The sequence below is a fragment of the Polyodon spathula genome, chromosome 17 (genome assembly GCF_017654505.1).
Source record: "Polyodon spathula isolate WHYD16114869_AA chromosome 17, ASM1765450v1, whole genome shotgun sequence".
Lineage (NCBI taxonomy): Eukaryota > Metazoa > Chordata > Actinopteri > Acipenseriformes > Polyodontidae > Polyodon > Polyodon spathula.
The window spans coordinates 37386104-37456386 of NC_054550.1; the positions used below are offsets into that span (position 1 = coordinate 37386104).

The 70283-nt window shown below is 50.9% G+C and overlaps 3 protein-coding genes and 1 pseudogene across 4 annotated transcripts; 3 read left to right on the forward strand and 1 right to left on the reverse strand.

Annotated features, from left to right (window-relative positions):
• Nucleotides 1-6412: 6412 nt before the first annotated feature.
• On the forward strand, nt 6413-11265 carry pcmtl (l-isoaspartyl protein carboxyl methyltransferase, like). Of its 2 annotated transcripts, XM_041275901.1 has the most exons (9): nt 6413-6547; nt 6910-7039; nt 7515-7619; nt 8443-8474; nt 9418-9522; nt 9827-9947; nt 10203-10288; nt 10472-10641; nt 11194-11265. In XM_041275901.1, the coding sequence occupies exons 2-9, from the start codon at nt 6922-6924 to the stop codon at nt 11204-11206; spliced, it is 750 nt and encodes a 249-aa protein (XP_041131835.1). In that variant the 5' UTR covers nt 6413-6547; nt 6910-6921; the 3' UTR covers nt 11207-11265. The 2 variants fall into 2 exon arrangements, with proteins under 2 accessions (XP_041131835.1, XP_041131836.1); XM_041275902.1 differs by lacking the exons at nt 6413-6547; nt 6910-7039 and adding an exon at nt 7243-7336.
• A 2692-nt stretch (nt 11266-13957) lies between these two features.
• LOC121329898 (RNA pseudouridylate synthase domain-containing protein 2-like) lies at nt 13958-18077 on the forward strand. Its single transcript, XM_041275900.1, is given in 5 exon segments — nt 13958-14705; nt 15019-15063; nt 16961-17050; nt 17291-17493; nt 17495-18077. Coding segments are annotated over 5 exon segments (1374 nt in total). The 5' UTR covers nt 13958-14234; the 3' UTR covers nt 18060-18077.
• A 1806-nt stretch (nt 18078-19883) lies between these two features.
• On the reverse strand, nt 19884-40976 carry LOC121329897 (protein dispatched homolog 2-like). Its single transcript, XM_041275899.1, has 8 exons — nt 40550-40976; nt 28178-28567; nt 27970-27999; nt 27636-27759; nt 26989-27104; nt 26592-26722; nt 25971-26068; nt 19884-24980 (listed from the first exon to the last, which is right to left on the reverse strand). Exons 1-8 carry the CDS (start codon nt 40642-40644, stop codon nt 21432-21434), a joined length of 4533 nt encoding a protein of 1510 aa, XP_041131833.1. The 5' UTR covers nt 40645-40976; the 3' UTR covers nt 19884-21431.
• Nucleotides 40977-46045: 5069 nt separating this feature from the next.
• The window catches only part of LOC121329710, a 32272-nt pseudogene continuing 8034 nt past the window's right edge, over nt 46046-70283 (forward strand).

The following is a 70283-nucleotide window of genomic DNA, read 5'->3' on the forward strand; positions in this document are numbered from 1 at the left end:
AGAGCGTGCACAAGCGCTCAAATATATTGTTTGTGTGTTGCCTGTTGGACCAGCACGACTCGTTCTGCCTGCCACAGTTTAGAATGGACGTGTTTATCAGAGCCTTCAGCCGTGCCTGCTGTTCACAAGGAGGGTCAGGGTTTATCAGAGCCTTCAGCCGTGCCTGCTGTTCACAAGGAGGGTCAGGGTTTATCAGAGCCTTCAGCCATGCCTGCTGTTCACAAGGAGGGTCAGGGTCAGGGTTTAGGGGGTCAGATGACAATTTAGCCAGCTGTGCGAGTGACAGACAAAAATGAAATATTTACTGCAGAAGTTGCTTCACCTTTAATGGATCTATAGAGGGTGTACTAGCACAAATGAACAACAACAGTCCCTCGAACATGCTGGAAAACAGACTGAAAGCAAAAGAATGAGAATCTGTTCAGATGTGCCTTGTTTAACGCTGCTTCAGCAAGATTTCAGTGTATTTTGCTACACTTTGTTGTGTTTTTTCCACGGCTTACTGCAGTGAACTGTCTATCAGATGACCGCAGTATACTGCAGTGAACTGTCTATCAGATGACCGCGGTATACTGCAGTGAACTGTCTATCAGATGACCGCGGTATACTGCAGTGAACTGTCTATCAAATGACCGCGGTATACTGCAGTAAAAGTCCATCTCTTTCTAGCTGCAGTAAATCACAAGACAATGCTGCCACCTGCTGGTACAGAATTGCATCGCCATACACTGGATAAGGTTGACTGCTGTGCAAGCATGAACCTGCTCTCACCAGGCCAGTGAGCCCCAGTACAAGCAAGCGAATGAGCAGCCAATCCTGTTCATGGTCTTTGATGACATTGGTCAATACAGGGCCACGTCTGTGAAAGTTTCACTCCAGCACTGCGCCTCTCTTCAACCATGGGGGAGGGGTTGTATTCTGACACTGCTGAAATTCCACAGCAAATCTGGCAAGAATCCTTTGTGCTTTATGATAAATCAGTCATTTGTCATGTCTTTTTTTATATTAATATTTTATTGTTGAATATGAAGTTCCCCAAAACCTCTTGTTCAGAGGGCCCATGATCAGTAGACATCAGATATACGCACAGAGACACAGGAAGAGATACTGCAGACATCAGATATACGCACAGAGACACAGGAAGAGATACTGCAGACATCAGATATACGCACAGAGACACAGGAAGAGATACTGCAGACATCAGATATACGCACAGAGACACAGGAAAAGATACTGCAGACATCAGATATACGCACAGAGACACAGGAAGAGATACTGCAGACATCAGATATACGCACAGAGACACAGGAAGAGATACTGCAGACATCAGATATACGCACAGAGACACAGGAAGAGATACTGCAGACATCAGATATACGCACAGAGACACAGGAAAAGATACTGCAGACATCAAATATACGCACAGAGACACAGGAAGAGATACTGCAGACATCAGATATACGCACAGAGACACAGGAAGAGATACTGCAGACATCAGATATACGCACAGAGACACAGGAAGAGATACTGCAGACATCAGATATACGCACAGAGACACAGGAAGAGATACTGCAGACATCAGATATACGCACAGAGACACAGGAAGGGATACTGCAGACATCAAATATACGCACAGAGACACAGGAAAAGATACTGCAGACATCAGATATACGCACAGAGACACAGGAAAAGATACTGCAGACATCAGATATACGCACAGAGACACAGGAAAAGATACTGCAGACATCAGATATACGCACAGAGACACAGGAAAAGATACTGCAGACATCAGATATACGCACAGAGACACAGGAAAAGATACTGCAGACATCAAATATACGCACAGAGACACAGGAAAAGATACTGCAGACATCAAATATACGCACAGAGACACAGGAAAAGATACTGCAGACATCAGATATACGCACAGAGACACAGGAAAAGATACTGCAGACATCAGATATACGCACAGAGACACAGGAAGAGATACTGCAGACATCAGATATACGCACAGAGACACAGGAAGAGATACTGCAGACATCAGATATACGCACAGAGACACAGGAAAAGATACTGCAGACATCAGATATACGCACAGAGACACAGGAAGAGATACTGCAGACATCAGATATACGCACAGAGACACAGGAAGAGATACTGCAGACATCAGATATACGCACAGAGACACAGGAAGAGATACTGCAGACATCAAATATACGCACAGAGACACAGGAAAAGATACTGCAGACATCAAATATACGCACAGAGACACAGGAAAAGATACTGCAGACATCAGATATACGCACAGAGACACAGGAAGAGATACTGCAGACATCAGATATACGCACAGAGACACAGGAAGAGATACTGCAGACATCAGATATACGCACAGAGACACAGGAAGAGATACTGCAGACATCAAATATACGCACAGAGACACAGGAAGAGATACTGCAGACATCAGATATACGCACAGAGACACAGGAAGAGATACTGCAGACATCAGATATACGCACAGAGACACAGGAAAAGATACTGCAGACATCAGATATACGCACAGAGACACAGGAAAAGATACTGCAGACATCAGATATACGCACAGAGACACAGGAAGAGATACTGCAGACATCAGATATACGCACAGAGACACAGGAAGAGATACTGCAGACATCAGATATACGCACAGAGACACAGGAAGAGATACTGCAGACATCAGATATACGCACAGAGACACAGGAAGAGATACTGCAGACATCAGATATACGCACAGAGACACAGGAAAAGATACTGCAGACATCAGATATACGCACAGAGACACAGGAAGAGATACTGCAGACATCAAATATACGCACAGAGACACAGGAAAAGATACTGCAGACATCAGATATACGCACAGAGACACAGGAAGAGATACTGCAGACATCAGATATACGCACAGAGACACAGGAAAAGATACTGCAGACATCAGATATACGCACACACACAGTATTGATAACACCTTCCTACAGGCTTCATGACACTGTGGAGCTACAAGCCTACAGAGTCACTGTGAAAAGCACATGACATGGTTATGTGTATTCATAACATGCAGCATCCAGACCTATTAACACTGACCCGTGTGACATGCAGACATACTGAAAGAATAACTCTGTTTGCTTCAGTATTTCATGAAACCAAATGTACTGGAATGGAAGATTCATAAAGTCACATGAATTGCTGTGATTCAAAGCTATTTACACTGTCATTATTTTTTCTGTCTAAATAAAAAATATAAAAGAAAAAATATCTAAACCTTCAGGAAAGCTTGTGTTTGAATGATTTATATGACGTGGATATTCAGATCAATGTGCTGAAAGGTTTGTGTTTGAATGATTTATATGACGTGGGTATTCAGATCAATGTGCTGAAAGGGTTGTGTTTGAATGATTTATATGACGTGGATATTCAGATCAATGTGCTGAAAGGGTTGTGTTTGAATGATTTATATGACGTGGGTATTCAGATCAATGTGCTGAAAGGGTTGTGTTTGAATGATTTATATGACGTGGGTATTCAGATCAATGTGCTGAAAGGGTTGTGTTTGAATGATTTATATGACGTGGGTATTCAGATCAATGTGCTGAAAGGGTTGTGTTTGAATGATTTATATGACGTGGGTATTCAGATCAATGTGCTGAAAGGTTTGTGTTTGAATGATTTATATGACGTGGGTATTCAGATCAATGTGCTGAAAGGGTTGTGTTTGAATGATTTATATGACGTGGATATTCAGATCAATGTGCTGAAAGGGTTGTGTTTGAATGATTTATATGACGTGGGTATTCAGATCAATGTGCTGAAAGGGTTGTGTTTGAATGATTTATATGACGTGGGTATTCAGATCAATGTGCTGAAAGGGTTGTGTTTGAATGATTTATATGACGTGGGTATTCAGATCAATGTGCTGAAAGGGTTGTGTTTGAATGATTTATATGACGTGTATATTCAGATCAATGTGCTGAAAGGTTTGTGTTTGAATGATTTATATGACGTGGGTATTCAGATCAATGTGCTGAAAGGGTTGTGTTTGAATGATTTATATGACGTGGGTATTCAGATCAATGTGCTGAAAGGGTTGTGTTTGAATGATTTATATGACGTGGGTATTCAGATCAATGTGCTGAAAGGTTTGTGTTTGAATGATTTATATGACGTGGGTATTCAGATCAATGTGCTGAAAGGTTTGTGTTTGAATGATTTATATGACGTGGGTATTCAGATCAATGTGCTGAAAGGTTTGTGTTTGAATGATTTATATGACGTGGGTATTCAGATCAATGTGCTGAAAGGTTTGTGTTTGAATGATTTATATGACGTGGGTATTCAGATCAATGTGCTGAAAGGGTTGTGTTTGAATGATTTATATGACGTGGGTATTCAGATCAATGTGCTGAAAGGTTTGTGTTTGAATGATTTATATGACGTGGGTATTCAGATCAATGTGCTGAAAGGTTTGTGTTTGAATGATTTATATGACGTGGGTATTCAGATCAATGTGCTGAAAGGTTTGTGTTTGAATGATTTATATGACGTGGATATTCAGATCAATGTGCTGAAAGGTTTGTGTTTGAATGATTTATATGACGTGGGTATTCAGATCAATGTGCTGAAAGGTTTGTGTTTGAATGATTTATATGACGTGGGTATTCAGATCAATGTGCTGAAAGGGTTGTGTTTGAATGATTTATATGACGTGGGTATTCAGATCAATGTGCTGAAAGGTTTGTGTTTGAATGATTTATATGACGTGGGTATTCAGATCAATGTGCTGAAAGGGTTGTGTTTGAATGATTTATATGACGTGGGTATTCAGATCAATGTGCTGAAAGGTTTGTGTTTGAATGATTTATATGACGTGGGTATTCAGATCAATGTGCTGAAAGGTTTGTGTTTGAATGATTTATATGACGTGGGTATTCAGATCAATGTGCTGAAAGGTTTGTGTTTGAATGATTTATATGACGTGGGTATTCAGATCAATGTGCTGAAAGGGTTGTGTTTGAATGATTTATATGACGTGGGTATTCAGATCAATGTGCTGAAAGGGTTGTGTTTGAATGATTTATATGACGTGGGTATTCAGATCAATGTGCTGAAAGGGTTGTGTTTGAATGATTTATATGACGTGGGTATTCAGATCAATGTGCTGAAAGGGTTGTGTTTGAATGATTTATATGACGTGGGTATTCAGATCAATGTGCTGAAAGGTTTGTGTTTGAATGATTTATATGACGTGGGTATTCAGATCAATGTGCTGAAAGGGTTGTGTTTGAATGATTTATATGACGTGGGTATTCAGATCAATGTGCTGAAAGGGTTGTGTTTGAATGATTTATATGACGTGGGTATTCAGATCAATGTGCTGAAAGGGTTGTGTTTGAATGATTTATATGACGTGGGTATTCAGATCAATGTGCTGAAAGGGTTGTGTTTGAATGATTTATATGACGTGGGTATTCAGATCAATGTGCTAAAAGACTTTCTGCTTCGCCCTCCTCCTCCTCCCCTCTCTCCCCGCTGGACCCCCCCCTCCTCTGAGCCTCCTCTCTTGGGTTGCAGCAGGGCCTGCAGCTCCTCAGCGCTGATCGCCACCTTCTCCGGCTGCAGCCAGCGCTTCAGCTGCTCCACAGCACTGCGAGACAGTGCTACTCATGGCAGCTTATAACCGGCCCGTGTAAAGAACGGGGTTCGTTATAAATTAGTAACACTGAATAAATGCAATTTTAAAACGAAGACGTCTGACGTTTTAAAGTAAATACGATCATTTATGAAATCAAAACAAAGCGTGCTCGCGCTGGTTCTCTCTGAATGGGTAGCCTGTCTGTGAGTTAATAAAACACAGTTGCCACAATGTTATGAGGTACAGTTTTTCAAGGAGGGTTGGTGGGCCAGTGGGTAAAGCAGGGGGTCCTGGTTCAATCCCAGTTCAGCCACGGAGTCGCTGTGTACCTCCCTGTGCTCCGCCCTTCGGATGAGACGGAAACGAGCGAGGTCCTATTGGAAGGGACTGTGCAGCAGCAGCTGCGAGGCAGCGATCGTCGCTTTAGTCTCTGCCTGTGCAAAATGACTCATTCGTACTAAAAGAGATACAATGCTTGATTAGCGTACCGTTTAAAATGGTCTTCTTGAAGCTTAAATAAATCTTTAGTTGTAATTATCTCCCCAATACTATCAGCTGAATTAATCAACAAACACAGTAAACACCCCCATCTACCATTCTGCAGCCCATCCCTCTTTCAAACCAATGACATCCTGCAGGTGTTGCTCAACAAGGCCAGACGCTGAATACAGCCAATCAGAAAACAGATTTTTTTAGAAGTTTTGAAACGATAAGCTACTCCTACTGTCAATCATATAAAAGTTAACAGGCCGTAAGCGGCGAGACGTGCGTCAGCCTGTAAATAACAGCGTCTTACTGGCTTGAATGTGTTCTAGAAACAAGCGCAACCCGCTAGAAGCAGGGTCTCTGCCGTGAAGCAGGGCGAAGTGTTGAGATTTTGTTTCGCAGGTAAGCGCGCTGGTGGATGTGTGATAAACTTCTTGACGCTGTCTGATCTTGCACTGCAAGACTTTCTTCCAAAAACAATCCGAAATGATATCAGAAGAATGCAGTGCTGCCTCGACACGTCGGGGGTCGGTAATTGGATGAGTTTAGGGTTCGGCTGTGCAGACATACTTTAGGGGCTCCTCCCAAATTCGCTGTTTTCAATATTTCAGTGGTTCTTTGTATGTGTAAGTCAGAGAGCTGAATCAAGCAGAGGCGGACCGCTAACGCCCTTTGCAAACACGTGCGTACAGTTACAATGCTGCTGCTTGACCATAATGTTTTTTTCTTTCTGTGACCGGTCTGCGTTGTGATTGGCTGGCAAGCTGAGGGCGGCGATGCAGGCTGCTATCCGATTGGCTGCAGTGGCGTTCCCCATGGGCCTGTTGCTGTCTCGCACTGTGGCGTGGATGTCCAGCGGTCGAACCCACGCAGAGCTCATCGGGAACCTGCGTGGTGAGGGCCTGTGTAATCAAGGCCTACAAATCAAGCCACCGTGTCCCTAACCCAACCCCAACCCTAACCCTAAGCAACCCCTGCCCTAAACCCTAACCCTAACCCAGTACCTAGCCATTAACAATCATCTGATGCGTCAGGACTCTTGCTAGGGGATATTCCTGTGTGCAGATTCTGACCCCTGCTGGTGAGACGAGGTAAACGGTCTATATATCCACATGTGCAGACCAGCGTGGCTCTTTGGAAAGACTTGGCCCTTGAACCCGCCTGAGCTGGAAGGACCCGTCCAGTTCAGAGGTGCTGTGCTGTGGTTTGCTGCATGATTTGTGCTTTAAAGGATCAGGGGCTAGTTTCACAAAGCTGGTCTAGATAGCAGTCTGCTAAATCCAATTCACTGCCATAAAAAATAATAAGTGCTACTGTAGCGGTGCTTTGTGAAGCTGGCCCTGGTCTCTGACTCTCCTTTCTCCCTCAGAGCATGGTGTGATCCGGTCTCAGCGTGTGTATGAAGTCATGCTGGCCACAGACCGGGGGCATTACGTCTCGGATCTCCCCTACATGGACTCCCCGCAGCCTATCGGTGAGAGACGCCAAGCCCCAGAGCGTTCAGGCAGCCAGCTCAGGACTGGGGACAGACGCTGGTCAAGCGTGCCAGAGACAGCTGCCCTGTGTTGCGTCATTGCTGTTACACTGGGCATTTGGGTATTCCAAAGTGAATGTGCTTTTCATGTTTCGATGCTCGGCTTGTAACAGAAGCATCAGCAATAGAGCTCCCCACAGCAATGGCTAATCTTTACTAAGTGAAGGACTGGAAACAGTGTGCTGCTAGAAGTAAATGGTTGATTTACACGTGGTGTAAACAGAAAGCACAATGGTTCATCCTGGGTAGAATAACAAGACATGCCTAAGTCTGGGCTCTAGTCCCTCTGTGTGTGTCTCTCATTGACTGTCTTTACAACCCTTGTGTGTCCTCTCTGATGTGTGTGTGTCCCTAACTCTCTCTCTCTCTGATACTCTGTGTGTGTGTGTGTCCCTAACTCTCTCTGATACTCTGTATATGTGTCCCTAACTCTCTCTGATACTCTGTGTGTGTGTGTCCCTAACTCTCTCTCTCTGATACTCTGTGTGTATGTCCCTAACTCTCTCTGATATTTTGTGTGTGTGTGTGTGTGTGTGTGTGTGTGTGTCCCTAACTCTCTGAGATGAGACACACACACAACACACTCATTGAGACACTATGAGGACCCACACACAAACACACACATTGTCTCTCTCTCTCTGATACTCTCTGTGTGTGTGTGTGTGTGTGTAACTCTCTCTCTCTCTGATACTCTGCTTGTGTCTAGTGGTCTGTATTGTTTCAGTGCAGCTCATAATGTTTGAATTCTCTGTTGTGTTTTTAGGGTTCAAGGCTACAATCAGCGCCCCGCACATGGTGAGTGTGGACTCCTGACAGAGGATTGAGAGTGTGTGTCTGTATCCCTAACCCCCTTCTCTGTGATACTCTGTGTGTGTGTCTGTATCCCTAACACCCCCCTCTCTGATACTCTGTGTGTGTGTGTCTCCTAACCCCCGCCTCTCTGATACTCTGTGTGTGTGTGTGTCTGTATCCCTAACCCCCCTCTCTCTGATACTCTGTGTGTGTGTGTGTCTGTATCCCTAACCCCCCCCTCTCTGATACTCTGTGTGTGTGTGTCTGTATCCCTAACCCCCCTCTCTCTCTCTGTGTGTGTGTGTGTCTGTATCCCTAACCCCCGCCTCTCTGATACTCTGTGTGTGTGTGTGTCTGTATCCCTAACCCCCGTCTCTCTGATACTCTGTGTGTGTGTCTGTATCCCTAACCCCCCTCTCTCTGATACTCTGTGTGTGTGTCTGTATCCCTAACCCCCCCTCTCTGATACTCTGTGTGTGTGTGTATCTAACACCCCTATCCCTAACCCCCCCCTCTCTGATACTCTGTGTGTGTGTGTGTCTGTATCCCTAACCCCCCCTCTCTGATACTCTGTGTGTGTGTGTCTGTATCCCTAACCCCCGCCTCTCTGATACTCTGTGTGTGTGTGTGTCTGTATCCCTAACCCCCCCCTCTCTGATACTCTGTGTGTGTGTGTGTCTGTATCCCTAACCCCCGCCTCTCTGATACTCTGTGTGTGTGTCTGTATCCCTAACCCCCCTCTCTCTGATACTCTGTGTGTGTGTCTGTATCCCTAACCCCCGCCTCTCTGATACTCTGTGTGTGTGTGTGTCTGTATCCCTAACCCCCGCCTCTCTGATACTCTGTGTGTGTGTGTGTCTGTATCCCTAACCCCCGCCTCTCTGATACTCTGTGTGTGTCTGTATCCCTAACCACCCTCTCTCTCTCTGTCTGTATTTCTCTGCAGCATGCACACTCTCTGGAGGTGCTCAGTGACAATCTGGGGGAGGGAGCCACTGCGCTGGATGTGGGATCAGGGAGTGGCTACCTCACTGCCTGCCTGGCCAGGATGGTGGGTGCCGGACCGCCCTGTCTCCCACCTAATCTTACACGAGTGCAGATACTGTGTTCATTTCTGGAAACGTAGTGTGAGGGGGTGAGAATGTCTCGAATGGGATGCCTGTCCTGAATCAATAACAGAGTTTGATGTTAAATAAATTGGTCCTCCTCTTACAGTTGCGTTAACAACACCTATTAGTAACCCTACAGACTCACAGGCGTGGGAAGGTTGGCTCTCAGTGCTGTGATGAGTGAGAGCGGTTCAGATTTAGATTGACCTGCTCCCACATCCTCTCTCTCCGTCTCTCTCTGCACAGGTGGGCTCCTCCGGTCGTGTGGTGGGTATTGATCACATTGCTGAGCTGGTTCAGGACTCTGAGCGCAACGTCCGAGCCGATGACCCCACGCTGCTAACCTCCGGACGGGTCAAGCTTGTTGGTGAGGGGGAGGGGAGGGGAGGGGAGGGGAGGGGAGGGGTGTCCCACAATAATTGAAACGCTGAATGTTATAGAGAGCACACTGCCTTTCCCACCAGTGCAGTATCTGTATTTATCAGTTAGGAATGGTTCAGACTGCTGTTCGTAGTGTACCCATGTGCCATGAAACATGGGATCAGCATTTTGGTTTCACAATGGTTCGCAATCTTGTTTTTGCACTTCTCCCTCACTCTGTGCCCCTTCTTCACTCTGCCAGTGGGTGACGGGAGACTGGGGTACCCTGAGGGCGCCCCCTATGATGCCATCCACGTCGGGGCAGCGGCAGCTACCCTCCCCAAAGAGGTAAGGGATTTGTGCTGCTGAGCTGGGCTGAACAGTTCGATTAGGGCTCAGCCTTCAGTTTCCAGTCTAACCCCAGGGGCACGTCTGCATTATTCCCTAATCTCTAGCACTATCGGGAGATGTCTGCAGTTATGAATGAATGATTTCATTGCCCCCCAATCCTCGCCCTTCTCTCTGGTTCAGCTCCTGGCCCAGCTGAAGCCGGGGGGCCGGCTGGTGATCCCGGTGGGCCCCGAGGGAGGGCAGCAGGTCCTGGAGCAGTACGACCGGCAGAGCGACGGCTCTGTGAGCAGGAAGCCCCTCATGGGCGTGGTCTACGTGCCCCTCACTGACAAGCAGCGCCAGAGGCCAAGGTACCCGTCTGTCTGTCCTGCTCTGGGACCCTCGGACTGTCTATATGTATGTCTGTCTGTATGCCCTACTCAAGTCTGTCTGTCCTATTCTGGTACTATCTGACTGTCTGTCTGTCTGCATGCATGTATGCTGTACTCAGGTCTGTCTGTCTGTCTGTCCTATCTGACTGACTGTATGTATGCATGGATGTATGTCTCTCTATGTGTATGCATGTCTGTCTGTTTGTATCTGTCAAATCTGTCTGACTGATCTTTTTCCTGATTCAACTCTCTTGAATTATTGCTGAATTAGTTAATGAATGAATGTTTGAATGAACCAACGAGTAGAGCACAGAGTGATCTGGATATGAGAAACTAGCTGAGTGACAGTTTAAACAGAGCGGATAGTGGAGAGTGTGAAGCATGTTCTGTGTCATTGTGATTTTGTATTGTCCCATATTCAGTTCATTTAGAGGTGCTAATCCAGATTGTATTGTTGTAGAGTTTCTGCGGTTGGAAGCGTGTTGCAGTCAGAGTGCTAGCGAGTGGTTTAAATCTTTTTCTCCCCCCCAGAGATGACCTCTGACAGTGTGTGCTGCTTCAGGTCCTGAGTCCGACTGACTCGATCCGTTCAGAACCACAGAGCAAAAAAGTGTCCTCTGATAGCACTCTGCACCTCTTCTGTACCAAATACTGCCCCAGGCAAATGAGTTCCAGCAGACCACCTCTCCCCTTCTTCAAATGAGTTCCAGCAGACCACCTCTCCCCTTCTTCAAATGAGTTCCAGCAGACCACCTCTCCCCTTCTTCAAATGAGTTCCAGCAGACCACCTCTCCCCTTCTTCAAATGAGTTCCAGCAGACCACCTCTCCCCTTCTTCAAATGAGTTCCAGCAGACCACCTCTCCCCTTCTTCAAATGAGTTCCAGCAGACCACCTCTCCCCTTCTTCAAATGAGTTCCAGCAGACCACCTCTCCCCTTCTTCAAATGAGTTCCAGCAGACCACCTCTCCCCTTCTTCAAATGAGTTCCAGGCAGACCACCTCTCCCCTTCTTCAAATGAGTTCAGGCAGACCACCTCTCCCCTTCTTCAAATGAGTTCCAGCAGACCACCTCTCCCCTTCTTCAAATGAGTTCCAGCAGACCACCTCTCCCCTTCTTCAAATGAGTTCCAGCAGACCACCTCTCCCCTTCTTCAAATGAGTTCCAGCAGACCACCTCTCCCCTTCTTCAAATGAGTTCCAGCAGACCACCTCTCCCCTTCTTCAAATGAGTTCCAGCAGACCACCTCTCCCCTTCTTCAAATGAGTTCCAGCAGACCACCTCTCCCCTTCTTCAAATGAGTTCCAGCAGACCACCTCTCCCCTTCTTCAAATGAGTTCCAGCAGACCACCTCTCCCCTTCTTCAAATGAGTTCCAGCAGACCACCTCTCCCCTTCTTCAAATGAGTTCCAGCAGACCACCTCTCCCCTTCTTCAAAGATTGTCATGAATCAATCACCATGTTTTAAAAAAAAATAAACTCCAGCAAAAAGCTACAGCGTTTCTTCTTCTGCCATCTTCAAGTAGTTTGCATGGAAGCAATCTTCCAGAAGGTCTGTAATAATGTAACTGTTCTGGATGAACACGCAGGTCCCTCTTTGTTTGTGTGCTCACAGGGTTGTTATTGGCTGATGTATCCTGGTACAACACCTCCTGTAAGCTCACAGCACAATGCAGAAATGCACGAAATCCAGGGGCTTGTGTTTGGTGGATTTATTTGAATAAAAAGTTGTAGCACCACAGGACTCTGGTCTGTTTCTTGAACTGCAATGCTGAAGTCTTGCTCTGAGACTCTCCCAAACATAGAAAAAGCAGACAACTGTTTAACATGCTGAGTGTCCAGTCCATGAGCAGACTGTCTGAGTGTCCAGTCCATGAGCAGACTGTCATAGTGTCCAGTCCATGAGCAGACTGTCAAACATGCTGAGTGTCCAGTCCATGAGCAGACTGTCTAACATGCTGAGTGTCCAGTCCATGAGCAGACTGTCTAACATGCTGAGTGTCCAGTCCATGAGCAGACTGTCAAACAAGCTGAGTGTCCAGTCCATGAGCAGACTGTCAAACATGCTGAGTGTCCAGTCCATGAGCAGACTGTCAAACATGCTGAGTGTCCAGTCCATGAGCAGACTGTCTAACATGCTGAGTGTCCAGTCCATGAGCAGACTGTCAAACATGCTGAGTGTCCAGTCCATGAGCAGACTGTCAAACATGCTGAGAAAAGCAGATCTAGTGTATCATATTAAATAAGATCCCCTTTCGTCACTGTTTATTATTGTAATCTGTTGAAATTTGAATAGTTTGTGTGAACTCTATGCATTCAATACGCTGCCCTGCCGAAACTCTGTAAAAGCATACATGCATTATAAAACAAATGAATAGGAAACGTGACGTGGTAGAACTGTGCACTCAGCGATTGAAGGGAAGGTAATACATCGTTCTATGATAGCATGCCTATACAGAGGGAATAAAGTCTGCTTTTCATATTGGCTGAGGAGAGCATCCACAGACTAGGTTGCTGGTCTTTATATGAGGGAGGATAGGGGGCTGTGTTGGAATAGGGTAACTGGCATGGTTTAGCTGAAGAACCTGTTTACACACAAATAATCAATAGACTGCATTAAAGAGACTATCAAGTGCTGGTGTATATGAAATCCTTTCAAATAAAATAAACGGTTGTTTCCTTTTTAATGCTGTGTATAAATATGTCGAACCCTCTGTTCTGTAGGCTGCTGCCATTAACATTGTAAATTATACATATATATATATATATATATATATATATATATATATATATATATATATATATATATATTGAAAAAAAAATTTATCATGTTTAAATATACTCGTGTTTGTGCTCTAACGGAGCCCCTAACTGTCCCTCAATTAGTCATTTCTGAATTCATTCCGTTCATGTTCATTTTCAAATTTATATATATATATATATATATTATATATATATATATATATATATATATATATATATAATTTGTAATAATATCAGTTATCTTCAGTTAAAGAAAACAAGATAAAAAATAAGTCAATGTTACACAGCTAGCAAGGGAGCAAACAGACTCTTTCGACTCAGTTGCGGGTTGACACGTGTATATTTAGTCTGATCCTTATGTCAAAAGTAAAGAAAAACACAACAAACAAATTCAAAGAAATAACAACAATAAAAACAACCTCACATCAACCAAAACGCGACTTCTATTACATTTCATCAGGCGTGGCCAGGTCACCCTTATGATGCCGTAGAGAAGCTACGTTAAGTAAATCAGGAGCGCAGGATGATAACACGTGAGTCTCCTGTCCAGATCAGGGCTCCGAATCGGAATCTCATACTGGACCAGGCAGCTGGTCAGAACACGATCGGACCCATCAGCTCTGTGGGCCGTGGCTCAGGCGTCTGCAAAGAGCAACAGACCCAGAACCAACGACCCCAAGCGGGGTCTTGAAGCGGGTTCGATCAGAACCAGCGTTACCCATTAACATTGCGACGCTTTACTGCCCGAATTGGAGCCGGACCGCGATGCAGTTCTAATTACAGCGCAATTCAGGGAATCAGACCGGGTCCGATGGATAACGCTGAGAATTCAGGTCCAGAACCTACAACAGAAAAGAAACGCGAACCCAGTCCCATTGCTCCCGACAGCGCGATCCCCGAACCGGCGCAGAAACGGAAAAGCGACGAGACCGAGGAGCCAGGACGCCGCCGCGGCAAGAGGCGGAGAGGCGCCGGGGGCAAGAAGCTCCCTCCTGGGGAGAGATACGTACCCCCGCCGCAGAAACGAAACCCGGGCGTCAGCTTCAGCCAGGAGCACTTCCAGGAGACGAGTTATTACTTCGAGGGCGGGCTCCGCAAGGTGCGCCCGTACTACTTTGACTTCCAGACCTACTGCAAGGGGCGCTGGGTCGGCAAGACCCTGCTGGAGGTGTTCAGCTCGGAGTTCCGGGCCGAGCCCGTCGAGTACTACCGACAGGCAGCGGCAGCCGGCCGGATCAGACTCAACGAGGAGCCCGTGCGGGACCTGGGCATCCTACTGAAGGTACTAAACTGCCTGTGTGTCTGTCACAGTGCCTGCGTATTGCCGCTATATATATCATGTACATACACCCTTTAATAAGACCGTACGTTCATACAGATACTTCTTCACTAGTCATGCTGTACAGTATTAAGATTTATCATTTCATTTACCCCCTGGGGGTGTATAGCAGTGAAACCTGATTTTCTCTCCCTCCCCTACTCTTTTAATCTTTCTCTCCATCCTGTTTCTCTACCCTTCTCTCACCTTTTTCTCCACTGTCCTTTATCCTCCCAACTCTCCCCTCTCCCTTCCCTTCCCTCCCCCTGTCCTCCAGAACAATGATTTCCTGCGGAACACGGTTCACCGCCACGAGCCCCCGGTGAGCGCCCGGCCCCTGGAGGTGCTGTTGGAGGAGGCTGGTTTGTTGGTGGTGGACAACAACAGAGAGAGTGTGTGTGTGTGTGTGCCATTGCAGAGACTGGACCAGCTCGTCAGAGACAGAGAGGTGAGGAACGAGAGAGAGAGTGTGTGTGTGTGTGTGTGTGTGCCATTGCAGAGACTGGACCAGCCTCGTCAGAGAACAGAGAGGTGTCTCTCCACTCCCTTCTCTTCTCTCAGTGTGTGTGTGTGTGTGTGTGTGTGTGTGTGTGCCATTGCAGAGACTGGACCAGCTCGTCAGAGACAGAGAGGTGAGGAACGAGAGAGAGAGTGTGTGTGTGTGTGTGTGTGTGTGTGTGTGTGCCATTGCAGAGACTGGACCAGCTCGTCAGAGACAGAGAGGTGAGGAACGAGAGAGAGAGTGTGTGTGTGTGTGTGTGTGTGTGTGCCATTGCAGAGACTGGACCAGCTCGTCAGAGACAGAGAGGTGAGGAACGAGAGAGAGAGTGTGTGTGTGTGTGTGTGTGTGTGTGTGTGTGTGTGTGTGTGTGGAGAGACTGACCAGCTCGTCAGAGACAGAGAGGTGAGGAACGGTCGAGCAGTGGGTGTGTGTGTGGGTGTGTGTGTGGTGTGTGTGTGTGCCATTGCAGAGACTGGACCAGCTCGTCAGAGACAGAGAGGTGAGGAACGAGAGAGAGAGGTGTGTGTGTGTGTGTGTGTGTGTGTGTGTGTGTGTGTGTGTGTGTGCCATTGCAGAGACTGGACCAGCTCGTCAGAGACAGAGAGGTGAGGAACGAGTGAGTGTGTGTGTGTGTGTGTGCCATTGCAGAGACTGGACCAGCTCGTCAGAGACAGAGAGGTGAGGAACGAGAGAGAGAGTGTGTGTGTGTGCCATCGCAGAGACTGTGTGTGCCATCGCAGCAGACTCTGTTCAGCCACTCCTTGAGGACGAGAGACACAGGAACGGTGAGCGCGGAGTGACCTGGTTGAGAGCAGAGAACTGTGTCTCGTGTGCCATCGCAGAGAATGGACCAGCTGGACAGAGGACTCGGAGGAACAGACTGGACCAGATCGTCAGCCAGAAAGACAGAGGTCTCTCCCACAAGAGAGTGTGTGTCTGAGAGAGAGTGTGTGTGTGTGTGTGTGCCATCGCAGAGACTGGACCAGCTCGTCAGAGACAGAGGTGAGGAACACAGAGAGTGAGAGAGAGTGTGTGTGTGTGTGTGTGTGTGTGTGTGTGTCAGCAGTGCATTACAGAGAGAGTGACCTGTGTGTGTCGGTACAGACACCATCGGTGAGAGAACACACCAGCGTCATTGGAGGACAGGTAGAAGTGAGGAACGTACGTGTGTGTGTGTGTGTACGTGTGTGTACGTGTGTGTGTGTGTACATGTGCCATCGAGAGAGAGAGCTCATTGGAGAGAGAGAGGAGAGAGAGAGAGAGAGAGAGAGAGAGAGAGAGTGTGTGTGTGTGTGTGAGAGAGAGAGAGAGAGAGTGTGCGTGTGCCATCGCAGAGACTGGACCAGCTCATCAGAGCCAGAGAGGTGAGGAACGCTGCAGCAGATCACCACCCTGTCTGTGTGTCTATATCAGTCTGCCACCGATATATTTTTTAAATGACCCAGGTAGATGCGAGGAGTTTGAGCAATCTTCCCCCGCCCCTTCAAAATCTGCTCTGATTTGATCTGATCGTACTTCTGCCTGTACAGGGTGGCTGTTCAGAGATGTCCACGCAGCTATATAGGGTGACAAACAGTTTATTAATAGGTGCCTGATAGCTCAAGCTTCCTGGCTCCTGATCATTTCAATGATATACTAAACTGGGGGTTGTGTTTAAACAGGGCTGGGTGTGGAGCCAGTGTGAGTCTGAATCTAACTCTCTCTCTCTCTCTCTCAGCTGGAGAAGGAGTATGTGTGCCGGGTTCGAGGGCAGTTCCCTGAGGGGGAGGTTGTATGCGAGGAGCCCATCCTCGTGGTGTCCTACAAGGTGGGTGTAGGGTGCAAGGTAGACAGGCGTTGTCTGACAGTTCATTGCTGGTAAATGGAGAGTACCACTTCACTGACGTCTTGCTGTTTTTGAAGAGGATGAGTCAGTCAGGATATTTACTAATATATTCAGTGCGACGAGGGGGACTGATTGGGGTGGAGTGGGGAAACAGCCGCTGCATCCAGTATTGGATACACAGAACCAGCAGGTAATAACGCTATCTCCCCCTCCCTGTCTCAGGTGGGTGTGTGTCGCGTGGACCCTCGTGGAAAGCCGTGTCGCACAGTGTTCCGCTGGCTGCACTGGGACAGCCGCAGTGGCTCCAGTGTGGTCAGCTGCCTGCCCCTCACAGGACGGACGCACCAGATCCGCGTTCACCTGCAGTTCCTGGGGCACCCCATCTACAGCTCCCCCGTCTGGGGGCCCGAGGGGGGCCGGGGCGGGCGCGGACCTCAGCAACGAGGAGCTGCTCCGGGCTCTGGTGGAAGAACACCGGGTTAACGAGAGCCTGCATCTCCTGGACATCGCGGAGGGGGAAATCGACCAGGGGACGACACCCCAGGGGCTGGGGCTAAGTAAGGACGGCGCAGGGACATGTCAGGCTGGAGAAAATGTTTTGAATGAGGTTGCTGGCTCTGGTGCGCCTGCTCATCAAACTGAAAGCGATCACAGCATGAATAAAGGGACAGGAAAGGGTTCGGGCTGCTGTGACGTGCCTGAAGGAAGTTCATGTGCCCAGGGAGTTCCTCCAGCTGATGACGCAGACCTCAAGGAAACAGCGGCAGAAAATCCTCATGCCGACGCAGTCAGGGAGATGCAGGCCGGCACTGAGGCGGATGCCCCGGGCTCGCCCCCGGTTAAGGACCCCCTGTGCAGTGAGTGCAGGATTGAAAGGCAGGACCCCACGGAGAAGGAGCTGGTTATGTATTTACATGCGCTGCGATATAAAGGACCCGACTTTGAGTACTCCACCCGATTGCCTGAATGGGCTCGGGAGGGTGAGGCTTAGGACTGAGGGAGAGTGAGGACTGAGGGAGGGTGAGGGTTAGGACTGAGGGAGGAGGAGGGTTAGGACTGAGGGTTAGGGTTAGGGTTAGGACTGAACTACTTTTCAGTTCATAATTTCTGCTTAAACATTGATGTGTAGTTTTATGTCTAGTTTTATACCCCTACACTTGTAATGGATTCTAAACCCTGTAATACACCCAGAATGCAAAGGAAAAACTCTCAAGAAATCAAACAGAGTTTTCAAGTCATTTGTGCATCTGACAGTTTAAACAGTGGAGGCGGAACGCTCCGGGACACAGTTCATCAGTTCATGTGCTATTGCTATAGGCAGCTCTGACATTATCATTCTGCCACTGACACGCCCACACACACACTGACACGCCCACACACTGACACGCCCACACACACACTGAACTGTGCGGTGTGTGTGCACTGATGAGGGTGTGTGTGTGACTGTGACACGCCCACACTGTGCACACTGACACGCCCACACACACTGACACGCCTCACCACGAGTGTGTGGGACACGCCCACACTGTGTGAGTCTGGTGTGTGACTGACACGCTCACACACACTGAGACTCACGCTGGAGTGGGCATGTCCCACTCTCACACACAGACACACACTCTCTCACACTCACACTCACACACACATGCACACTGACACGACACACACACTGACTCACACGCTCACACACACACACTGACACGCACACACACACTGACACGCTCACACACACTGACACGCCCACACACACACACACACACACACACGACACGCTCACACACTGACACGCTCACACACACACCACACTGACACACCACACTCACCACTGACACTCTCACACACAACTGACACGCTCACACACACACAGACACGCAAACACACACTGACACGACACACACACTGACTCTCCCACTCTCACACACACACAGACACACACACTGACACACTCAGACTCACACTGACATGCACACTGACAGTGTTGTGTGACCACTCTCACACAACACACAGACAAGCACAGACACACACTCAGACTCACACTCGAGAAGTGTACACTGACACGACCACACACTGACTGAGAGAGTGTGAGTGCTCTCTCACACTCACAGACACACAGACACTCACACTCTCACACACACACAGACATGCACACTGACACGACACACACACTGACTCTCCCGCTCTCACACACACACAGACACGCACACAGACACACACACTCTCACACTCAGACTCACACAGACACACACACTGACACGACACACACACACTCTCCCACTCTCACACACACACACACACACACACTCACACACACAATCACACACACAACTCACACACACACACACAGACACGCACAGACACACACACTCTCACACTCAGACTCACACAGACACACACACTGACACGACACACACACTGACTCTCCCATTCTCTCACACACACACAGACACACACACTCACACACAGACACACACACTGACTCTCCCGCTCTCACACACACACAGACACGCACAGACACACACACTCTCACACTCAGACTCACACAGACACACACACTGACACACACACACACACTACACACACACACACACACACACACACAGACACACACACACACACACAGACACACACACTCTCACACACACACAGACACGCACAGACACACACACTCTCACACTCAGACTCACACAGACACACACACTGACACGACACACACACTGACTCTCCCGCTCTCACACACACACACAGACACACACACTTACACAGGCACTCGCACGAATACCAGCAATTATCGGACAAAATACACATAAAGAACCGAAAAGACAAACCAAAAATAATCTTTATTTTTTTAAATCAACAGTTATTTTTTAGTCAAGAGCTTTGCGCCACCATGTGGCTGAATGCTGCGTCTTTCTTGGTTGTTGTTTTAATAAGTAGAAGTGTTTAAGCAAACATTGTTACCTCAGGAGTTATTTAAAGATGCTTTTGTAAGCGTGAACCTTTTCTAATAAACCGGCAGCAGTCTCAAACTGTTTCATGAAGATGTAACTTTACCAAACCTGTCCCCTGGTTTAATAACCCCCTCTGAGGGGTCAGGATTTGAGAGATGAATGGGAACTTTGTACGCCAGAGCTCTGATGTTCAGGAAGAGAGAAGCCCTAACATGTTGTGCTCCCTTCAGTTCAATACACATTCCACCAACAACAAAGGCAGATGTAAGCAGAAAGCTGCCAGCCAGAAATGCTTCTCATGACTGTAGCCCCACAACTGTGTACAATTACACACTGATAAATAACAAAGCAACAGAATCCACTGGCAGAAATATAAATGCATCTGGAAATCACGTCTGTTTGGCACTTGCTTTTGTTGTCCTGTACATACAGACACACAGCAGATCTAGACAGCATATTCAAACTCACAGGACTGCTTGGCAGGTCGGCGCGGGCTGGCAACACAGAATACCAGCCAGACCCTAAAACTGTGCTTCCCTGGGGGCAGCCTAGCACGTTGTTTATCTGTCTGAATCACCACACTTTGAGGAGCAGCTGCACAAAACCCTAGCTCTGACTTTAAATCATCATTTACACGCAAACCTTTAACTTCAGCCCAACTTTAGAGTGGCTGTGAGGCAGCGATATTGCTCTTCAGTCCTCCAGCAGGACTCTCTACAGCAGCTGTGCTACTCAAAGTGTGGAGGCTCCCGGAACATTTCGTACCGGACTGAGTGATAACGTGCCATGGGTAGTGGAGGGGCACCAAAATATTACTCAATATTAGTCAAAGTGAAAACTTCTGTAAAAAAAAAAAAAAAAACTAAACTAAATCTACAGAAAAACTGTTCTGTTTCCATTTTAATAAACCTATATACGTGTGTGCGTGTGTGCATGTGCGTGTGTGTGTATAGAGCTTGTTTTGCCAGCCTTGCTGGTCAGTAGGAACTGTAATTCACAGCGCTGACCAGAAGATGGAGCCGTTGGCATGGTGTCCCGCAGACAGTATCAGCTGTACCTCTTGTTTTCTTGTGTTTCTTTAGCTGTTTAATTCTCTCAATAGGGCCCAGGTTCCCCTTTTTGGCACGTGTTCATGCTTTCGAATGAAGAGTTCAGTTTCTGGAGTTTAAAAATAGTGCTTTGGCGGTCCATGCATTTTAAAACAATTTGCACTGACTGGGAGCTTCACATGGGGGTCCCTGTGCTGGTCTGAGTGCTGCATTTAGCTCAAAGACAGCAGCCCAGGTACTGTACAGTGTCCTGGTCCAGTCTGTCTAGAAAGAGTTAAAAGACAAAGATCCGCCAACCATTTAGGTTTTTTTGAATACGGTAAGTAGTTTTTATCAATAAGGGAGTTTCTATAACTTCTTCAGTTCCCATCAGCTGTCGTCCTCCCTCCCCTCCCCTCCCTCCTCCTCCTCCCTCCTGATCCACACGTCGGGCAGGTCAGGCTTGCTGTTGGGCAGGATGACAGGCTGCTGCTCCCCGTGGCTCGCACTGCACCTCCCAGCCACTGGGGGCGCTTCATCGAACACAGTCTCCCTCAGGGCCAGCCGCAAGGTGTCCCTCTTTCCGTTGAGATGTCCTGGTGGCCCCTCCTCCTGGGGCTTGGAGGGGGGCAGTGGGGCGGGCGGCCCCCCCTCCATGTCGCTCAGGCAGGTCTCGTTGGAGTCCTCGAGCCCATCGAAGGAGCTCTGGGACTGGGAGGATAGCAGACGCCGGTGGGGGTGGTGCTGGTAAGAGCTGCTGGCTGCTCTCCCTTCGTCGCTGACTGAGGGGTGGCGTGAGTCCAGGGGCTGGGTGATGTCTTCCATGCTGGAGGAGGAGGAGAGGGAGGCTGCTCTCCAGTGTCGGAGCTCCCCAGTCTGGCCCTGGCACCTCCTGCACAGCAGCCTGTCCTGGGCCTGGTCTCCCAGAGGTGGTGCGGGAGCCAGGGGCCTCAGGAGGTTCTCTCTGTAGGGGGAGGATGTCTGCAGCGCGGGAGGAGGGGGGCAGGGGTGCAGGCGGCGCCCCCGGTTCTCTCCCCTCCCAGCCTCCCCTTGCTCCTCTCCACTCCTCCCCAGCACGGTCCTCCTTGGGCTCAGTCCGCGGAACTGGATCTCCTCGCTCAGCACCGAGGGCCGGTTGGACAGCTTGCTGGTGCAGGTGCTGTTCTCGAAGCTGTCGCTCAGCTGCCTGGCCAGAGGCTGCAGCTCGTAGTGTTCCTCTTCTCCCCCCCGGCCCCTTCCTCCTCCTCCTCGTCCTCCTCCTCCTCCTCCCTGCTGGTTCTGACACAGCTGCTCCTCGCCCCTGCCTCCTTCCTTCCCGAAACTCCTCCTGGCTCTTGACCGGCAGCCAAACACTCCGTTAGCGGCCGATCTGGTGGCCGCCACACCGGGGGCAGAACCGTCCTCCTTGGTGTTGTGGCCTCCTGCGTCCACACCCGCAGCAGTGCAGGGCCACAGGATCTGGCCACAGTTCTTCTGGGGCCCGTAGAAGCAGCACAGGGACTGGAAGAAGAAGGTGGCAAAGCCACAAGCCACACACTTCACCAGCAGTAGGAAGATGCCCAGCTTGCGGAACACCAGGGCGGTGGCCGGCAGCATCAGGATCCCGGCGCAGAAGTAGGAGCCGGCCCCTAGCGCCACGGGGCAGCCCATCCTCTTGAGGGAGTGCGCCACCCTGCCCAGCCGGTCCGTGTGCGGGGAGAGGCTGTAGAAGACGCAATAATTTGCGACGAAGTCCACAGAGAGCCCGGCAGCGGCTGAGATGAAGAGAGCCTCCACCCCACTTAGCTGCCACTCCAGCAGGACCAGCAGCCCAACCGTCACGAAGACGCTGCCCCCCACAGCCGCGGCACCGTAGACGCTCAGCAGCACATTCCACGTGGTTAGGAGCAGCGTGGTGAAGACCAGCGCCACTGAGAAGCCCGTCACCACCAGAGTCTCGGAGCTCAGGCACTGCTGCAGGTCATAGAGGGCCAGGTGGCTCACGAACCAGCCCCCACGCAACCCCGGGGGAGCCCCTGACATCTCCCCCAGGAACCAGGCGTCGATTTCCTGGTAGAAGAGGTCCGTTTGGTTGTAGTTGAAGCTGTAGCGGTAGGTGGTCCCAAACACGAGCGTCAGGGCCACCGCACGGCCCTCGGAGTCGAAGCGCACACTCCCTGAGTCAGACCGGAGCCCCCTCTTCTCCTCCTCCTCCCTCCTCTCCGCGGTGAATATGCCAAGGCAGTGCTGGAACACGGCGGGGCGGTAGGGGAAAGGGATGTGGTTGCAGCAGAGGCCGTTGTCGTTGTCATTCAGGGAGCACTGCCTGCTGCTCATCCAGAGCACCAGCCTCTCCACCAGACACACACTCTCCCCCCTGTCGCGCTCTCCCTCCCACTGCTCCCAGTAGAAGCTCTGGTTTCGCGTCCTGCCGCAGAGCTCCAGCAGCCAAACCTGAGCCTCGGGGCTGCTCATGTTGAACTCGGGGTCCATCACCAGGGAGCCCGTGCTGCGGGGGTCGAGGTGGTCCCCGTTGTCAGCAGGGAGGACCCCCCAGACCAGCGTGATGGCCATGGGCTTCTCTTCGCCGCTCTGCAGCCTCTGGAACATGAACTGGTGCCGGTACTCCGCATCGTAGCGCTCGAAGGGGTGGCTGGAGCGGAAGAGCTGAGTGGCTTGGCTCTCCAGCACGGGCAGCTTCATCCCAGGGTCCACGCAGGTGATGTAGGTGCCCCCGGCAGCCAGCGTCGTGAACCAGCACAGCCAGATGTAACGAAACTTGACCACCCCGCAAGGCAGGACCTTCAAGAACAGGAGGTCTGAAGTGTTGGTCATGCCCCTGCTCAGGCCCCTCATCTTGTGCGCCAGGGAGAAGAGGCAGCGCTTCCTGGAGCTGCTGTCCCAGAACCCCCCTAAGCTCGAGACACAGCACACCTTGCCGGCCGGCCGTGGGGAGACTGTGACATGTGAGTACCTCTCGCGGAGGACCAGGGAGCAGGGTAGCCACACCAGGGCGGCGAGCGAGCTCACCAGCGTGGCCGTGCCGAGGTAGAGGGAAAAGCAGCGCACTGCCGTGATGCTGCTCAGGTAGCCCGAGTAGAAGGCCGCGCTGGACGTCAGGCCGGACACCAAGGTCAGGTAGCCAGCCTCGTGCAGCACTCGGCTCACCCTCTTCTCCAGGAGAGCGGGGGTCTTCTGGGAGAGCTGCAGGCGCCACAGGTCTGAAAAGGTGAAGGCCTGGTTGGCGCAGCTGCCCAGCAGGACCAGGACAGTGGCCAGGTTGAGGAAGGGGAAGAAGGCAAGGCAGAAGGCCAGCTTGTAGAAGAAGTAAGAGACCCCCAAGGAGCCCAGGACCGCCCCCAGAGTGACGGCGGCCAGGAGCAGCGAGCGCAGGTAGAGGGCAGTGGCCAGGACGAGGGTGACCGCCCCCAGGAGTGGATAGACCAGGTCCCTGACCAGGTAGTAGTAGAACAGCTGCTTCTTGATGCCCAGGTCCATGCCGGTGACTGCGGTGGTGCCGAAGCGCAGGTCCCAGCCCTCCAGGTTCTGCAGGTAGATGTCCATCAGGGACTCCCCCCTGCCCAGGGGCAGGATGAGCAGGCTGTACTTGAGCGAGGGCACCTGGTATCCGGTGGTCTGCGGCCCCAGGAAGTCTTTGTCCACCAGGTAGTGGAGGATCTGGTAGACGGCGCTGGAGCTCTTGCATTGGTCGGGCACGGTGGAGCAGCGGCCGGGCTTGCCCCGCTCCCCGCAGGCCGGCGCCAGGCTGCCCTCGTGGTAGTAGGGAGCACACCTCCGCAGCTGGTGCAGCCGGTCTGACAGCTGCTGCTCGCTCAGCTCCTCACACGTCACGTTTTCCAGCACCGCCAGGTAGTTGCCCAGGGACCAGCTGGGGCAGCACTGCCCGCCCTCCTCGCCCCGCCTGAGGCACAGGTTCTGGAAGTGAGAGTGGGACCGGATCTGAAAAACACAGAGAGGAGTGAGGGAGGGATAGGTAAGAAGGGGACTTGGTGGTAAAGAACCACCGCTGATAATTCTGGCACGTTTGTAGCTCTAATCAATCGTTCATTTTAAGATGAAATGAGCAGCCCAAGATTTTTGTGTTGGTGATGATCAGAGAGTCGTGGGATTTTCCAGCGTTTGATACAGACCTGTGCAGTTTAACAAATGTTGCATTTTTAGGCAGCAGCCCTTGTGCTGCCTTGGTTGCTGCTGCAGTACCCCTGTTGCGTTGCCTGTTAAGATGGATTGAGAAGCTAGTTTCTCTTGCAGTTAATTAATGCCATCTTTAAAGATGGGACTTTGCTTTTATGTTAAGAACGCAGCCAATGCTTTCCTCAAACAGGCTTTTTGTGAATGCAGACACTCATGGAACCCCGGGGCCTGTCTTGTAGACCCAGCCAGTGTGTGCTGGAGGGACAGCTAGAGAGACGCTTCTGTGTTACCATGACTCCTTTATTCACTTTATTCACTTTCATTGCGGGATGGGATTTTCTCATATGCTGTGTTTCTTTGGCCACTCAGTATATTTGATTTATGTGTATGCAACTATATAACTAGATACACATCCTAGATTCTTATACAGTGGATTATTAAACAGAGCTGTGTTCCATTCTCGCACAGTGGATTATTAAACAGAGCTGTGTTCCATTCTCGCACAGTGGATTATTAAACAGAGCTGTGTTCCATTCTCACACAGTGGATTATTAAACAGAGCTGTGTTCCATTCTCGCACAGTGGATTATTAAACAGAGCTGTGTTCCATTCTCGCACAGTGGATTATTAAACAGAGCTGTGTTCCATTCTCACACAGTGGATTATTAAACAGAGCTGTGTTCCATTGTGGTATTGATAGTTCATAGGTCAGCACTCCTTTGATATCAGTCTGAAGTAAACTGTCTGACACGGCGCCCCCTGGTGGTATAAACTAGAAGGTAGCTCTGCACTCACCCGCTCCTCCTCCATTTTACACATGGAGTGAATCGCGGAGAGACTCCAGAGACTGTCCGAATTTCCAGAGCGGAACACCAGCTGAGCAAAGCTGACGTCTGCAACGCAGAGAAAGACACAGAGAGAGAGAGAGAGAGAGAGAGAGTCAGTCTATATATCTCTACAGACAGCACAGAGTAGGAGGGTGCTGCTCAGATAGATTCACAGAGAATAGGAATACCTCAATATCGAAGCATCAGGACACAAAACCACTGAGAAGGATTGCAAACACAATAGGACAGTCAGGGGAATGGAAGATTAAAACAGCTGCTGAGTTACTTCCTCTGTAATTATGTTTACACTAGCAGTGCAGGATGCTTGGTATTACATAGACAGCTGACAAATTGTGAAGGCCTGGCTAAAGGCTTTACAACATATTGTGTTCTTGCTTTTAGTTGAAGCCTGGGTTACAATAAGTGTGTGTGTCCAGCTGACTGTGTCTCTGATAGTATTAGAGTGTTGTTTCTCAGTGTGGGTGACAGGACCTCTGCAGCGTCACTCCACAGTGCTCTTACACACTCAGAGTGTCACTCCAACAGTGTAAGAGGCAGGGTCGGCTGTATTCAATTATACCCTACTGACTGGGAGAGTTGCAAAAGAAGGATTCCTGCGTGAAGTCCCATTCCACCATCCTCCTCTTTCTCCTCTTCTCCTTGGTCTCAGGGCCGGGGGGTACAGCCTCTCTCTCCCCCACAGCGCCCCCTTTCTTCTCACTGTGGAACAACAGGAGGAGGTGTTTAGCAACACAGTCCTTACACCAACTAGAACTTAATGCGATTCCATCAGCTTTTAAATAATGCAGATACTGCCGACAGCATTGCTTGATTGAGGTTTTAGTGAATCGCTTCCATACTGGCTTGTGGGATTATAGATTATACTAAATGTGGACTGGAGTTTAGCCTTTGGGTTTTCACATTATCCAAACCTGTACATTCCCAGCTCCCCAGTTCAGCAGGAACAGCTCTGGTAGCAGCAGTACCTGAGTAGGGACTGGTTGGGAGACAGGAACAGTAGCTTCCCTGTCTCCGTGCTCTCCTGCAGCTCGATCCAGGCATGCATCCGCGTCCCGATTTCAGTGCCGCGTGGCTCAAAGCCCTGGGAGAGGGAAGAGAGGGAGGAGGAGAGAGGGAGGAGATCGTCACAAGGCAACACTTTGTATCCTTTCTCTTCCTGATCATGTCTGAAGGTAAGCTAAATTAAACATATTTTCTGGAATATTTTGACTTAAAGCTGTGTTTCACATCTTTAGTAATGTTTAATTTATTACCAGTTTAATATTCTCACTATTGTCCATTTTCAACCACGAACATGCTTCTGAAAAGACTCCCAAGGGCAGAATTTGTGAGACAGTTTACAACTGTAATAATAATAATAATAAAGTGTTGTTAATTAGCAAACCTGTTTACACATTTCCTAAATGAGGGAACTTAATCTGTTAGTTGCAATACCGCTTATATGGTCCTAGATGGCGCTCTCTTGCTGTCAATTGTTCACATTCTTCCCTCGATACTGCAGAACTAAACAAGACCAGGCCTGGTTGGTCAAGAGGACCAAACAGCCAATTAAAAAATATCTGTTCCTCTGTTTGAGAGAGAGAGAGGTGGGGGGAGTGGGGGTGGTACTCACTGAGAGAGGATCTGAGAAGTCTGGCAGGGGACCGATCAGCACCCCGGCCAATGAGCACACCAGGAACACCACAGCGCAGGTAATCAGCACTGCCATCGGCCAGTCAGCAATCAGCTGGGAATAGCTGTCAACCAACCACAGAGGGGCAGACGTTAGCTGTGCACATGGATGCATTTCATGCTAACGCTGCAAACAGGCAGTGTCTCACAATCATGTTCGAATTTACTAATTGAATTCCAGACAATAATCGATGCATTCAGAACACTAAAAGATTTTCAACAGATCTTTACAGCAGGCCTAGACAGTGCAGATCCCATCCCATAATTACACTGACCTTCTAGGGATCCGGTACTGGGACTCATGCCTGTAAGAGAAGAACACGACCGCAGGTATCAGAGACACAGTCCACATGCAAGCTTAAGAGGGTGCACTGGGATATGAAATGGATTTCCAGTTTAAAGTTTCATTTAGCAGCATTGAATATAGCATAGTGTATGAAAAGACAAGTAGAAAGCAATGCGCTCAGCCCCCCTCGCTCTCACCTGACAGTCACCACGTGCTGCTGCACTGGCTGGTGGTTCCTGGAGTCATGTGATCCCTGTAGCCAATGGCAGTGCACTGTGTCGCGGCCAGAAGGCACAGGGGAGGAGCTACAGCTGAGGGCGGTCCTGACTGCGGCAGGGGGGCAGTCCGGCCGAGGGCTGTCTGTGATTGGACAGTGCTCGGGCCTGGAGCTGGCTGTAGTTGGCTGCCGGTGCCCGCAGTAGCGACATCTCCTCAGCAGTGGCGAATCGCGGGAGCCGGTGCCCCCCGAGACCTGGTGGTAAAGCTGGGAGAGGGGGGCTGTCCTGGGGGGGCTGGGGGGCACTCCCTCTGTGTGGATCAGGCCCGGTCTGGGCTCTCTTGCACCCTGTGGCACCTCCACCATCTCACTGCAAGAGAACAGAGCAGGGAAGTGCACTCACTCGATCACAGTCCTTATTAAAAAGGCAGCGGCTATATTAACAGCAAGCTAAACACGGCACAGCGAGCCTGTCAGCCAATCAGACCTGGACAGGGTGTTTCAGTTTCTTCAAAGACGCTGGAGGAGCTGCTCAAACCCACTACAGTGCATTGCTCCCATGCTGCAGCCAGCAGTGTCTCTCAGCAGCTCAGAGCTCTTACCCCAGGGCACACAGGGCACGCTGCCCAGTGCTCTCGAGCCAGGCTTGCCCTGCCTGGCCCTCGAATGACAGCTTGTACTTGACTTTGTGCTTGACGGGCCAACTGCAGTAGCTGAGGATAGCTAAAGATTTGCCCTGCAGATGCTCACTTTCTTTCTTTCTCTAACTGAGCTACTTGAACCCACTGCCTTCCACACTGCAGCCCAGCGCTTTCTTTATCTAACCACTGAGCTCCTCAAACCCACTGCCTTCCACACTGCAGCCCAGCGCTTTCTTTATCTAACCACTGAGCTCCTCAAACCCACTGCCTTCCACACTGCAGCCCAGCGCTTTCTTTATCTAACCACTGAGCTCCTCAAACCCACTGCCTTCCACACTGCAGCCCAGCGCTTTCTTTATCTAACCACTGAGCTCCTCAAACCCACTGCCTTCCACACTGCAGCCCAGCGCTTTCTTTATCTAACCACTGAGCTCCTCAAACCCACTGCCTTCCACACTGCAGCCCAGCGCTTTCTTTATCTAACCACTGAGCTCCTCAAACCAACTGCCTTCCACACTGCAGCCCAGCGCTAATTTACATTTTTCCTGTTAATTAAGAAGGCTGAAATGGTTTCCTTTTTGTTTTTATTACAATTTGTATTACTGTTTTTTTCTTTTCTTATAGCAAACAATTTGAGGACTCATCCCCTGCAGACTGGGCTCAGGTACAGGGGTGCTGTGTGCAGAGGGGTGTTGTGTGATCTGTGACTGGGCTCAGGTACAGGGGTGCTGTGTGCAAAGGGGTGTTGTGTGATCTGTGACTGGGCTCAGGTACAGGGGTGCTGTGTGCAGAGGGGTGCTGTGTGATCTGTGACTGGGCTCAGGTACAGGGGTGCTGTGTGCAGAGGGGTGTTGTGTGATCTGTGACTGGGCTCAGGTACAGGGGTGCTGTGTGCAGAGGGGTGCTGTGTGATCTGTGACTGGGCTCAGGTACAGGGGTGCTGTGTGCAGAGGGGTGTTGTGTGATCTGTGACTGGGCTCAGGTACAGGGGTGCTGTGTGCAGAGGGGTGCTGTGTGATCTGTGACTGGGCTCAGGTACAGGGGTGCTGTGTGCAGAGGGGTGTTGTGTGATCTGTGACAGGGCTCAGGTACAGGGGTGCTGTGTGCAGAGGGGTGCTGTGTGATCTGTGACTGGGCTCAGGTACAGGGGTGCTGTGTGCAGAGGGGTGTTGTGTGATCTGTGACTGGGCTCAGGTACAGGGGTGCTGTGTGCAGAGGGGTGTTGTGTGATCTGTGACTGGGCTCAGGTACAGGGGTGCTGTGTGCAGAGGGGTGTTGTGTGATCTGTGACTGGGCTCAGGTACAGGGGTGCTGTGTGCAGAGGGGTGTTGTGTGATCTGTGACTGGGCTCAGGTACAGGGGTGCTGTGTGCAGAGGGGTGTTGTGTGATCTGTGACTGGGCTCAGGTACAGGGGTGCTGTGTGCAGAGGGGTGTTGTGTGATCTGTGACTGGGCTCAGGTACAGGGGTGCTGTGTGCAGAGGGGTGTTGTGTGATCTGTGACTGGGCTCAGGTACAGGGGTGCTGTGTGCAGAGGGGTGCTGTGTGATCTGTGACTGGGCTCAGGTACAGGGGTGCTGTGTGCAGAGGGGTGTTGTGTGATCTGTGACTGGGCTCAGGTACAGGGGTGCTGTGTGCAGAGGGGTGTTGTGTGATCTGTGACTGGGCTCAGGTACAGGGGTGCTGTGTGCAGAGGGGTGTTGTGTGATCTGTGACTGGGCTCAGGTACAGGGGTGCTGTGTGCAGAGGGGTGTTGTGTGATCTGTGACTGGGCTCAGGTACAGGGGTGCTGTGTGCAGAGGGGTGTTGTGTGATCTGTGACTGGGCTCAGGTACAGGGGTGCTGTGTGCAGAGGGGTGTTGTGTGATCTGTGACTGGGCTCAGGTACAGGGGTGCTGTGTGCAGAGGGGTGTTGTGTGATCTGTGACTGGGCTCAGGTACAGGGGTGCTGTGTGCAGAGGGGTGTTGTGTGATCTGTGACTGGGCTCAGGTACAGGGGTGCTGTGTGCAGAGGGGTGTTGTGTGATCTGTGACTGGGCTCAGGTACAGGGGTGCTGTGTGCAGAGGGGTGTTGTGTGATCTGTGACTGGGCTCAGGTACAGGGGTGCTGTGTGCAGAGGGGTGCTGTGTGATCTGTGACTGGGCTCAGGTACAGGGGTGCTGTGTGCAGAGGGGTGTTGTGTGATCTGTGACTGGGCTCAGGTACAGGGGTGCTGTGTGCAGAGGGGTGTTGTGTGATCTGTGACTGGGCTCAGGTACAGGGGTGCTGTGTGCAGAGGGGTGTTGTGTGATCTGTGACTGGGCTCAGGTACAGGGGTGCTGTGTGCAGAGGGGTGTTGTGTGATCTGTGACTGGGCTCAGGTACAGGGGTGCTGTGTGCAGAGGGGTGTTGTGTGATCTGTGACTGGGCTCAGGTACAGGGGTGCTGTGTGCAGAGGGGTGTTGTGTGATCTGTGACTGGGCTCAGGTACAGGGGTGCTGTGTGCAGAGGGGTGCTGTGTGATCTGTGACTGGGCTCAGGTACAGGGGTGCTGTGTGCAGAGGGGTGCTGTGTGATCTGTGACTGGGCTCAGGTACAGGGGTGCTGTGTGCAGAGGGGTGCTGTGTGATCTGTGACTGGGCTCAGGTACAGGGGTGCTGTGTGCAGAGGGGTGCTGTGTGATCTGTGACTGGGCTCAGGTACAGGGGTGCTGTGTGCAGAGGGGTGTTGTGTGATCTGTGACTGGGCTCAGGTACAGGGGTGCTGTGTGCAGAGGGGTGTTGTGTGATCTGTGACTGGGCTCAGGTACAGGGGTGCTGTGTGCAGAGGGGTGTTGTGTGATCTGTGACTGGGCTCAGGTACAGGGGTGCTGTGTGCAGAGGGGTGCTGTGTGATCTGTGACTGGGCTCAGGTACAGGGGTGCTGTGTGCAGAGGGGTGTTGTGTGATCTGTGACTGGGCTCAGGTACAGGGGTGCTGTGTGCAGAGGGGTGCTGTGTGATCTGTGACTGGGCTCAGGTACAGGGGTGCTGTGTGCAGAGGGGTGTTGTGTGATCTGTGACTGGGCTCAGGTACAGGGGTGCTGTGTGCAGAGGGGTGTTGTGTGATCTGTGACTGGGCTCAGGTACAGGGGTGCTGTGTGCAGAGGGGTGTTGTGTGATCTGTGACTGGGCTCAGGTACAGGGGTGCTGTGTGCAGAGGGGTGTTGTGTGATCTGTGACTGGGCTCAGGTACAGGGGTGCTGTGTGCAGAGGGGTGTTGTGTGATCTGTGACTGGGCTCAGGTACAGGGGTGCTGTGTGCAGAGGGGTGTTGTGTGATCTGTGACTGGGCTCAGGTACAGGGGTGCTGTGTGCAGAGGGGTGTTGTGTGATCTGTGACTGGGCTCAGGTACAGGGGTGCTGTGTGCAGAGGGGTGTTGTGTGATCTGTGACTGGGCTCAGGTACAGGGGTGCTGTGTGCAGAGGGGTGTTGTGTGATCTGTGACTGGGCTCAGGTACAGGGGTGCTGTGTGCAGAGGGGTGTTGTGTGATCTGTGACTGGGCTCAGGTACAGGGGTGCTGTGTGCAGAGGGGTGTTGTGTGATCTGTGACTGGGCTCAGGTACAGGGGTGCTGTGTGCAGAGGGGTGCTGTGTGATCTGTGACTGGGCTCAGGTACAGGGGTGCTGTGTGCAGAGGGGTGTTGTGTGATCTGTGACTGGGCTCAGGTACAGGGGTGCTGTGTGCAGAGGGGTGTTGTGTGATCTGTGACTGGGCTCAGGTACAGGGGTGCTGTGTGCAGAGGGGTGCTGTGTGATCTGTGACTGGGCTCAGGTACAGGGGTGCTGTGTGCAGAGGGGTGTTGTGTGATCTGTGACTGGGCTCAGGTACAGGGGTGCTGTGTGCAGAGGGGTGTTGTGTGATCTGTGACTGGGCTCAGGTACAGGGGTGCTGTGTGCAGAGGGGTGTTGTGTGATCTGTGACTGGGCTCAGGTACAGGGGTGCTGTGTGCAGAGGGGTGTTGTGTGATCTGTGACTGGGCTCAGGTACAGGGGTGCTGTGTGCAGAGGGGTGTTGTGTGATCTGTGACTGGGCTCAGGTACAGGGGTGCTGTGTGCAGAGGGGTGTTGTGTGATCTGTGACTGGGCTCAGGTACAGGGGTGCTGTGTGCAGAGGGGTGTTGTGTGATCTGTGACTGGGCTCAGGTACAGGGGTGCTGTGTGCAGAGGGGTGTTGTGTGATCTGTGACTGGGCTCAGGTACAGGGGTGCTGTGTGCAGAGGGGTGTTGTGTGATCTGTGACTGGGCTCAGGTACAGGGGTGCTGTGTGCAGAGGGGTGTTGTGTGATCTGTGACTGGGCTCAGGTACAGGGGTGCTGTGTGCAGAGGGGTGTTGTGTGATCTGTGACTGGGCTCAGGTACAGGGGTGCTGTGTGCAGAGGGGTGTTGTGTGATCTGTGACTGGGCTCAGGTACAGGGGTGCTGTGTGCAGAGGGGTGCTGTGTGATCTGTGACTGGGCTCAGGTACAGGGGTGCTGTGTGCAGAGGGGTGTTGTGTGATCTGTGACTGGGCTCAGGTACAGGGGTGCTGTGTGCAGAGGGGTGTTGTGTGATCTGTGACTGGGCTCAGGTACAGGGGTGCTGTGTGCAGAGGGGTGTTGTGTGATCTGTGACTGGGCTCAGGTACAGGGGTGCTGTGTGCAGAGGGGTGTTCCCTGTGTGTTTCTGTTAAATGCATGACGTCTCAATTTCTGATCATTGAACTCCCAGGCGTGCATTGCATTGGCCTCTTTATATTTCTATTAGATAGTCTTGTTCATGCTGAGGGGCCCTGCAGAGGCTGCCAGCTGCCTGTTTTATATGCTGCTGATCTCATTGTTATGGTAAGTGTCTCTCTACAGCACTGATAGATACAGAGTGTGTATATATATATATACACACTCTCTCTGTGAAATTAGTTAACAAGCTGCTGCTGTCTGATTCTCCTTGACAAAGAGGTTGAGAGGCAAGGGAGTGTAAGAGAGGGAGGGAGAGTGAGAGAGAGCAAGAGAGATGGAGAGAAGGAGAGGGAGGGAGATAAGAGGGAGGTGAGAGCGAGAGAGAGAGGGAGGTGAGAGCGAGAGAGAGAGGGGAGGTGAGAGCATGAGAGGGAGGGAGGCGAGAGCGAGAGAGGGAGGTGAGAGAGAGAGGGAGGTGAGAGCGAGAGAGGGAGGTGAGAGCGAGAGAGAGAGGGAGGTGAGAGAGAGGGAGGTGAGAGCATGAGAGGGAGGGAGGCGAGAGCAAGAGAGGGAGGTGAGAGAGAGAGGGAGGTGAGAGCGAGAGAGGGAGGTGAGAGCGAGAGAGAGAGGGAGGTGAGAGCGAGAGAGAGAGAGGGAGGTGAATACGAGAGAGGGGAGGTGAGAGCGAGAGAGAGAGGGAGGTGAGAGCGAGAAAGAGCGAGAAGGTGTTGCATAAGATCTTGTGACATTTAAACTTTCTCACTGCCTCTTTGTTGCTTTATTTATTTTATCAAAGGAAAGTATTTCAATATCTTTTATATATATATATAGGGAAGCGCTCGCCCAGGTGTGTTGACAGGACCTAGTTTAGCACACGTGAATGGTTATATCTCTGTCTGTGTGTTTACCTGTCTATCTGTCACAGTGCTGTCCAATTGGGATCCGATGAATTGCTCCTTTTCTGATGATTTCTATGGCGTAAGACAGTAATCACTGTTGTGTAGGTGTGTAATTACAGAAAGAACATTTTAGGAAGTGTTTGATATGTTTTGTACTCAATATTGACCTTTTTCTGGGTTATTTGGCATTTCAGACTGTGTCTCCATAGCTCAGACACGGCTCCTGCCTGCGTGTGTTCACAGTGCTGTGAAAGCTGTCGATACTCTTGATTCGATTTGTTTCCTGCCATGTCGGTTCTCATAATGGAGAGCCCTGCTCAAACGTTGCATCAGTGTAGTACTGATCGTTTCACCCTGCCTGCATTGGGGCTGGGCTGACTGAGGGCACTTGTGAGCTTCTGGGAATCAAAGTTTCCTTCTAGGAAAACCAGTTTACGGCTTTTTTTGTTTTTAGACTCTTCTTTTAAAATATATATGCCTTAAGGAAATAATAATAAAAAACTCAAGGCATTCTAAATGTTATTTATTTTCTTTAAAACAACCCAAACTCTCAGAGGCTTCATGCATTGGTTCACATTTGAGCACCAATCCCTGCTTTTTCTACAAAGGATGCATTTTCAGTGTGTCGTCATCGTTCCTTCACGCGAGCCCCTAGCATCGGAGTATTTTCAAGGAGTGAGTGATCCTTTATTCTTCACTAACACCTTCAAATAAAACCCATTAAAAACCCTTTACCACAATGTGTGCGTTTTCCATACAGGGGAATGTGACAGCTTCAGAATGATGGCAATGTGTATTATTAGGTAAGATTTCCTGGAATTAGTTTGCTAGCCCCTAGTATTTAAAACGCTCCCCCTTCCCCCTCTCTGTTCTCAGATAGCAGCAGTAGTGAAGCTGTGTGCTCTGTAGCTGCACACACACACACACACACACACACACACACACACTGACACACACACACACACACACACACACACACACACACACTGACACACACACACACACACACACACACACACTCGCAAACACACACAGTGAACTCGCACGCTCTCCTCCAGGCGCCCCTTAAATAAAAAAACAATGCGAGGGAGGCTTTGAAAGCCCTTGGCAGCTCAGCCTCTGCTCGGCTCAGGCCCACGCACTGCTGGAAGTTTACCAGTGTCTACTGAGACCCAGCCTGCAGACGTTGTCCTGAGAGCGCTATGACGATGAATCGGGGAGTGTTCTCTGCATGGCATATTGTACCAAAAGCACAGCAAAGCTCCCTGTGGATGACCCGATGGTTCTTCAGTAAAGAGTGTTTTGCAGTTGGTATGGACTCTCCCAGTCTCATTGAATTTTTTGTTCATTGTTTAAAGGATCATTGATCTTATCATGCCATCCCATGAATCGGGGTGCATGTTGTATTGGGACCTGCATATCGAGATATGAGTCGTATTGTGAGAATAGTGCATAGTTCCACCCCAAGTCCTTAAAGCTGCATTTCCACTGCCTCAAACCCCAGTCCGGAATCAACCCTCACCCAGGAACCCTGCTCTGGAACCAACCCTCAACCTGGAACCGGGAGAAAAACCCAACCCTCACCTTGGAACCCCGGGCCGAACCCAACCCTCACCCTGGAACCCCGGGCAAGACCCAACCCTCACCCTGGAACCCCGGGCCAAACCCAACCCTCACCCTGGAACCCCGGGCCAGACCCAACCCTCACCCTGGAACCCCGGGCCGAACCCAACCCTCACCCTGGAACCCCGGGCCAAACCCAACCCTCACCCTGGAACCCCGGGCCAAACCCAACCCTCACCCTGGAACCGGGAGAAAAACCCAACCCTCACAAAGGAACCCCGGTCAAGACCCAACCCTCACCCTGGAACCGGGAGAAAAACCCAACCCTCACCCAGGAACCCCAGGCCGAACCCAACCCTCACCCTGGAACCCCGGGCCAAACCCAACCCTCACCCTGGAACCCCGGGCCAAACCCAACCCTCACCCTGGAACCCCGGGCCAAACCCAACCCTCACCCTGGAACCCCGGGCCAAACCCAACCCTTATCCTGGAACCCTGGGCGAAACCCAACCCTCACAAAGGAACCCCGGGCCAGACCCAACCCTCACCCTGGAACCCCGGGCCAGACCCAACCCTCACCCTGGAACCCCGGGCCAGACCCAACCCTCACCCTGGAACCCCGGGCCGAACCCAACCCTCACCCTGGAACCCCGGGCCAAACCCAACCCTCACCCTGGAACCCTGGGCGAAACCCAACCCTCACAAAGGAACCCCGGGCAAGACCCAACCCTCACCCTGGAACCCCGGGCCAGACCCAACCCTCACCCTGGAACCCCGGGCCAGACCCAATCCTCACCCTGGAACCCCGGACCAGACCCCACCCTGCTACTCAAAACCACTGCCTTCCACACTACAGCTCAGCGCTTTCTTTATCTAACCACTGAGCTCCTCAAACCCACTGCCTTCCACACTGCAGCCCAGAGCTTTCTTTATCTAACCACTGAGCTCCTCAAACACACTGCCTTCCACACTGCAGCCCAGCGCTTTCTTTATCTAACCACTGAGCTCCTCAAACCCACTGCCTTCCACACTGCAGCCCAGCGCTTTCTTTATCTAACCACTGAGCTCCTCAAACCCACTGCCTTCCACACTGCAGCCCAGCGCTTTCTTTATCTAACCACTGAGCTCCTCAAACCCACTGCCTTCCACACTGCAGCCCAGCGCTTTCTTTATCTAACCACTGAGCTCCTCAAACCCACTGCCTTCCACACTGCAGCCCAGCGCTTTCTTTATCTAACCACTGAGCTCCTCAAACCCACTGCCTTCCACACTGCAGCCCAGCGCTTTCTTTATCTAACCACTGAGCTCCTCAAACCCACTGCCTTCCACACTGCAGCCCAGCGCTTTCTTTATCTAACCACTGAGCTCCTCAAACCCACTGCCTTCCACACTGCAGCCCAGCGCTTTCTTTATCTAACCACTGAGCTCCTCAAACCCACTGCCTTCCACACTGCAGCCCAGCGCTTTCTTTATCTAACCACTGAGCTCCTCAAAGCTGCTCTAAGCGATCTTTATGGTTTCTTTATCCAATGTTTTTGTCCTTCATGAACTATTCAGTGGGAGGTGTGGGGAAGAATAAATGACAGTGCAGGCCTCTTACCAGAGTCAACAAACCTGTTCCTTACCGTAATAACTGGTGAACTGGGAGAGAACAGACTGCAAGGGAGTTTTTCTTTCATGAATTATACAGTAGATACTGTTGACATGACAATTTTCACAAGCACAGACTCATCAATTTCCAATTTCAGAATACAATGGGCTTGATTGTCTCAGCTCCCTTCTCCCAACAGCCTCACATTTCGTTCAGAAAGGTCAAAACACATCAACTAAAATAAACAAAAAATAACTCATTTCATTGGAGGGGCTCGTCAGCTGTACCACGGCTGGTTTCACAGACCTGGACCTTCTCCAGCAATGTTTCCACAGGTCAGACAGTCTAAGATTGGTGAAACCAGCTGATAGAACAGAAAATTAAGTTTTTGTCCTTTCAGCAGTTGAGCCAATGACGCCTAGAGTCAGAAAGGCAAGCTTATGCATGAACCAATGAGAATGAGTTATTATATTACACAGCCAATCAGTAGCTTCCCTTCCACAGTACAAACTAAAAAGGAACCAATCTGCTCCAAGTATGTTTCCTACAGTGTCCTAATGTTTAATCTCTTCCCTGTTTAATGCCCTGAGTCCTGTAAGGTTATCAATTGCTGTTTCTGGTGAGATCAGCCCAGCTTTCTAACCATTCCACCAACACTGCTGAAAAAATAAGGCAAACTGTGGGGGAAGTGATGTGGGGAAGCATGTTAGTGCTGCACAGGCTTCCGTGCACAACGCATTGTCCATGAACTTCACTGCAGAGTTAATTCAAGGCATATTTCTGCTGGGAAGTAAGGAAAACGAAGTCTAAATCAACTTCTATTCTCCTCTCAAAAAATAGGAGTTATTTATAGACTGGAGAAATAGCTTTAGAAATGCACCCTAGTGTTGGGGAAACACTTGGAGAAATGAGTGAGCGTTTCCCCTGCTCTCATGCTATTATCATTTTTTCATGCTCAAATAGCAGGAACAGAGATGAACACAAATCTGTGCTGGCAGATAAAGCAATGTCCCCGATGGGATCAATGAGGCCAGTCTCTCTGTGTGCTGCGCCCCCCGATGCAATCTCAAGCAATACATTTGAAATGCTGAGGTTTCTGACTGTTCAGTGATGAGGCTGCCTTAGATTCACACTGACAGTCCATACTGGGGAAAGCAACTCCAGTAGCCATCAAATAAAACCAAAACAGAAAAAAGAATGACAGAACAAGAAAATGTACCGCAACACAGACAGGTTTGACTTGTAGACAGAGAGGTCTAGAGGTTAGAGCTGAGGGACTGGGAGGGAGGCAGTGTGGTCTAGTGGTTAGAGCTGAGGGACTGGGAGGGAGGCAGTGTGGTCTAGTGGTTAGAGCTGAGGGACTGGGAGGGAGGCAGTGTGGTCTAGTGGTTAGAGCTGAGGGACTGGGAGGGAGGCAGTGTGGTCTAGTGGTTAGAGCTGAGGGACTGGGAGGGAGGCAGTGTGGTCTAGTGGTTAGAGCTGAGGGACTGGGAGGGAGGCAGTGTGGTCTAGTGGTTAGAGCTGAGGGACTGGGAGGGAGACAGTGTGGTGTAGTGGTTAGAGCTGAGGGACTGGGAGGGAGGCAGTGTGGTCTAGTGGTTAGAGCTGAGGGACTGGGAGGGAGGCAGTGTGGTCTAGTGGTTAGAGCTGAGGGACTGGGAGGGAGACAGTGTGGTGTAGTGGTTAGAGCTGAGGGACTGGGAGGGAGGCAGTGTGGTCTAGTGGTTAGAGCTGAGTGACTGGGAGGGAGGCAGTGTGGTCTAGTGGTTAGAGCTGAGAGACTGGGAGGGAGGGAGTGTAATACATGTTTTGTTAAGTATTTTTTGAAGTCAATGAAATATTTTAAAGCACTGCTAAATCTAGGATAATATTTATAAACAGTCCTAAAAAACATTCTTTAAAATCAGTCCTTAAAGTTGAGACCCTATGTAAGAAATCCATACAACACATTTACAGTAGATGGACAGACAAATTGGATTAACCCCTAGTCTAGCAGATGGACAGACAGACAGACTGTATTGACCCATATTGTCTTGTAAAGTACAATCCTACCTCAATGTGCAGATCATTAATACACAGACTCAGTTACAATCCTGTTACTGCTTGATATTTGATGTATTCCCTGGTGCAGAATTATAAAGCACGTCATGTGAGGACGGCCCTTCGTTCAGTGAAGGTTAGATTCATTTAAACCGGATTACATGATCCCTCGTTCGGTGAAGGACGCCCGGCCCTTCGTTCACCTGTCGTTCAGTGAAGGTTTTAGATTCATTAAAACGGAGGTTATGCGGACCGGATAATGACATATCGGGATCTGGATTGGTTTCGCATCATGCTTTTTTTCACTATGACGCATGTATCTGGATTGGTTTCAGCATCCTGCTTTTTTCCCTCATTGAAGAATTGTACTGCTCGAGGAAAAAAATGAAGGACGGGTTCCTAATGACGGAAAGGTGGGTGTGTGTGTGTGTGTGTGTGTGTGTGTGCAACACAATATAAATAAATAGTACTACTAATAATAGATACGTATTAAACAAGGTAAAGGGGAATAAAGCAAACAGCAGCTTTACAATCACATTGTATACACGGGTGCCGCATACTAGCAAAGACAGCAACGCATTCACTCAGCACCCTCCCCAAGCGTCGCTGTGTGTGTGATTAAACTGCCCACAGGCTTCACTAAAGCACAGACAGTCATTCACGACCCTAACGCTGTTTTTGTAACCTTTCTGTCCCAGGAAAGTGGCTGTAAAAACCAATCGCCGAGAGAAAATGATAAAAACGCCGCAGAGCCGGGGACACACGCTGCGCTGCGCGGTCAGGCAGGCAGGGAGTACCAGGGGAAAAATAACCTGAAAATCAGACAGCATACAAAATATACAACCTCGCAGCTCGGATTAGGAATACAGTACAGAATAGCATACTATTGCTATATATCGATACAGATACAGATATTTAAATTGAGAAACACAATATAATATTACCCTGCCGAGCTTTCTTGTTCGGCTCTCTCGCCCGCATCCGAGTCCATGATCATAAGATCCGCAGCGTTTCCTTCACAAACAGATAAAGCATCCATAATACATCGGACTATCCTCTTCAATATTCGTGAGACCAAAAACAACAAATATGACTGCTTTAAAAAAAAAAAAAAAAAAAAAAAGCGAGAAGAGAAGCAGATGAGAGCTTGCGGGGGTTGCGGTTTTGTTTCTCTTCGGAGCTGTTTCAGTCTTCTTATTAAATAAATTAAAAGAAAAAAAAACTACACCGAAATATTATGACAAAAATAGACGAGTGTATCCTTAGCTCGCCTCGATGTGTTGCTACGGCAGAGGAGGAGCGCATCGCCGCTGCGCTGAGACCGAGGCGGAGGAACTGCAAGTGAGCGGGTCGCTGTTCATTAGCACGGTGCTGAAGTGACTGGAGTGCGTGTGTGTGTGTGTGTGCGTGTGCGTGTGCGTGTGTGCGTGTGTGTGTGTGTGTGTGCGTGTGCGTGTGTGCGTGTGTGTGTGTGCGTGTTGTGTGCGTGTGCGTGTGCGTGTGCGTGTGCGTGTGGTGTGTGTGTGTGCGTGTGTGGGTGCGTGTGTGTGTGTGTGTGCCTGTGTGCGTGTGCGTGTGTGTGTGTGCGTGTGTGCGTGTGCGGGTGTGTGTGTGTGCGTGTGTGTGGGTGTGCGTGTGTGTGTGCGTGTGTGTGTGTGTGTGTGCGTGTGTGTGCGTGTGTGTGTGTGTGTGTGTGTGTGCGTGTGTGTCTCTGTGTGTGTGCGTGCTCCGTGGTGCGTTCTGCACAGTCTGTGTTTGTGCGCTGTGTGTGTGCGCACACAAGCACGTGTGTGTGTGTGTGTGTGCGTGTGTGTGTGTGTGTGCGTGTGTGTGCGTGTGTGTGTGTGCGTGTGTGTGCGTGCCATGTGGAAGTGTGTTTGAGTGTGTGGTGTGTGTGTGTGTGTGGAAGGCAGTGTGTGTGTGCGTGATGCAGCTTGCACACGCACACACGGGCTCTGCACGCGTAGTCGGTGTTGTGTGTGGCTGCTTATATCCTGTGTGTCGTTGGTGGATGAACAAACCACACACGACGCGTAGTCAGTGGGTGTGACGTGTGGTGCGCTCAGCTGGTAGTATATAAGAATAAGCGCGCCTCTTGCAGGGTGGAAGCGCAGTGGGTGAGGTATGCTCGTACTGTGTGTATGTACGTAGTGCAGATAGTAGTGTCGTGCTGGTGTGGCCGCAGTGTCGACGGAAAGTGGGTTGAGGAGCTCATGGTTAGCTAAAGAAAGTGCGGAGTCCACCACACACACACATGCGCACACCTGTGTGGGCTTGGGGAAGGCAGTGGGTTGCAACGCGCCGTGAGTAGCATGATGGCGTGGGCGTGCGCTAGGTTGTGTGTAAGTGGTCGCGTTCACGCAGTTTGTGTGTGTGTGTGTGTGTGTGCGTGTGTGTGCGTGTGTGTGTGTGTGTGTGTGCGTGTGTGTGTGCGTGTGTGCGTGTGTGCGTGTGTGTGCGTGTGTGTGCGTGTGTGTTTGTGTGTTTGTGTGTTTTTGTGTGCGTGCGCGTGCGTGTGTGTGCGTGTGTGTGTGTGTGTGTGGGTGTGTGTGTGTGTGTGCGTGTGTGTGTGTGCGCGCGCGCGTGTATATATGTTTGTTTGTTTGTTTTTGTGTGTAATTTGAAAGGATTGCTGCGGCAGTGTTTTGTCTCGACTCTAGGAGATATTGACTCTCTTGCCTGTTTATTATCCTATTCTGTGTGCTTTGTCCAGCATGATGCTCACTTGTTATTTCTGCTTGATCATCGTTTTCTAGGGTTACAAACAATAATCTCCTTTTTGGGATTCTGAATCGTTTTAGAAGCAGGTGCTTGCGGTGTTTCTGCCCCTCTTCTGGAAGCGTGGCAGTGAGGCCCCTCCCTAGCGGTCTGCGTTTACAAGCAGAGACAGCCATGGGGACGATCAAGGACACACATACAGGGAGCGGACACTAAACCGAGAGATAATGTAGAGGCTCTAATGAACCCTTATCAAGTGTCACTCCTACAGCCAGACACTCAAACTAAGAGGCGGCTCAGCTCAGCAGTTGCCAGCTGTTTGGACTGCAGCCTGGCTTTGTGTGTGTTCTAGTGTGGAGTGGTGCTGGGGCTGCTCAGCGTGAGTTGTGAGTGTGCTGGGTCAGTGCTGTAGAGGACTGGGGTCTGAGTGGCTGTGTGTCACAATAACACTTCCTAATAGGGGCCCCTGAAAGCACGGTGGCGTCAGTGCAGTACAAGGCAATAACGGGCAGGTCTACGGCAGGTCTGTCCTGGGCTTGAGGCAGCTGTTGCGCAGGGAGATTTAATCTCTGCTGTGGTACCATGTCAAGCAATGCTAGCCTGGGTCCACTTGAGCTTGAAGCATTAGAAATAATCAGGAGTGCTAACCAGGTTTAATCTGAGCTAGAGTGACCACTTTCTTACAATAAATACAGAAGAAGGAGAATCTATCTCCTCTTGTTCTTCTCCCTCCTTCTACTGTTACCCTTCTCTACACTTCTAGTTTCCTCTCTCTCCTCCTCTCTCCCATACCCTTCCTTCATACCGCTCTATCGCCCTATCCTCATGGTCTCTGCTGGCTCACTCGCACTGCTCCCTGCTGGCTGTGCTTGCTGATAAAGACTATGTGCAGAACCCTTTTGAAAGTCCAATCACTGCATTACATTGGGCAAAGAGAGGAGAGGGCAGGGAGAGGAGAGGGCAGGGAGAGGAGAGGTCAGGGAGAGGAGAGGACAGAGAGAGGAGAGGCCAGGGAGAGGCGAGTCCAGGGATAGGCGAGTGCACAGAGAGGAGGGGCAGGGAGAGGAGAGGCGAGGGAGAGGAGAGAGCAGAGAGAGGAGAGAGTAGGGAGTGGAGAGGGGCAGGGAGAGGAGAGACACAGGAAGAGGAGAGGCCAGGGACAAGAGAAAGCAGAGAGAGGAGAGGCCAGGAAGAGGCGAGGCCAGGGAGAGGCGAGTGCAGAGAGAGGAAGGGCAGGGAGAGGAGAGGCCAGGGAGAGGAGAGGGCAGGGAAAGGAGAGGGCAGAAAGAGGAGAGGGCAGGGAGAGGAGAGGGCAGAGAGAGGAGAGAGTAGGGAGTGGAGAGGGGTAGGGAGAGGAGAGACGCAGGAAGAGGAGAGGCCAGGGAGAGGAGAAAGCAGAGAGAGGAGAGGCCAGGGAGCGACTCCTCAGTACACACTGGGTCCCTTCCAGACAAGGCCATTCAAGCACATTCATGAGAGAGTGAGACACAGCCAGCACCACACACTCCATCCAGGAATCTCAGAGCTGAGGCATGGCACTGTCCCCCTGCACACAGACACACCTGTACACAAACACAGCTGCATATAGAAACACTGCATACAGACACACCTGCACACAAACACAATTCACACAGACACACAGACACATCTGCACACAGACACACACACATAGACAGACACACCTTCTTACAACTGCACACAGATACACACACACACACACACACCTGCACACAGACACATACAAATACATGGACAGGCACACACACATTGACACACACATACACAGTCACATACACTCATAAGACCCCTGGTCCTTGTTTCTTTTTTCAGGTTGAAATAGTCACCTGGGTCGACATTGTCAATACTTTTTAGACTTTTGAGTGCTTGAATTAGGTCACCACACAGTCTTCTTTGTTCAAGACTGAATAGATTCAATTCTATTAGCCTGTCTGCATATGACATGCCTTTTAAACCCAGAATAATTCTGGTCGCTCTTCTCTGCACTCTTTCTAGAGCAGCAACATCCATTTCTTAGCAAGGTGACCAGAACTGAACACAATATTCTAGATGAGGTCTAACTAATGCATTGTACAGTTTTAACATTACTTCCCTTGATTTAAATTCAACACTTTTCACAATGTATCTGAGCATCTTGTTGGCCTTTTTTATAGCTTCCCCACATTGTCTAGATGAAGACGAAAACTCCTAGGTCTTTTTCATAGATTCCTTCTCCAATTTCAGTATCTCCCATATGATATTTATAATGTACATTTTTATTTCTTGCGTGCAGTACCTTACACTTTTCTCTATTAAATGTCATTTGCCATGTGTCTGCCCAGTTCTGAATCTTGTCTAGATCATTTTGAATGACCTTTGCTGTTGCAACAGTGTTTGCCACTCCTCCTATTTTTGTGTCGTCTGCAAATTTAACAAATTTGCTTACTATATCAGAATCTAAATCATTAATGTAGATTAGGAATAGCAGAGGACCTAATACTGATCCCTGTGGTACTCTGGTTACCTCGCTCCATTGTGAGGTTTCTGCTGCAGTTTAATTATTTCAATGTACTGGTCAGGAGAATCTGCAGATTGAGATTGAACAGCAACACCTTTCCATTCCACTTCCTGTGGGCGGACAGACAGCAGAATTAACATGACAAGACAGAGCACGCCTCACCAAGGAAACGCAGCTCAATTAGATCTGGCAGATCCAGGACCTGAGCCATCATTCTAATCAGGTTCTTGAAGAACCAGGAGATAGATGGGCTGCTAATGAAAACCATGTGGAAAACCATTTCAACTCGGAGCACATGATCCTGTTAGTAACGCTTCACACAGCAGGCTCCCAGACTGTGGTCAGACTGGGGTTCACTTGGGGGTCCCTGATAAGGACAGCTAGGCTCCCCCTTGAGTTCTGATCCGTCTAGGGGTCCCCCTGCTTTACCCATGTTCCCACAGTTTGCCTTGGCTTGTGGTGCTTTTTCAATATGCTTTACAGTGCCATCCTGGCTTCACCATGCCTACCTCTGCTCTGCCATGCGTTATTACACTTTGCTGTGCTTTTGCTATGGTCAACTTTCATTGCTGTTAAAAGGAGGGTATTTTGAATAGGAGGGTATTTTGAACAGACTATTAGCGCATCACCCAATGATGTAATCAAACCGCGAATAGACCGTAATAGAGAATAAAATTGCGCTTGGTTACTTTTGGTTTTGGATCCATTTTTTTGTTGTTTTTTTTCTTGACCAGCACCGGCCTCTGCTGGAAGGACGCGGAACTGCCGAGGGGAGTTCGGTCAATGTAGCCATGCTCTTCTGAGAATGATCTCCGGGACGCACCCAATGGCTCCCCTCCTCCCCCTGCCAGCAGTAACCACGGCTACCGCGTTAACTCCAGTTCCAATGCAGCGCGCACAACCTCTTCCGCGACTTTCCATCTTCATTCCCATCTCTCTATGACGTCACGGCTCGTACCAGGCTTTCCCGGACCGCGAGTCGGAAACACGTGAACAGAGTGCTGCGCGCCTCATGAATTATTAATGACGACAGAGGAGTGACGGCATTGTGCGCGTCACTGCATGTACTGATCGCGTCATGCGAGGGTAATGATGATTGCCACGCGGTCTGCAGTGCTGCAAACCCAGTGCGGTCCCAACATTACACGCGTGTGCTGCATGTCAGTTAAATAGTTAAATACATTATTTATTAAACTAAATAAACTATACCGATTCTGCTCCGAGTCGGGTCTGCTGAACGCTTGTTTGTTTTAATGCAGTTCCATGATGAATATTTAAATCCAGCCTCATGAATAATGAAGCCGCAGCATGACGTGTCGGGTCTGGCTGGGGCGGGGCCGCGGCAGGTGAGCTGGAAGTTATGCGGCCGGCAGCGAAGAGAGACAGAGACAGAGACAGAGACAGAGACAGAGAGGCGGTCCGGCGTCCTGACGAGCGTTAAAACTTACAAACAAGCACACTCGCACATCACAGCGTGGGGGTTTGAATATCGAAATCAGTCAAGAAGACAACGATATTATTCCGGGCATCGCCATGTTCAGCTGGGTTAGCAGGGAGCACGGCGGCAGGAACGCGGAGGGCGAGATGTTTCAGACGGTCACGGAGGGGCTGCAGTCCGTCTACATGAAGAAGCTGCTGCCGCTGGAGCAAACCTACCTGTTCCACGATTTCCACTCGCCAGCCCTGGAGCCGGCGGATTTTAACAACAAGCCGATGGTGCTGCTTGTCGGACAGTACTCCACGGGGAAAACTACGTTCATCAGGTGAGATCAGCGTTTGCACAGGCTTTAATAAGTACAGTGGCGGGGCAAGAAGAGCTACTTCCTTGTAGTGACCCCTGACGGCAAAAAGCTCTTCAAATCGAACTTACCATGCAATGCTTAAGCAAAGCAATGTTGGGCTTGGTTAGTACTTGGATGGGAGACTGCCTGGGAATACTGAGTGCTGTAGACCGCTACAATTGAGCTCGTGCTACTATATATATATATAATATATATATATATATGTATATATATATATATATAAAATAAACATAGTTCATGTACTACATTGCACGCAGCTGCGTTTTGAACTTCCCCTTCACTTTCTCGGTGTGTTCCAGTGACGGTGCAGCTGGAGTTAGTTAGCAGGTTTTTCGTAGTGTCGCGGTAGTTGCACACTGTAGTTACAACAGTGCTTCACAACACTGCTTTCGTTTATTTAAACAGCGTGTTGTTTGTTGTGTGAACAATGTATAGTTTATAATAGTAATCCACCTATGTTTTATAGCTAACAAGCTCAGGTGTGTCTTATTAAACTCCTAGTAAAACCAGGGCTGTGCAATGGGAGTCTCATTCCCATCCCTGCTGTGACTGAACCTCACTTGAAAGAGTTTCTCACAGAGCCCCTAATTGCACGGCTCTTTTACTTCCTAATGGTAACATAATCCAAGCTTAGTGTTGGTGGAGGCGCGTGAAAAATCGAGTGAGATCTCACACCTCCAGGCTGTCACAGGGAGGTCAGATGTCCCGCTGAGTCTGTCTCAGTTTAAACGTTTCGCTGTCGTGTACTAAGCTGAATCATTGCCTGTGTTTCATGACTGAGCTGGCCGCTGTCTCTCCCAGTATTCGCTCTCTATCGCTGGCCCACGCTGCTCTAGAGGAGACTTGACGGGTGCAACACGTTTAGTTAGGCAGAAGTTTCCTCTAATACTCCTGGAGAGAGTGTGCCAAAAATAACTGTGCTTGCAGCTCCGCTATGCAGCAATCAACAGTGCTCGGAGAGTTCTGAAAAGAACCCAAATGAGCCACATGCAGTGCAGAGAGGTCTGCTGTAATCAGGAGGGGTGTGAGCCATGTTTTAGGATGCTGCTGGTAAGATTCACTCCTGTTTAGATCATGAAAAATAGGATCCTTGAATTCAAGAATAAACAAAACTGAGGAATCCTGTTGGCTGGGAATAAGGCTGCTATTGCATAGCATTGTGACCCACTCCAGGTGGTACTGCCTGCTTGTTTAGGCCCAGTGTATGGGTATCAAGTCTGTCCCTGGGTTTTGAAGTCAGTCATGCTACAGTATATTCTTCCAGTACAACCAGTTCTTGTTGTTTCTCATCAGTCAATCACAGATCACTTGTGAAGCCGCATAGCGAGAAGTACTGAGTAAGTGGCAGGGCTTTTCCTGTGCTTATCTCTGCTTGTTCATCGGACCTTCTGGCTGGGTGACAGGACTGTGTCTGTCAGTCCCTTTGATCTGCAGGCCAGTGCTGTCGCCGGGCTCCAGAGGGAGGGCTGTGGGAGAGGAAGTGAGTGTTTTCATTGTCTTGGTCTGACACCAGTGCCACTGTCTGATTGTTTACTGCCATTAATAACACTTGCTATCGTCCCCTGCATCCTTGTTTAAAACCCTGACCTGCCCCGGGGCAGCAGAAGATACAGCAATTAACCCTTTACTGCTGGAGGGTTTTCTGAGAACTGCCCTGTCTGTGTGTCTCTGATCCTGTGTGTCTGGAGCAGGACTGTACAGCATGCAGTCAGTATTCCTGTGTGTCTCACTGTCTGATCCTGTGTGTCCCTCCCCCTCTCCCCCTCTCCCTCTCTCTCTGGTTGAAGGTACCTCCTGGAGCAGGATTTCCCGGGGATGCGGATCGGTCCCGAGCCCACGACAGACTCCTTCATCGCGGTGATGCACGGAGAGACTGAGGGCATCATTCCCGGAAACGCCCTGGTTGTCGATCCAAACAAACCCTTCCGGAAACTCAACTGTTTTGGGAACGCCTTCCTCAACAGGTAGGGTGGCACGATCCACAGCTGTGCTCTGGACAGGCAGGCAGGCAATGCAAGGCTCTGCATTCCCATCACAATAGAAGCACGCCTTCCTTACCTTCACTTGGTGTTTGCGCACCCCACCGCCCCAGCGTTTAGGGCAAGGTTTCAGGAAATAGAAAGCCACTGAGCAGCGAGGAGAGTTTGGATCTTAATTACTGTGGTGTCTAAATCAATCAGATTGGACTCTGCCTTGTGTTTTTACATCGTCTTACACTAGTCTTGCATGCACCGTTGGATGTAATGCACTAATACCAACACAAACTTCTAACTAAATCATCTTTCACAGCTCATACTTAACTGTAAAACACTGCAGTGGTAGAGTATGCAGTCCTGCTAAACGGAGACTCCTTAGCACGCCTCTTCTAGTGGGAATCTTTATTTTCTGCATGACTTTGTATTCTAAGCATGTTTAATAGTCGTGGATGAGACTGTTGGATGTTAATTTTAACCCCGATGTACAAACACTCATCTTAATAATTTAAACAGGTACTGTGTTCAATGCTGTTTACATCAATTGAATGGAGTCAGGCTGGGTGGGTTTGGAGGGAAGGTGGGATTTGCAGAGGTTGTGTTTGTTGCCCAACTGTCCCCATTATCACCAGTGTTCCCAGTCTCCCTCGCTGTGCCTGCTCTCAGGAGAGACTGGCTTGAACACCGGGATCCAGCCACTTCCTGTGAAGAGCAGGGAGAGGAGTAGCTAGCGCTGTCCCTGCCGGTTTGATTGACACGGGCAGCAGACACAACAGGGCTCTCTCTCTCTCTCCTTTCTCTCTCTCTCCTCTCTCTCTCCCTCTCTCTCTCCGCCCCCTTTTCAATTCAAATTCAAAGGTGCTTTATTGGCATGACAACCTTGGTAGTATTGGCAAAGCAGTTCAAAGTGCAGACTATATTAAGAACATTATGAACATCAATATCAATAAGTAAACCATGAAAAGGAGTAATTCAATAAAGAGATAGGAACGTAAAACAGAACACTGGTAAATAAACAAACGACCCCCGACCCCCTTTCCCTCTCCTCTGTGACCCTGTGCAGAGTGCTCCCTCTGTCTGTCTCTACCTCTCCTCTCAGTGACCCTGTGCAGAGTGCTCCCTCTGTCTGTCTCTACCTCTCCTCTCAGTGACCCTGTGCAGAGTGCTCCCTCTGTCTCTGTCCTGTCCTTTCAGTGACCCTGTGCAGAGTGCTCCCTCTGTCTGTCTCTACCTCTCCTCTCAGTGACCCTGTGCAGAGTGCTCCCTCTGTCTCTGTCTGTCTCTACCTCTCCTCTCAGTGTCCCTGTGCAGAGTGCTCCCTCTGTCTCTGTCTGTCTCTACCTCTCCTCTCAGTGACCCTGTGCAGAGTGCTCCCTCTGTCTGTCTCTACCTCTCCTCTCAGTGACCCTGTGCAGAGTGCTCCCTCTGTCTCTGTCTGTCTCTACCTCTCCTCTCAGTGACCCTGTGCAGAGTGCTCCCTCTGTCTCTGTCTGTCTCTACCTCTCCTCTCAGTGTCCCTGTGCAGAGTGCTCCCTCTGTCTCTGTCTGTCTCTACCTCTCCTCTCAGTGACCCTGTGCAGAGTGCTCCCTCTGTCTGTCTCTACCTCTCCTCTCAGTGACCCTGTGCAGAGTGCTCCCTCTGTCTCTGTCTCTCTACCTCTCCTCTCAGTGACCCTGTGCAGAGTGCTCCCTCTGTCTCTGTCTGTCTCTACCTCTCCTCTCAGTGTCCCTGTGCAGAGTGCTCCCTCTGTCTCTGTCTGTCTCTACCTCTCCTCTCAGTGTCCCTGTGCAGAGTGCTCCCTCTGTCTCTGTCTGTCTCTACCTCTCCTCTCAGTGACCCTGTGCAGAGTGCTCCCTCTGTCTCTGTCTGTCTCTACCTCTCCTCTCAGTGACCCTGTGCAGAGTGCTCCCTCTGTCTCTGTCTCTACCTCTCCTCTCAGTGTCCCTGTGCAGAGTGCTCCCTCTGTCTCTGTCTGTCTCTACCTCTCCTCTCAGTGTCCCTGTGCAGAGTGCTCCCTCTGTCTCTGTCTGTCTCTCTACCTCTCCTCTCAGTGTCCCTGTGCAGAGTGCTCCCTCTGTCTCTGTCTGTCTCTACCTCTCCTCTCAGTGTCCCTGTGCAGAGTGCTCCCTCTGTCTCTGTCTGTCTCTACCTCTCCTCTCAGTGACCCTGTGCAGAGTGCTCCCTCTGTCTCTGTCTGTCTCTACCTCTCCTCTCAGTGACCCTGTGCAGAGTGCTCCCTCTGTCTGTCTCTCTACCTCTCCTCTCAGTGACCCTGTGCAGAGTGCTCCCTCTGTCTCTGTCTGTCTCTACCTCTCCTCTCAGTGACCCTGTGCAGAGTGCTCCCTCTGTCTGTCTCTACCTCTCCTCTCAGTGACCCTGTGCAGAGTGCTCCCTCTGTCTCTGTCTGTCTCTACCTCTCCTCTCAGTGACCCTGTGCAGAGGGCTCCCTCTGTCTCTGTCTGTCTCTACCTCTCCTTTCAGTGACCCTGTGCAGAGGGCTCCCTCTGTCTCTGTCTGTCTCTACCTCTCCTCTCAGTGACCCTGTGCAGAGTGCTCCCTCTGTCTCTGTCTGTCTCTACCTCTCCTCTCAGTGACCCTGTGCAGAGTGCTCCCTCTGTCTCTACCTCTCCTCTCAGTGACCCTGTGCAGAGTGCTCCCTCTGTCTCTGTCTGTCTCTACCTCTCCTCTCAGTGACCCTGTGCAGAGTGCTCCCTCTGTCTCTGTCTGTCTCTACCTCTCCTCTCAGTGACCCTGTGCAGAGTGCTCCCTCTGTCTCTGTCTGTCTCTACCTCTCCTCTCAGTGACCCTGTGCAGAGTGCTCCCTCTGTCTGTCTCTACCTCTCCTCTCAGTGACCCTGTGCAGAGTGCTCCCTCTGTCTCTGTCTGTCTCTACCTCTCCTCTCAGTGACCCTGTGCAGAGTGCTCCCTCTGTCTCTGTCTGTCTCTACCTCTCCTCTCAGTGACCCTGTGCAGAGTGCTCCCTCTGTCTCTGTCTGTCTCTACCTCTCCTCTCAGTGACCCTGTGCAGAGGGCTCCCTCTGTCTCTGTCTGTCTCTACCTCTCCTCTCAGTGACCCTGTGCAGAGTGCTCCCTCTGTCTCTGTCTGTCTCTACCTCTCCTCTCAGTGACCCTGTGCAGAGTGCTCCCTCTGTCTCTGTCTGTCTCTACCTCTCCTCTCAGTGACCCTGTGCAGAGTGCTCCCTCTGTCTGTCTCTACCTCTCCTCTCAGTGACCCTGTGCAGAGGGCTCCCTCTGTCTCTGTCTGTCTCTACCTCTCCTCTCAGTGTCCCTGTGCAGAGTGCTCCCTCTGTCTCTGTCTGTCTCTACCTCTCCTCTCAGTGACCCTGTGCAGAGTGCTCCCTCTGTCTCTGTCTGTCTCTACCTCTCCTCTCAGTGTCCCTGTGCAGAGTGCTCCCTCTGTCTCTGTCTGTCTCTACCTCTCCTCTCAGTGACCCTGTGCAGAGTGCTCCCTCTGTCTCTGTCTGTCTCTACCTCTCCTCTCAGTGACCCTGTGCAGAGTGCTCCCTCTGTCTCTGTCTGTCTCTACCTCTCCTCTCAGTGACCCTGTGCAGAGTGCTCCCTCTGTCTCTGTCTGTCTCTACCTCTCCTCTCAGTGTCCCTGTGCAGAGTGCTCCCTCTGTCTCTGTCTGTCTCTACCTCTCCTCTCAGTGACCCTGTGCAGAGTGCTCCCTCTGTCTGTCTCTCTCCCTCTCCTCTCAGTGACCCTGTGCAGAGTGCTCCCTCTGTCTGTCTCTACCTCTCCTCTCAGTGTGTGCAGAGTGCTCCCTCTGTCTCTGTCTGTCTCTACCTCTCCTCTCAGTGTCCCTGTGCAGAGTGCTCCCTCTGTCTCTGTCTGTCTCTACCTCTCCTCTCAGTGACCCTGTGCAGAGTGCTCCCTCTGTCTGTCTCTACCTCTCCTCTCAGTGACCCTGTGCAGAGTGCTCCCTCTGTCTCTGTCTGTCTCTACCTCTCCTCTCAGTGACCCTGTGCAGAGTGCTCCCTCTGTCTCTGTCTGTCTCTACCTCTCCTCTCAGTGTCCCTGTGCAGAGTGCTCCCTCTGTCTCTGTCTGTCTCTACCTCTCCTCTCAGTGACCCTGTGCAGAGTGCTCCCTCTGTCTCTGTCTGTCTCTACCTCTCCTCTCAGTGTCCCTGTGCAGAGTGCTCCCTCTGTCTCTGTCTGTCTCTACCTCTCCTCTCAGTGTCCCTGTGCAGAGTGCTCCCTCTGTCTCTGTCTGTCTCTACCTCTCCTCTCAGTGACCCTGTGCAGAGTGCTCCCTCTGTCTCTGTCTGTCTCTACCTCTCCTCTCAGTGACCCTGTGCAGAGTGCTCCCTCTGTCTCTGTCTGTCTCTACCTCTCCTCTCAGTGACCCTGTGCAGAGTGCTCCCTCTGTCTGTCTCTACCTCTCCTCTCAGTGTCCCTGTGCAGAGTGCTCCCTCTGTCTCTGTCTCTCCTCTCCTCTCCGTGACCCTGTGCAGAGTGCTCCCTCTGTCTCTGTCTGTCTCTACCTCTCCTCTCAGTGACCCTGTGCAGAGTGCTCCCTCTGTCTCTGTCTGTCTCTACCTCTCCTCTCAGTGACCCTGTGCAGAGTGCTCCCTCTGTCTCTGTCTGTCTCTACCTCTCCTCTCAGTGACCCTGTGCAGAGTGCTCCCTCTGTCTGTCTCTACCTCTCCTCTCAGTGACCCTGTGCAGAGTGCTCCCTCTGTCTCTGTCTGTCTCTACCTCTCCTCTCAGTGACCCTGTGCAGAGTGCTCCCTCTGTCTCTGTCTGTCTCTACCTCTCCTCTCAGTGACCCTGTGCAGAGTGCTCCCTCTGTCTCTGTCTGTCTCTACCTCTCCTCTCAGTGACCCTGTGCAGAGTGCTCCCTCTGTCTCTGTCTGTCTCTACCTCTCCTCTCAGTGACCCTGTGCAGAGTGCTCCCTCTGTCTGTCTCTACCTCTCCTCTCAGTGACCCTGTGCAGAGTGCTCCCTCTGTCTCTGTCTGTCTCTACCTCTCCTCTCAGTGACCCTGTGCAGAGTGCTCCCTCTGTCTCTGTCTGTCTCTACCTCTCCTCTCAGTGTCCCTGTGCAGAGTGCTCCCTCTGTCTCTGTCTGTCTCTACCTCTCCTCTCAGTGACCCTGTGCAGAGTGCTCCCTCTGTCTCTGTCTGTCTCTACCTCTCCTCTCAGTGACCCTGTGCAGAGTGCTCCCTCTGTCTCTGTCTGTCTCTAAGCTCTGAGCTCAGGTCAGGGAGTTGATTTCCTCTCAATTGTTTAACATGTTGATTTTATTTATTTTAAAAGGAAAAGGGTTTGGAATCAGGATTGACGCAGATACTCTGGCAAGCTCGGACATCAATAGGTCAGAATACATTGAGACCTGCTTGAGATACTTCTGAAATAAACAAGACCCTGAAATGTGTTTATAAATTATTCCACACCATCAAACTCTTTGAGCTTCTGACACTTTTGATAACTTGAGGTACAGGCTGCTGTCGCCAAGTTTCACCACAAACTGGATAAGTGGTTGTATTGCGTGAACTGATTCATCAGATTTGTCAATGAATCTATGAATTTAAAGATGGTGTGGGTAACGTACAATGCAAGACACAGTTACAAGATCATGCTGTTTGTGTTCTGCCTTACACAAGTATGAAGGTGCCACTGTAATGGCATTACTGTGTGCAGAGAGAGCATTGGAAAGAGAAGACCAGGGTTGGGGGGGAGCACTGTGTGCAGAGAGCATTGGAAAGAGAAGACCGGGGTGGGGGGGGACACTGTGTGCAGAGAGCAGGGTTGGGGTCAATTCCTGTTTTTCAAAATCAATTTCAGTTTCTTGTGAGAGATACAATAACGGTGATTGTTCATCTGCTTTTATTTGAGAATCCAATTTTATTATCCAGCAGATTAAGTAATTTGTTGTTGCCACTGTGAGGAGCCCATTTTAACAGAATACTGTGGATTGCAGTTGTGATCAGTGATGTGTTAGAATGGATTAAAAGGGAACGGGAATTGAGAATTGATTTTAAAAAGTAACTGGAAAATGGGAATGGCCCCCGACCTGACAGAAGGAGTGTGAAGAGCTGGAAGAGACTGGGAGAGAACAGGGGGAGGCAGAACATGAAGAGCTGGAGGAGAACAGGGGGAGAACAGGAGAGCGGCTTTGTATGGAGCCCATCACAAGAAAGGAGTTTCCTGAGCAGAACTTGAAATATTCAGTGCAGTGGCTTCACATCTAAACGTGCACACGCTTCGGTTTAATCTACTAAGCATTTATCAATTCCCTAAACATTGGAGCAGTCCTCTGTGGATCTAGACAGAACAGGTTGATAAATGGCATGTAAGTGTAATCATTCTCAGGATAACACTGTGCCATGTGGACACAACAGCTTCATTCAAATGCTAATAAACACCTGGAATAAATTCCTTAGCAAGCAGGTCTGTCTGCATTGCTGAGCAGACACACACAAACATACAAACAAGCAAGCAAACATTTACCTCGGCTGCTGAAGAGAATTGCTAGTGGAACTTCGATATGGGGTGGGATACTGGACAGCAGAGAGAAAGATCAGAGTACATGAAGTCCAGCTGGGTTACTCCTGCAGATTTCTGTGTTTTGAGAATCTCCACTGCTGAGTGTAAACAGGCCTGCCCATCATTAGCACTGAGGAGTTCGGCTCACCCAGTCCCAGCGCATGACCTCATTGGGAGTTAACACCATGGGCCGTGTTGCACGGCACAAAGCCTCTCGCCCTGGCAAACAGGCAACCCAAATAACCTCTCTCTGTATTGTGGCTGCTTTCCCCACATCCTGGGCTTTCAGCTGCAGTTGTGTTGCAGTGTTTAAAGAGTAAATCTGAGTAACCCCACCATGAGAAGCCACTGTAATAGAGCACACAGACATTAAGGGTCTCTGAGCATTTCTAGTTAAAATGTGTGATTGGTTTAATGCGCATGAGTGGAGGCCCAGGGCACTTCAGTGTGTACACAGAGGCTCGGACAGGCTGAAAGCAGAGGTCTGTGTGTGTGGGGGAGTATCGGTAGGTGTAGCGGGGAGCGGACAGGCTGAAAGCAGAGGTCTGTGTGTGTGGGGGAGTATCGGTAGGTGTAGCGGGGAGGGGACAGGCTGAAAGCAGAGGTCTGTGTGTGTGGGGGAGTATCGGTAGGTGTAGCGGGGAGGGGACAGGCTGAAAGCAGAGGTCTGTGTGTGTGGGGGAGTATCGGTAGGTGTAGCGGGGAGCGGACAGGCTGAAAGCATCCAGACCACACACCACCTCATAGCCATCCACATCGCCCATGGGGACAGGCTGAAAGCAGAGGTGTGGGTGTGTGGGGGAGTATCGGTAGGTGTAGCGGGGAGGGGACAGGCTGAAAGCAGAGGTCTGTGTGTGTGGGGGAGTATCGGTAGGTGTAGCGGGGAGGGGACAGGCTGAAAGCAGAGGTCTGTGTGTGTGGGGGAGTATCGGTAGGTGTAGCGGGGAGCGGACAGGCTGAAAGCAGAGGTCTGTGTGTGAATCGGTAGGTGTAGCTGGGAGGGGACGGGCTGAAAGCAGAGGTCTGTGTGTGTGGGTGGGGGAGTATCGGTAGGTGTAGCGGGGAGCGGACAGGCTGAAAGCAGAGGTCTGTGTGTGTGGGGGAGTATCGGTAGGTGTAGCTGGGAGCGGACAGGCTGAAAGCAGAGGACTGTGTGTGTGGGGGAGTATCGGATAGCCAAAAACGTCGCACAAAAAACTGGCCGAGCTTACGTCTCATACAGAGACACCCCCGTCACAGGCAGATCATCCTACAGCGCCCATCACTGTCCGACCTTTCGTCTCTAGGGACAGGCTGAAAGAAGAGGTCCCCCCCTCCAAATCTCACATCGCCCCTCCCCTGTCCGCTTTCGGCTCAATACAACACACTACCCCCCAAAAACCCTAACATGCCATCAAAACCGACTTACAGGTGTAGCGGGGAGGGGACAGGCTGAAAGAAGAGGTCTGTGTGTGTGGGGGAGTATCGGCAGGTGTAGCGGGGAGGGGACAGGCTGAAAGAAGAGGTCTGTGTGTGTGGGGGAGTATCGGCAGGTGTAGCGGGGAGGGGACAGGCTGAAAGAAGAGGTCTGTGTGTGTGGGGGAGTATCGGCAGGTGTAGCGGGGAGGGGACAGGCTGAAAGAAGAGGTCTGTGTGTGTGGGGGAGTATCGGCAGGTGTAGCGGGGAGGGGACAGGCTGAAAGCAGAGGTCTGTGTGTGTGGGGGGGGGAGTATCGGTAGGTGTAGCGGGGAGGGGACAGGCTGAAAGCAGAGGTCTGTGCGTGTGGGGGAGTATCGGTAGGTGTAGCTGGGAGCGGACAGGCTGAAAGCAGAGGACTGTGTGTGTGGGGGAGTATCGGTAGGAGTAGCGGGGAGGGGACAGGCTGAAAGAAGAGGTCTGTGTGTGTGGGGGAGTATCGGCAGGTGTAGCGGGGAGGGGACAGGCTGAAAGAAGAGGTCTGTGTGTGTGGGGGAGTATCGGCAGGTGTAGCGGGGAGGGGACAGGCTGAAAGAAGAGGTCTGTGTGTGTGGGGGAGTATCGGTAGGTGTAGCGGGGACATCGATTAGAAAGTCAGAGTTCTGTGGTGTGTGGGGGATAGTCGGTAGTGTGTATCTGGGAGGGGACAGGCCCTGAAAGCAGAGGTCTTTGTGTTTGGGGGGGTGGTATCGTTATGTGCATCCAGCGGGGAGGTAAATGCCTCTTATTTTTTTTTTTTTTGCGGTAGTTACAGCGGAGTGCTCTGTCTAGGTGTATCGGGAGGGGACAGGCTGATCACAGAGGCTGTGGTGGGTGGGTCCACCTACTCGGACAATGTTTACGCGAATAGGTACACGGCTCGACACCGCAGACGTGTCTGGTCCTGAGGTGTGGGAGTACGGTAGGATCACAGCGTGAGCGGACAGGCTGAAAGCAAGAGCCCTGTGTGTCCCGGAGTACGTAGGTGTACGGTCAGGGGACAGGTAGAAAAGCAAGGTCTTGTTTTGTGGGGGGGGGAGTATCGTTGTTGTCACGGGGAGGGGACTGTCTGAAAGCAGAGTGTACTGTGTCCTCCGTAAGGGGGGGATGTACCTCGTTAGCCTAGTAGCGGGGAGTGCGAGCAGTCTTGAAAGTCCGACAGTACTGAGATGTGTGGGGGGGGAGTATCGGGTAGGTGTAGCGTGGAGGTGTTTAGGCCGAACGCAGAGTCTGTGTGTGGGGTAGTACGTAGGTGTAGCGGGAGCGGCACCTAGGCTTAAAGCTAGGCTGTGTGTGTGGAGGGGGGGTATGAGAAGCTTAGCGGTCAAGGGTACGTACGGCATCGCAGCCCTCCCCCTCGACTGTGTGGGGATATCCACAAAACGCAGACCAGACCCCAACGAAATGTTGACAGGCTGAAAGCAGAGGTTTGTGTGTGTCCCCCCCCCGGGGGAGTATCGGTAGGGGTAGCGGGGAGCGGACAGGCTGAAAGCAGAGGACTGTGTGTGTGGGGGAGTATCGGTAGGAGTAGCGGGGAGGGGACAGGCTGAAAGAAGAGGTCTGTGTGTGTGGGGGAGTATCGGCAGGTGTAGCGGGGAGGGGACAGGCTGAAAGCAGAGGTCTGTGTGTGGGGGGGAGTAGCTGGTAAACGCTGTATCGGACTGTTCGTCTCCAGCGGACAGGCTGAAAGCAGAGGTTTGTGTGTGTGGGGGAGTATCGGTAGGTGTTGCGGGGAGGGGACAGGCTGAAAGCAGGGGTCTGTGTGTGTGGGGGAGTATCGGTGGGTGTAGCGGGGAGGGGACAGGCTGAAAGAAGAGGTCTGTGTGTGTGGGGGAGTATCGGTAGGTGTAGCGGGGAGGGGACAGGCGGAAAGCAGAGGTCTGTGTGTGTGGGGGGGGGAGTATCGGTAGGTGTAGCGGGGAGGGGCCAGGCTGAAAGCAGAGGTCTGTGTGTGTGGGGGAGAATCGGTAGGTGTAGCGGGGAGCGGACAGGCTGAAAGCAGAGGACTGTGTGTGTGGGGGAGTATCGGTAGGAGTAGCGGGGAGGGGACAGGCTGAAAGCAGAGGTCTGTGTGTGTGGGGGAGTATCGGTAGGTGTAGCGGGGAGGGGACAGGCTGAAAGCAGAGGCTGAAAGCTGTGTGTGTGGGGGAGTATCGGTAGGAGTAGCGGGGAGGGGACAGGCTGAAAGCAGAGGTCTGTGTGTGTGGGGGGGGGAGTATCGGTAGGTGTAGCGGGGAGGGGACAGGCTGAAAGCAGAGGTCTGTGTGTGTGGGGGCGTATCGGTAGGTGTAGCGGGGAGGGGACAGGCTGAAAGCAGAGGTCTGTGTGTGTGGGGGAGTATCGGTAGGTGTAGCGGGGAGGGGACAGGCTGAAAGCAGAGGTCTGTGTGTGTGGGGGGGTATCGGTAGGTGTAGCGGGGAGGGGGCAGGCTGAAAGCAGAGGTCTGTGTGTGTGGGGGAGTATCGGTAGGTGTAGCGGGGAGGGGACAGGCTGAAAGCAGAGGTCTGTGTGTGTGGGGGAGTATCGGCAGGTGTAGCGGGGAGCGGACAGGCTGAAAGAAGAGGTCTGTGTGTGTGGGGGGGGGAGTATCGGTAGGTGTAGCGGGGAGCGGACAGGCTGAAAGCAGAGGTCTGTGTGTGTGGGGGAGTATCGGTAGGTGTAGCGGGGAGGGGACAGGCTGAAAGCAGAGGTCTGTGTGTGTGGGGGAGTATCGGTAGGTGTAGCGGGGAGGGGACAGGCTGAAAGCAGAGGTCTGTGTGTGTGTGTGTGGGGGAGTATCGGTAGGTGTAGCTGGGAGGGGACAGGCTGAAAGCAGAGGTCTGTGTGTGTGGGGGAGAATCGGTAGGTGTAGCGGGGAGCGGACAGGCTGAAAGCAGAGGACTGTGTGTGTGGGGGAGTATCGGTAGGAGTAGCGGGGAGGGGACAGGCTGAAAGAAGAGGTCTGTGTGTGTGGGGGAGTATCGGCAGGTGTAGCGGGGAGGGGACAGGCTGAAAGAAGAGGTCTGTGTGTGTGGGGGAGTATCGGCAGGTGTAGCGGGGAGGGGACAGGCTGAAAGAAGAGGTCTGTGTGTGTGGGGGAGTATCGGCAGGTGTAGCGGGGAGGGGACAGGCTGAAAGAAGAGGTCTGTGTGTGTGGGGGAGTATCGGTAGGCGTAGCGGGGAGGGGACAGGCTGAAAGCAGAGGTCTGTGTGTGTGGGGGGGGGAGTATCGGTAGGAGTAGCGGGGAGGGGACAGGCTGAAAGAAGAGGTCTGTGTGTGTGGGGGAGTATCGGCAGGTGTAGCGGGGAGGGGACAGGCTGAAAGAAGAGGTCTGTGTGTGTGGGGGAGTATCGGCAGGTGTAGCGGGGAGGGGACAGGCTGAAAGAAGAGGTCTGTGTGTGTGGGGGGGGAGTATCGGCAGGTGTAGCGGGGAGGGGACAGGCTGAAAGAAGAGGTCTGTGTGTGTGGGGGAGTATCGGCAGGTGTAGCGGGGAGGGGACAGGCTGAAAGAAGAGGTCTGTGTGTGTGGGGGAGTATCGGCAGGTGTAGCGGGGAGGGGACAGGCTGAAAGAAGAGGTCTGTGTGTGTGGGGGAGTATCGGCAGGTGTAGCGGGGAGGGGACAGGCTGAAAGCAGAGGTCTGTGTGTGTGGGGGGGTATCGGTAGGTGTAGCGGGGAGCGGACAGGCTGAAAGCAGAGGTCTGTGTGTGTGTGGGGGAGTATCGGTAGGTGTAGCGGGGAGGGGACAGGCTGAAAGCAGAGGTCTGTGTGTGTGGGGGAGTATCGGTAGGTGTAGCGGGGAGCGGACAGGCTGAAAGCAGAGGTCTGTGTGTGTGGGGGAGTATCGGTAGGAGTAGCGGGGAGGGGACAGGCTGAAAGCAGAGGTCTGTGTGTGTGGGGGAGTATCGGCAGGTGTAGCGGGGAGGGGACAGGCTGAAAGAAGAGGTCTGTGTGTGTGGGGGAGTATCGGCAGGTGTAGCGGGGAGGGGACAGGCTGAAAGAAGAGGTCTGTGTGTGTGGGGGAGTATCGGCAGGTGTAGCGGGGAGGGGACAGGCTGAAAGAAGAGGTCTGTGTGTGTGGGGGAGTATCGGTAGGTGTAGCGGGGAGCGGACAGGCTGAAAGCAGAGGTCTGTAGCGTGTGGGGGAGTATCGGTAGGTGTAGGGGGGAGGGGACAGGCTGAAAGCAGAGGTCTGTGTGTGTGGGGGAGTATCGGTAGGTGTAGCGGGGAGGGGACAGGATGAAAGCAGAGGTCTGTGTGTGTGGGGGAGTATCGGTATGTGTAGCGGGGAGCGACAGGCCGGAAAGCAGAGGTCGGTGTGGTGTGGGATATCGGTAGTGTACGGGAGGGACAGGCTGAAACAGAGGTCTGGTGGGTGGGGAGTATCGTTAGGTGTAGCCCCCGGTGAGGGGACAGGCTGAAAGCAGAGGTTTGTGTGTGTGGGGGAGTATCGGTAGGTGTAGCGGGGAGGGGACAGGCTGAAAGCAGAGGTCTTTGTAAGAGCTATGATTATCGATTCAGCCCACACACCATCCTGTAGCTCTGTGACATACTGCTTTAGTATTCATACACAACTCAAACATCCAGCTTCATTTGTGTTCTGTCAACCTTTTCTTGTCGATGTCATTCTCTCTGCCCCTCTAACCCTCTCGCTCTGCTCCTCTCTGCAGGTTTGTCTGCTCCCAGATGCCCAACCAGGTGCGGACAGAGTGAAAGCGAGGATTGACACCCCTGGGATCCTGTCTGGAGGTGAAGCGGGGAGCTGACAGTCGAGGTGGGTCTGCAGAGCCACTAATAAAACCCAACAGTCAGGTGGGTCTGCAGAGCCACTAATACAACCCAACAGTGAGGTGGGTCTGTAGAGCCACTAATACAACCCAACAGTGAGGTGGGTCTGCAGAGCCACTAATACAACCCAACAGTGAGGTGGGTCTGCAGAGCCACTAATACAACCCAACAGTGAGGGCCACTAATACAACCCAACAGTGAGGTGGGTCTGCAGAGCCACTAATACAACCCAACAGTGAGGTGGGTCTGCAGAGCCACTAATACAACCTGTCAGTGAGGTGGGTCTGCAGAGCCACTAATACAACCTGTCAGTGAGGTGGGTCTGCAGTGCCACTAATACAACCCTACAGTGAGGTGGGTCTGCAGAGCCACTAATACAACCCAACAGTGAGGTGGGTCTGCAGAGCCACTAATACAACCTGTCAGTGAGGTGGGTCTGCAGAGCCACTAATACAACCCAACAGTGAGGTGGGTCTGCAGAGCCACTAATACAACCCAACAGTGAGGTGGGTCTGCAGAGCCACTAATACAACCCAACAGTGAGGTGGGTCTGCAGAGCCACTAATACAACCCAACAGTGAACACGTTTCCTCCAGCAGGAATTCTGTTGCGCTGCTGACTCTGAGCTCTGCTCTTTCACTTCATTTTACTCTGATTTGATGTATTGAACTAACTACTGTGACTGATATGCACACGCACACGCATGCACACGCACGCACGCAAGCACTGAAATGCACAAGCTGGCTGAAAACATGATAAAGAAACCCAGGGCAGAATCAAATTTAGCAAAGTATGCAAGGGACAGTGCATAGCACAGGTATTTGGGTCAGCAATAACATGGGCTTGGTGAAATTAGCTACATCAGAACATCATTGCAAAACCCTTGCTGCTGATCACCCTTCTATAATATTCGATTGGAAGTATTTCGCAATGCTGAATAAGCAGATTCAGAAGTAATGCACTCAGTATAACCCCAGGGAGCATGTACTGGGTTTTGCAGCATTATTAAAAACGTCTCACTCAATTAAGTGAGACAGACACTAGCAGTTTATCTCATTTATCTGGACTCTCTGAGCTGGTTCTGGGATGAGCAAAGAAATGATTCAATTGTAAGTGTTTACCTTTGAATGACCCTAATAACTACTCATGTGATGATGTCATTCTTTAGGGAGCGTTTGTCTTGAATCAAAGACTTTGCAAAATGTGAGTTTTGGCAGCATAAACTATCAGTGACATGAATTTTTATAATTTTATAATTTGAAGCCACTTCTAAACTACAGCAGCAATTCCAACCGCATAATATCACATTAGTTTAAAGATAAAACCATGAGAATCGAGAGCAGACCAGCGTCTCACCCAGGACCTCCTTCAGTGTACACAACGGTTCAGTGTACAAGGTAAAGTGTGCAGTTACAGTGCAATGAAAGGCAGTCTGATTTGTGGTTCCCTTTTTATAGTTTGCAGCGTGGAAGTATATTTCCAGGTGCAGGTAGCCTTGGAGAAAGCCTTGTCCCCTGCTGTCACAGGCTGTGTGTTTCATCGCTGTGATAATGTGAGATTCCATTCCAGCAGTTACACAGTGTCTGAGTGTTGGTACTGAAGCAGCAGACTCCTGCCTTTCTGACACGAGGTTGGTGTTTTTATCCACAGTCCTTCATGGGAAACATCGTTCAAGTTTAGACACTCTGCAATAAGGCACAGTCTTATGGTAAATATTATAAACCATGCAAGAAATCCTAAGGGTTTGTCAAACGCCCAGCACACTTAGAAAAGTTTGTCATGTGTAGGGTGTAAGAGATCTCATTTTGCACAGAGTTGCTCAGCTTAGCCCAGTCTGCATGTGATATACAATAACACACACCCTACACACAACGTTTAAATTAATTAATATATATACACACAGGAGAACTAAAGACAAGGTCTCAGCAAAACCACACAAATAATAAGAAATCGAAACGAGGCGAAGCACACAGCTGGTGACGTCGGTTCGTTTGTTTGTTTCATGAATTCATGGGTTCTAGGTGCATTGACATCAGGATCATGGGAGGCTCCAGTCAAGGGGTCTGATCTGAAGGCTGCTGTGTGATTGTATAGCCTGATTATTCTAAGGGAAAACTTACAACAAACAAAGTCAAGTACACCAACCTTTCTGCTAGTCCATCATCACTGTTGAGTCTACAGAGTCAAGTAGACAAAAGTTCCGGCTGAAGTGCTTGTCGATTCTTAATCGAACAGAGATCCTTCTCAAAGTAGTAAAGGGCAATGTTCACAGCTCCGAACACTTGCATTGAAAAGCTGTCTTGCTGCTCAAATTGCATTCCTACTGTTTATCTCCATGAACAGAGCTGAGGTTTTTACTGATAAAAAATAGAAATGCTTTTCTCTGCTTTTCTCGGCTCTGCTTTGTGCTGTCAGTCTCTCTGTGTGCAGCGGCTCTGCTTTGTGCTCTCAGTCTCTGTGTGCATCGGCTCTGCTTTGTGCTCTCAGTCTCTCTGTGTGCAGCGGCTCTGCTTTGTGCTCTCAGTCTCTCTGTGTGCAGCGGCTCTGCTTTGTGCTCTCAGTCTCTCTGTGTGCAGCGGCTCTGCTTTGTGCTCTCTCTCTCTGTGTGCAGCGGCTCTGCTTTGTGCTCTCAGTCTCTCTGTGTGCAGCGGCTCTGCTTTGTGCTCTCAGTCTCTGTGTGCAGCGGCTCTGCTTTGTGCTCTCAGTCTCTCTGTGTGCAGCGGCTCTGCTTTGTGCTCTCAGTCTCTCTGTGTGCAGCGGCTCTGCTTTGTGCTCTCAGTCTCTCTGTGTGCAGCGGCTCTGCTTTGTGCTCTCAGTCTCTCTGTGTGCAGCGGCTCTGCTTTGTGCTCTCAGTCTCTCTGTGGGCAGCGGCTCTGCTTTGTGCTCTCAGTCTCTCTGTGGGCAGCGGCTCTGCTTTGTGCTGTCAGTCTCTCTGTGTGCAGCGGCTCTGCTTTGTGCTCTCAGTTTCTCTGTGTGAGTGAATGAGCAGATATTGAGTAGAGTTCAGATGAAAGTAAACACAAATAAACTGCAAGTAATGAAACGCTGAAAAGCTGAAGCCATGTTTCTAGGTAGTCTCAACAAAGACTTATTGTTATTGTCTGCAATTGTGTGTTCGGACCCGGACAGTACAGAAGACATACTCTACAGATACTTGATGCAGCACGCTGCAAAAAACAACTAGAGCACCAGTGTCATCTGTGTGAAGCTTTTTATAGCCCTGTTTTGTGCCCTCTATGCTTCTGCGTTGTTTTTTTTTAAAAACTGAACAGCAATAAAAAGAATAATGTACAAAATCAATGCTGAAACAAGGGTCAGTTTGCTTGTGAAGTGCGTTCCCGTTTGAACCTCTCCACTCTTGAGTTCCATTAGACCTGGCTGGCTGCTCCCTGTAAAAGGGAGGCGTTTTAGAAGTGCAGTAACACTGGGGTGTTCAGCTGTGGTTCAGGGCTTGGCTGCCACGAGTAGAACAACACCCCTTGGCGTGTCTTAATCCTGGCTCTTTCAGTGAACTTTTGGGCTCTATGTACTGTTTCATTCTTAAAAAAAAATTCTGATAAAAGCTTGTAAGTCCAATAAAATATATATAGTTCTCCTGCATATACTTCTAGTTACACAACTGGGTGTTTTGAACTTCTAAATTAAAACCACAAAAATAAAAAAAAATGCTAAATGCAGAGCGAGCCTGCACTGCAGGATTGCCCGGGTCTGGATTCCTCCTTCTTGTGAAACTGGTTTTGCTGAGCTTGTGTTTGGGCTTGCAGGCTGGGCTGTCCTTGTGGTTTGAAGTGCCAGTAACCCAATGAATAGTCACCAGGATACTGCAGTGTGTGTGTGTGCTTGGTTCAGTGATCACGCCCTCTCTGTTATATATAATGTGTGCTTGGTTCAGTGATCACGCCCTCTCTTTGCATGTTTGCTCGGCCCCCTGCAGGCTATGACTTCGCCCAGGTGCTGCAGTGGTTCGGGGAGCGGGTGGATCGCATCATCCTGCTCTTCGATGCGCACAAGCTGGACATCTCGGACGAGTTCTCGGAGGCCATCCGCTCATTCCGCGGCCAGGACGACAAGATCCTCGTGGTGCTCAACAAGGCCGACCAGGTGGACACGCAGCAGCTGATGCGGGTGTACGGCGCCCTCATGTGGTCGCTGGGCAAGGTGTTGAACACCCCCGAGGTGGCGCGCGTGTACCTGGGCTCCTTCTGGTCCAAACCCCTGCAGAACACGGAGAACCGCAAGCTCTTCGAGGCTGAGGCCCAGGACCTGTTCAAAGACATCCAGAGCCTCCCACGCAACGCAGCCCTGCGCAAACTCAACGACCTCATCAAGAGAGCACGGCTCGCCAAGGTACGAGGGGAGGGGAGGGGAGATGGGAAAGATGTTTGAAAGGTCTAAAGTTCCACATTACGGGTCGCATGTAGCTATTGTTCGGGGGAGATGAGATGTTCTTCTTATCAAATTGTAATGTTCCACTGTACCAGTTGCATGTGCCCTTGTGTATGCACAGTAACTGAGTAAGATTTTGAAAGCAAGTTTCTTTGGCTGGTGTACACATGAGTATACCTGCGCTGTTTAATTCTGAATGTGAACAGAATGGAACAAAATAAAATAAACAATTGACAACGTTGCTCAGAGAAGCTAAACAAATATTGGAAGCAGACCAGGGAAGCACGACAGTGCTGGTTTATTTTTAACAGTGCTGCCACCTTTATTGGTAGTTTGTGGTGTTCATAAGCAAGCACAAACACTCTCAGCTGTGAGCCAGGCCCGGCTTATCTCTTCCGGAGTGAGTTTCCATCAGTCAGGCCAGAGGGAAAGGAAATTAATGTGCTCTTCCTTCCTTCCTGCCGAACACTCCCAGTGCCCGGCTGCTGGCTGGCGTCACTGCAGGTCCTGCCAGTTACTGGACTGGCTCAGCGTTCCAGGGAGGAGCTTCCTGTTTGTCGTCTTGTTTTGCGCCCCGTCTTCATTGTAACCTGAAGCTGGACTCCTCGAAAGCTCTTGTTGTTTGACTGTCATGTTTACTTGTGCCGTTGCCAGTCGCTGCTCCACTCTTGTAGCAGACACTGCATCTTAAACAAGGGATATCCTGAAGAAGAATGGATGTGGGAATCTGTGTCCATGCCATTCACTTACCTTTGTGGTGTTATTGTTGTTATTATGAATGCTTTCTGCTTCCCACTGTTTTTATAAACCGTTCAGGGATTTGAAGGTCGTCTCAAGCCCTGGCAGCTGTTGATATTAAAAGAAAAACATTATGGATCATGATGAGACATGTATTTTTTTTTTTTTTTTAATGTTTTTGTTATCTTTCCTGGGCTCGGCTGGTTCCTCGCTGTTTCAGATCAGAATCTGTGTTGAAAGGAAAAGGACCCGAATGAATGAGGGAATAGGAAAGCGTGAGAGAAGTCCTTCCTTCCTCTGTCCCACACTCTGTTTCCTTGTCTCTGCTATCCTCAGTGCTTGGGAGCTGTGGGAGTGAGTTGGCTGCAGGGTCCCTCACAGCCCCCAGGGTTTCTTTTTCAGATCCGAAAGTTTCCGAAACCATGGTGCGAAAAGTCCTCCTGCAAGAGCGATAATTTGTACAGTGTGCTTCATACGTTTGTAAAGGTTGTTCTGTGCCGCTGTCATCAGATACACGCTGCTCCAGAGGTGGAAATATTTCACAGCAGTTTGATCCATTCCTGGTTTTGCTGAGTTTAATAAGACACACCTGAGCTTGTTACCTGTACACTGTGGCACCCCAAGCTCATAGTAAAACCTGCAATGGCCGAAACTGCTACGCAATGCGAGTGTCATTTCTGTCCTGGCGTCGATTTTAAACCTGTCTGTAAACACACTGTTCCCGTGTGGCAGGTCCACGCTTACATCATCAGCCACTTGAAGAAGGAGATGCCGGCCATGTTCGGGAAGGACTCCAAGAAGAAGGAGCTGATCAGCAAACTGCCTGAGATCTACACCACCCTGCAGAGAGAGCATCACATCTCGCCGGGAGACTTCCCGCCCGTCGTCAGGATGCAGGTAAAACACACAGACACTGCACACAGATACAGGCACTGCGCACAGACACTGCACACAGATACAGGCACTGCGCACAGACACTGCACACAGATACAGGCACTGCGCACAGACACTGCACACAGATACAGGCACTGCGCACAAACACTGCACACAGATACAGGCACTGCGCACAGACACTGCACACAGATACAGGCACTGCGCACAGACACTGCACACAGATACAGGCACTGCGCACAGACACTGCACACAGATACAGGCACTGCGCACAGACACTGCACACAGATACAGGCACTGCGCACAGACACTGCACACCAAATACCATCCCCTCCTCCCTACACACTGAACTACACACCAAATACCATCCCCTCCTCCCTACACACTGAACTACACACCAAATACCATCCCCTCCTCCCTACACACTGAACTACACACCAAATACCATCCCCTCCTCCCTACACACTGAACTACACACCAAATACCATCCCCTCCTCCCTACTCACTGAACTACACACCAAATACCACCCCCTCCTCCCTACACACTGAACACACCAAATACCACCCCCTCCTCCCTACTCACTGAACTACACACCAAATACCATCCCCTCCTCCCTACACACTGAACTACACACCAAACACCATCCCCTCCTCCCTACACACTGAACTACACACCAAATACCATCCCCTCCTCCCTACACACTGAACACACCAAATAAGTATACCATCCAAATAGCCATCCTTACCCTCCTCTACACTCCCTACTACACACGGTTATGAACACCAACTGATCTCCCTATGTGTACTGAACTGTGGGTTGCCAAATAAAGGAGGAGATGTGTGACCTTTGATGGTGTGGTCCCTTACCTGACTACCAGGAACAACAGAACACTAGGGAACCAAATCCCCCCCCCTCCTCCCTACACAATGCAAATACCATCCCCTCCTCCCTACACACTGAACTACACACCAAATACCATCCCCTCCTCCCTACACACTGAACACACCAAATACCACCCCCTCCTCCCTACACACTGAACACACCAAATACCACCCCCTCCTCCCCACACACTGAACACACCAAATACCATCCCCTCCTCCCTACACACTGAACTACACACCAAATACCATCCCCTCCTCCCTACACACTGAACACACCAAATACCATCCCCTCCTCCCTACACACTGAACTACACACCAAATACCATCCCCTCCTCCCTACACACTGAACTACACACCAAATACCATCCCCTCCTCCCTACACACTGAACTACACACCAAATACCATTTCCTCCTCCCTACACACTGAACTACACACCAAATACCACCCCCTCCTCCCTACACACTGAAACACACCAAATACCACCCCCTCCTCCCTACACACTGAACTACACACCAAATACCATCCCCTCCTCCCTACACACTGAACACACCAAATACCACCCCCTCCTCCCTACACACTGAACTACACACCAAATACCATCCCCTCCTCCCTACACACTGAACACACCAAATACCACCCCCTCCTCCCTACACACTGAACACACCAAATACCATCCCCTCCTCCCTACACACTGAACTACACACCAAACACCATCCCCTCCTCCCTACACACTGAACACACCAAATACCACCCCCAACCCACCAGAAGCCCCTCCTCCCTACACACTGAACACACCAAATACCACCCCCTCCTCCCTACACACTGAACACACCAAATACCATCCCCTCCTCCCTACACACTGAACTACACACCAAATACCATCCCCTCCTCCCTACACACTGAACACACCAAATACCATCCCCTCCTCCCTACACACTGAACTACACACCAAATACCATCCCCTCCTCCCTACACACTGAACTACACACCAAATACCATCCCCTCCTCCCTACACACTGAACTACACACCAAATACCATCCCCTCCTCCCTACACACTGAACTACACACCAAATACCATCCCCTCCTCCCTACACACTGAACTACACACCAAATACCATCCCCTCCTCCCTACACACTGAACACAACCAAAACTACACACCAAATACCATCCCCTCCTCCCTACACACTGAACTACACACCAAATAGCATCCCCTCCTCCCTACACACTGAACACACCAAATACCATCCCCTCCTCCCTACACACTGAACTACACACCAAATACCATCCCCTCCTCCCTACACACTGAACACACCAAATACCATCCCCTCCTCCCTACACACTGAACACACCAAATACCATCCCCCCCTCCCTACACACTGAACTACACACCAAACACCAATGGGAGAGGGATGCAGTGACTTTTATGTGTGGTTTGTGGTAGGGGTGGCAGGGATGTGTTACTTGTTTGGTTTATGTAGGGGAGGAGGGATGTGTGACTTTGTGTGGTTTTTTTATGGTAGGGGAGTAGGGATGTGTGCTTTGTGTGTTTTGTATGGTATGGGAGGAGGTATTTGTGACTTGATGATGCCTCACCTCACCCTGACACAAACCAATACCATTCACTTTTGCTGGGTGGTTTATGGATACTCACGGAGGGATGTGTGAGCGCGGTCCCGCATTATCCTATGGGGAGGAGGGATGGGTGTCTGAACTACACACCAAATACCATCCCCTCCTCCCTACACACTGAACACACCAAATACCATCCCCTCCTCCCTACACACTGAACACACCAAATACCATCCCCTCCTCCCTACACACTGAACTACACACCAAATACCATCCCCTCCTCCCTACACACTGAACACACCAAATTTCCTCCTCCCTACACACTGAACTACACACCATACCCCTCCTCCCTACACACTGAACTACACACCAAATACCATTTCCTCCTCCCTACACACTGAACTACACACCAAATACCATTTCCTCCTCCCTACACCTGAACTACACACCAAATACCACACTGAACTACACAGCAAATACCATCCCCT

What these genes read in the sequence shown, in the direction of transcription:
- pcmtl (XM_041275901.1), top strand. Translation starts at nt 6,922, where the DNA reads ATGCAGGCTGCTATCCGATTGGCTGCAGTGGCGTTCCCCATGGGCCTG. An exon ending in GCTCATCGGGAACCTGCGTG is followed by an intron (nt 7,040 to 7,514) that starts GTGAGGGCCTGT and finishes TTTCTCCCTCAG; the next exon opens with AGCATGGTGTGATCCGGTCT. An exon ending in CAATCAGCGCCCCGCACATG is followed by an intron (nt 8,475 to 9,417) that starts GTGAGTGTGGAC and finishes ATTTCTCTGCAG; the next exon opens with CATGCACACTCTCTGGAGGT.
- LOC121329897 (XM_041275899.1), bottom strand. Translation starts at nt 40,644, where the DNA reads ATGGATGCTTTATCTGTTTGTGAAGGAAACGCTGCGGATCTTATGATC. An exon ending in CAGTACCGGATCCCTAGAAG is followed by an intron (nt 27,760 to 27,969) that starts GTCAGTGTAATT and finishes GTTGGTTGACAG; the next exon opens with CTATTCCCAGCTGATTGCTG. An exon ending in ACTTCTCAGATCCTCTCTCA is followed by an intron (nt 27,105 to 27,635) that starts GTGAGTACCACC and finishes TCCCTCTCCCAG; the next exon opens with GGCTTTGAGCCACGCGGCAC.